The sequence below is a fragment of the Akebia trifoliata genome, chromosome 7, assembly GCF_017979445.1.
Source record: "Akebia trifoliata isolate Shusen 1 chromosome 7, ASM1797944v1, whole genome shotgun sequence".
Classification (NCBI taxonomy): domain Eukaryota; kingdom Viridiplantae; phylum Streptophyta; class Magnoliopsida; order Ranunculales; family Lardizabalaceae; genus Akebia; species Akebia trifoliata.
The window spans coordinates 22,216,957-22,289,045 of NC_141381.1; the positions used below are offsets into that span (position 1 = coordinate 22,216,957).

A 72,089-nucleotide genomic window follows, 5' to 3' on the forward strand; every position below is an offset into this window, starting at 1 on the left:
ACCTCTTAAGACATTTGATCCAGAGATCACAAGATCATCCACTTCCTAGGGTTACGAGAGATTTCAATCCAATATCTATTTCACAAATTCTTGACATGGATCAGTAGCCTAATCAACCACTTATCCCATGTCAACCTATCGTAGAAGAAAAAAGAACTTTCAATAAGTCATTTGCACCTATCATAGCCACTCCATCTTCTTGTATTGCCTTGCCATCAACTAATGTAACACAATTTGAAATTAGGGCAGTCACAATCAATATGCTCCCTAAATTTCATGGATTTGAAAGTCAGCAACCCTACAACCATCTCAATGAATTTTTGACCTTATGTCAAACCTTTAGAAATAGTAATTTAAACGAGAAAAATATCAAGTTAAGGTTAGTCCCTCTTTTCTTAGATGATCATGAAACAACATGATTGAACTCTTTGTCTTCTAACTCTACCACCACATGGGATGAGTTATCAAAGACATTCATAGCCGATTTTTTTCCAATGTAAAAACTGAGCAATTTAAGATTCCATTAGAAATTTCAAGGGATGACCCGATGAAGTATTCTCCCAAACATAGTAGAGATTCAAAGACCTGCTAGTCCAATACCCTCATCATGGGATAGATAAAGCCCAATTGGTCAACTTCTTCTACTGTGGCCTCCCAACAATCCAATATATCCTACTGGAGTCAATGCAAAAAGAAAAATATATGAATCAAACTCCCAGTCAGGCTTACGAGTTCCTAGTTAAATTGATTGAAAATACTTGAAATTGGAGTACCAACTTAGGAGGATTCGATAGAAAAGATATGGGAGTCAAGATACTAGGCATGTATGATTAAAACTAATCCAGATCTCAAAAATGTCATGACAAGCCTAGTCAATGGGGTGCAAAACTTATATAAAACACTTGATGCTTTTAGTATCAAAACTAACACCCAAGAGAGTACCCCAATAATGTGTGTTGCAACTGATTCGCAATCAGTACGCCTCATATGCAAAAGTTTCAATCACTCCATCAAGAACTATTCGAGTCTACATATAGTAAAGTTTGAGTAAGCTAAATCTATTGGGTCATATAGCACTTATAGGAAATTCACTTTTAATCTTTACAGTTAGACTTACCACTTTGACAATAAGTATCACCTGAATTTTTCCTATCGTCAAAATGAACCTATCCAACAGGGTGGTACTCCAGGTTGCCAAAAGAGCTATAATAGATAGTCTCAACCCACTACAAACCTAACCTTGGTTTTGCAATAATAATACTCTTCATCTTCCTATCGTCGAAAGGTGATTGTTGTTGACCCTATGACTAACTACTCTCCCCTAATTGCACAAAAAGATTTATCATTAGAAGCAATGATGACTGAGTTGTTAAAACAACAACAATAAATCATGGAATAACAATTACAAACCAACCATAATCAATCACAAATCAATCAAGTAAATGTACAACCAATCAATAAACATGATGTTCAGTTATGTTAGTTAGCTCTATCTATTGGGGAGAGGAATAAGGGGCAATTTCCTAGTCAAACAGTCCCAAACCCAAAAAGACATGTTCCCAATGCTAAAAAAGGGCAGTTTGAGATGTTAAATCAACCAAATCCCTCTAATGATTTTTTCCAAGTAGTCCACCCTTTATTTTCTAGAAAATTAATAAACATCAGGTTCACAAGCCCAAAGAGAATCACGAGTCCTCGATGAAAGATAAGAACCCGATTGCACCTGCAATAGAGAAAGAGGATAAACAAAAGGAAACGCCTCCACCAAGTAAAACCCAAATAACCATTCCCAATGCCTCATTTTCGCATAGGCTTATAGACAATAGAACAAGAAAACAATTAGGAAGGATTTTAAAAATATTCAAAAATGTACAAATCATTTTTCCTTTCTTAGACACAATCCGTCAGATTCCCTCGTATGATAAATTTCTCAAAGATCTTACTACAGTTAAAAGAAAAACCCTTTTGCCAAAAGAGCCTGTGATAATAGCCCAATTTTCTTGTATGATCGAACAGACAATTGTACCTAAATTCAAGGACCTGGTTGTCCTATAATTTTCGTGCATATCGGGGATACCATGATTGAGAAATCTCGGTTAGACCTAGGGCTAGTGTGAACTTTTTTCCATTCTCTGTCTACAAACAATTAGGTTTTGGGGAACTCAAACGTACGAAAATCACATTAAGTTTAGCTGATAGATCAGTTAAGGCTCCAAAGGGAATTTTGGAAGATGTCATTATAAAGGCTAAGAGACTTATATTTCCATGTTAACTTTGTAGTTCTTGACATTGAACCTGTCATTAACCCAAATAGCCCCGTTCCTGTCACAAAACCCTAGACAATAATCTCATCTTTCGGCCTTCCTCTTTCTCTTCCATCTACAATGTCGAACTTTTCTCTTGCACACCTTAGTTAGCACGTCTCTCCATCTCTCTTGCAAGCCATAGATGAATCATACTTTACCCTAAAAGATAAACAGTAGCCACCCTCGATAAAATAATTGAAAGATTATTCTTCTTTAGTTCCGACAAAGAATAAGGTAATTAGGTAAAAAAAAATTATATTGGTATTTTTCGTGGATTTTGTTTGATATATTGAGATCAATCCCTCGGAATTATCCATTAAGAGACTTGTGCATAAAATAATAATGATGATTAGACCTTATCCTTGATCATAGTCTTTTTCATTTGACCTTAGGATTTTCTTAAATCGTAATAGAGATTGATCACCTCGATCAAACGGGTACAATGCCTAATACCTTCCAAAACCCATAATTTGACCATTTACCCTAGTCTCTTACTCATAGGCCAACCTGATCAATTTTTGGAGTTGTTTATGGTTCTTTGACCTAAACTAGGTGGAAACTCCTAATTCCTAACCCCCCCCCCAATTATTCATTATATCATTTTTATCATTTTGATAAAAATGTGTCGAGGCACTTTCAGTAGCATATCGAAATGTTTCTAATCTATACAAATCACTAATGAAGAAGAAACCTTCAATGCTTGCCAAGCTAGCTAAAAAGGTAGATAAATACATCATGGTGAAGTATGATATGAGGAAAATAGCTAGTAAGAGTAAGGTTGTCCATACAATTAAGAAAATCGAGAAACAGAAGAAGAGAACCTAAGAGCTCACGGGTAAGAAGGTGGAACAAAGAAGAAAGACTACTTACTTTTTTATTCCCCCCAATGAGATTTTGCTATTTATTCAAAATGAACCATTTTTTGAATGGCTAAGGGTACTCCCAACCATGTAAATCAGGGCAGAAGAGGACCACTACTAATATCACAAGGTCAGGGCTCACAGGACGAACAAGTGTCAAATACTCAGGGTATCCTCCAGAGCTTAGTAGATCAAGCCTTCTAAGGGACTTTATAGGAAAAGTATGAATCGAGAGAAAACCAGAGAAACCAAATCGAGAGGAAAAATGTTGAGGTTCTGAGTAGGAAAAAGGTTAGGTGGTATGGCAATGGTTATCCATGTCATCTTAAGGTAGTTTGGAAGAGAGAAAGAAATAACAATTTAGAAAGGATGGTTAAAAAAAAAAAAAAGAGCAAAGAATATAGAGCACATCTATTCTACTAGGAGTGAACCAACAGATAGGAGGGTTGGAGAAAGCGAGTGAGTAGTGGCCTTTTCAGAGAAACTTGCAAGGAATAGTCTACCCTCATTACGATGCATTGATAATTACTCTTAGGGTAGGGACATTTACCTTGAAAAAGATATTTGCTGATAGTGGGAGCTCGGTGGATATCCTGTATTCCTCTATTTTTAAGAAGATTGGTCTAGCAAATAGTGTGTTCCGCCCTGCTCGGGTACTTTTGATTGGGTTTGATAATATGTCAAAGCAGTCGTGGGGAGAAAATAATCTTACTAGTCAAACCAGGGCCAATTACGTTGATTGTGAAATTCACAGTGGTTAATGCCCCCTCTCACTACAATGTTATCCTAGGAAGGTGGTGAACTCATGAGATAAAAGCAATCCCTTTGATTTTTTACCAAGGTTCAAGGTGCCCAACCCCTCATGGGATGTGGTACATTCAGGGTGGTCAAGCACTTACTTAGTGATCAGGGTCTAGAAAGTGGTTTCTAGAGCATCTAATTACATAACCTTTAAGAGTAAATTATACACTAAACCCCATAATTAGATATAATTCATTGTTAGCCTATAATTATTATTGATTTCAAATAAATGGTGTATTTTGGACCTAATTACAGTTATTTTCATGTAACAAGAAAAGTCGCAAAATTCAGAAAAAGAATCAGTAGAATCCAAAGCATCTACTGTAATACAAGATCCAAACCGAGGTCACATGCCAAAATCCAAATTCATTGGGTCCACATGGACCGTGGCGCCTTGGTCCACTTGGGCAGCACAATGGTGTCAGTAGAGAATGCCTCGAGATTTTCATAGAATATTGGTAGCTACAGATATTATGTATTGAAGTAGGATTTTGAAGTTATTTTGTTTATGGAAGATTTTCGAACCTTAGAAATCCTAATCTAATCTTTATAAATAGGAGACCAGACCCAGACTTAAAAAATATCTATAAATGTATATCTAGATCATCAGAATTAGGTTTAAAAAATTAGGATTTTCATATTTCCTATTTCTTCTTTTTTAGTTTTGATTTTTATAAGAAGACTCTGTCAAATTTGGTTCCAAGATCAATAAAGACAATTGTTTCTTTCCTCATCTCTCTTTTTATTTTATTGTTTGATTATTCTTCTTGCAATGTTTCTTAGCTAAACATCTGTGAGAGAGGTCAATGAAGCCAAAGTAACATATAGTGAATAAACTTGTTCCGAAACTATCTTGCTTAATGTTCTAAATGATACACTTTTTTGTTCATAAGTATTAAAAATATATTTTAAATTATCGAGAGTTCTGATGATTTAATCTTAGATAAGGTCAAGTTAACTTATGCTTAATTTTGGTAGTTTGATTATTTTGATATTTATTTATTTAAATAGGGAATCATACTTTTTAATTATTATATGTGTTAAACAAGATTTACTTTCTGATCTACTGGCATTAGCTTTGTCTGAGTAAATTGAGATAATAAAAATTTGAACATAGTTATTTACTATATTTGCTAAGGTGGATTTGACTGATCTAAACTTTTTTATATAGCTTTAATCTTTCCTTTTTATCAATTTGATTGATAAATATTTCTAAATTAATTTTTAATTGGTTACCAAAGTCCTCAGTTGGTTTCAGTTAGAAAGATAATTGGATAACGTTGTCTCTGTGAATCGACTCTAGCTTACCAAGGTTATTTAGTTTTTATTCTACTATTATTCTTATTGATTCATAACTACAACTTGAACAAATTGACTCTATTTTCGGGGACAATAGTTTGATCCAATACCTTTTTGACAAAATTCTGATTAGGATTTTTGCGAATCAAAATTTTATTTTGAGAAAAAATTCAAAAAAAAATTCGTTAGATTTTTGAATCATGGGCAAGAAAAACCCCAAAAATTTTCTAATTTTTGTCAGAATTTCACCACAGTGCCTTGGTCAACCTTAATGACACAATCAAACATCAAGATTTGCATATTGAGTTTTTGTAGTGAAATTCTGTAGAGTCAAGGAATTGGATGAAATAGTATTTTTTTTTTTTTTTGACTTGGATTTGTCTTTTGTTTTCAACTGAAAGATTTGACGAAGAGCAACGTGGTTGAAAAATTTATTCGACCATCTGAATCTAGTTCTTTGACAAAAATAATAACTTTCCTTTTTTTTTCTTTTTATATTAAACTTGTAGTAGGTTTTAATTTTACAAAGTTCAAAGTTTAGAGTTTAAAGTTTATTTTATTAATCCGAGAAGGCTCAGAGTGTAATAGATTTAAGGAAGGACGATAATAAAACGTAACTATCTTGGCCCCTCAGATTCGTATATCGAGATTGGTGTCCATTAACCCTAGTTGACTCAACTAGTTCATCCTCTATCTAGAATGGGAGGTAAGACTCGTGCAAATGGGTTTCTGTATTACTTTTAGGTGAATTATATACACACTCCGAATTTGCACATAGTAAACAGGATACCCATACGAGGATGGCACTATAAGATAAAAATCATCAAATTATTTTCCTATTAGGAAATTGAATTCATAGCTAAAAATTAATTAAATTTGGTTAGACTTGACTTTAGGTCCCATCGAGCTCAATAGACAAAATTAGTTTGAGTTGCCCCAATTACACTTCTTGATCAAGGTTAATACCTAAGTGAGATCTTGCCCTATTGTACCCTACTATACTAGGGGATAGACTACATCTATTCTGGAAGAAGTGTGATCTAAGAGTGCCCTTGCTCTGCATTGTGAACCGCCTTTTATTTAGGGGTTAAACTGACTGACTCTAATTTCATAGAACTGGATTGAAAGCTTAGATTATTCCCTTGAAACAATTAGGGGTGTCTAGTCTATATAACTTATAAAGCATTATATGAATTCCTCTCTGTTTTATGTGCAAGTCTGTAGTGTATGTTAAAATATATACAGAACCTCAAGCGGATTTACATTACCATAGTATTTAAGAGAGAATCATGGATCCCGTGTGTCTTGTGTGATAATTATGGTCATTCTCCCGAGTATTATCCAAGTTTGCCCATGCTCCATGCTATGCAGGCCAATATGCATAATTCACAAAATTCATATTGGATGCTAACACCTAGTTCGTTCAACCAACCATACCACATAGATAATTGATTTTCCTTGGATACCATACCTGGATAGAATGAGTTCACTCAGGTAGTCACTTTGGTAACCATAAGAATTTACATATATACGACACCTTGATGATGAATCCAACCATAATTCCCTAACAATCTTATGATTCTCTACAATTCTTTGAATATAGAGTTACAGAGCTAGAGTCAACATTCCATCACTCATATTTTTCTTCTCCTTCATCTTCACAATTAGAGTCTTTGATGACTGAGTTGTCAAATAAACAATAATAGCTCATCCAACAACAATAGTTCTTGTAACAACAACATGATATTGGTCAAGCCTTAATCCAAATGGAGACTCAATTGAGTCACCTAACACTATGTTTAATAGAAGGGAAAATTGATCAATTCAAAACTGAGGATATCTCAATCTTAGAAAATCCATCATTCTTTCAAAATACCATTAGCGACCAATTCCATTCTTTTTAGGAATTTAATGATTATCTATTACTGATTGATAAACCCTTATCAATTGATGTCCAAATACAAATCAATGAGGTTTCAGATCCAATCGTAGCAATGATTGAATTCCAACTAGGCCAGCTAATCATGTCCTTCAAAAAAAAGAATAATTATTTTTCAAATGAGATAGCCCCTAAAAGCCAACCCTTGTTTCAAATTCTCAATGATTGTACAAGTATGGTGAAGGAAACTAATCCACCATCAAGGGAGAATGTTGTCTAAGAGGAATCAAGGAACAACTCTGAAAATCTGACCATTTACCAAATGTGAAACTTTTTTGAAGGTCAGTACAGAAAATCAAACTTTGCATCCTATCCAGCCTATAGTTCTACAAGATTGCAAAAATCCAATTTGTCTTACAATCTCCATTTTTTTAGGGAATATGATAGTTGAGAATTGTTACAAAAAGGAAGGATGTATATAAGATGTTGATCATTTTGTAAAATACGTTATATGCTTTTAGGATGATACAAATCTATCTGATTATCATCAGGAGTAGGAAGTCGATTAAGGTATCTGTCAAATTAGATGTTAGGGAAATTCCTAGAAATCGGACCTTTTGATAGGTCCGGCTGAAGACGTTAAACTTAGTACTTCTAGGAGGCAACTCTATTCTTTTATTTTTTAAGATGAGTAGTGTAGTTAGGATTTATTTACTTTTTTGTAATTATAGGCTTTCATGTAGGATTCATTTCTTCGTTAGATTAGGATTTCTTTCTTTTTTAGATTACAATATTTTTATTTTTTTTAGTTAGGTTATTTTTACTATTCAAAGGTAGGATTTCTTTTATGCAAAACTATTTTGGAAATTATCATTGTTATAACTTTCATTCTTTTCAATCAGTTGTAATAATATTTTTGCACATTAATGCCCAATCCGTTTTAGGAGTCATCTAACATTTCTCTCTATTTTCTTACTACTTGCATATTGAGGACAATATTTCATTTAAGTTTGGGGGTACTATGTTAGCTCACAATTGTATTGTTAATTTATTTACAAGTTTTCTATATATATATATATATATATATAACACTTTTGAAATATTTTCTTCAAACTCTTTGTATGTATTGTTTACAAATGAATTTCAAATCTCAGGCTCATGTCCTAAATTTTTATCATAAGTTCTTTTGGTTATTCTTTATTAAGAAAATTAAAAAAAGATTACTTTGAAAAATTCATGACATTTCTGATTAAGTTACTGAAAAAATAATATTTTATAGAATAAGAGTCGATCTTCTTCTGTTTCTAGAATGTTAGGGGAAACCTAGTCTAGTGAATTATGACTTCCTTGTCCTTTGGTTGGTTGGTTAAAAGAAAAATAGAACTGAGATTAGTATGACTTAGACAACAATCATAGAATTAGACTAGGTAGCTTGAAAAGGGCTACTTGATTTTTGAAAAAGATTACCAAAAAATGGTGATGTATGAAAAAAATAAAAAGTCCAATGAAAAAGTACAAAAATGAAAAAAGTCCAATGAGACCAAATAAAGTAGTTTCAATAGTGTAAAAGTCATCAATGATAAAAATGTGAGTAAGTTAGAATATCACAAATAAAGTAGTTTCAATAGTGTAAAAGTCGTCAATGGTAAAAATGTGAGTAAGTTGGAATATCACAAATAAAGCCTCTTAAAGGTATCAAAGTGAATATCCACACCTCTCGCAATCCTAGACAAGATACTTAGTTTTGAGCTAGAACTTAGGTAGAACCAACCATTCTTAGCAGTTAGGAGGTAAGATTTTGTTCTTGAAAAAGATATTACTTTTAAAATCAAAAAACTTGCACAGGTACTCATTTTTTTATTTTTTTTATTTTTTTAAACTAAGGAATGGAAACTTATAACTTTACTCAAACATAAAAGGACCTTTGAATGGTTTGTGAAATGTCGTTATGTTTGCCTTACATACTTTAATTTTGATTTTAATATTTACCTATAGTGTTAGAATTTTATGGGTATATTCACTACAAATCCTCACGAGCATTCGCTAAATGCAGTCGTGTGACCTACAAAAGTGATTTATAATTTAGTTTTTACTTAATTTTCACTCGAGACTAGAAAAATTTAAGTTTGAAGTGTGATCAAGTCTAGAAAGTGATTTTTAGAGCCCTAACTACATAGAAAGAAAATTATGTATTAAACCCCCTAATTAGATATAATTCATTGTTATCCCATAATTATTATTGATTTCAAATAAATGATGTATTTTTGACCTAAATATAATTATTTTCGTGTAACAAGAAAAGTCACAAAATTCCAAAAATGAATCAGAAGAATTTAAAGCATCTACTTCGATCCAGGATCCAAACCAAAGTCACAAGCCAAAATCCATATCCATTGGGCCCAAATGGACTGTGGCGTCTTGGTCAACTTGGGCAGTGTGATGGTGTTGGTAGAGAATGCCTCGAGATTTGCATAGAAGATTGGCAGCTACAGATACTTCGTATTAAAAGTAGGGTTTTGAAGTTATTTTGTTTATAGAAGGTTTTCGAATTCTAGAAACCCTAATCTGATCTCTATAAATAGGAGGCCAAACTAGTATTTAAAAATATCTATAAATACATATCTAGATCATCAGAATTAGGTTTAGAGAATTATGATTTTCATATTTTCTGTTTCTTCTTTCTTAGTTTTTATTTTTATAAGGAGACTCTATTAGATTCAGTTCCAAGATCAATAAAGATAATTGTTTCTTTTTCTCATCTCTTTCTTTTTATTTTATAGTTTGATTATTGTTCTTACAATGTCTCTTAGATAATCCTCCATTAGAGAGGTCAATGAAGTCAAAGCAACATATAATAAGTAACTTTGTTCTAAATCTATCTTGCTTAATATTTTGAGCGATACACTTTTTGTTCATAAGTATAAAAAATATATTTTAAATTATTGAGAGTTATGATGGTTTAATCTTAGATAAGGTCAAATTAAATCATGCTTAGTTCTTGTAATTTGATTTTGATTTTAATATTTATTTATTAAAAGAGGGAATCATACTTTTTAATTATTATATGTGTTAAACTGGATTTACTTTCCGATCTACGGGCATTAGCTTTGTCTGAGTAGATTGAGATAAAAAATATTTAAACTTGTCTATTTACTATATTTGCTATGATGGATTTGAGTAATCTAAATTTTTCTTTTATAGTTTTAATCTTTTCTTTTTATTAGTTTGATTAATAAATATTTCTAAATTAGTTTTTAATTAGTTACTCAAAGTCCTTAATTGGTTTGAGTTAGAAAGATAATTGAATAATGTTGTCTCAGTTGACCGTCCTTTGCTTGCAAAGTTATTTAATTTTTTTTCTACTATTATTCTTATTGATTTATAACTAAAACTTGAACACTTAGACTTACACTATCAGCAAGGAAGATTTGATCTAGCCAAAATCTATCCAATAGCAATTGCAATGAGGGCTAGCAGAGGAGAGTGGCACCCTAGCCTTGATAACATATAGATGATTGTTATCAGAGATGGAAAGTAGATAGGAATAGGATCCGAGATGGGATCACAGGAGAAAGAAGAATTGGTGGCTTGTTTGACAAGAAATAAAGATATTTTCACATGGTCAATGGAAGAGATGTCTGGGATCAACCTAGAAGTCATTATCCATCACTTAAATGTGTCAAACTAGATTAGATCAGTCAAGCAAAACCCAATGAGGTTGGTTCAACTTAGGCGAGCGGTCAATGATGAAGTCAACAAGCTGATAAGGGTTGGGTTTATCAGAGAAGTTGAATTCCCTGATTAGATAGATAACATCGTGGCAGTACCAAAGAAGAATGGGAAGGTTAAAGTTTGTACAGCTATTACCAACTTAAACGAGGCTTACCTGAAGGATAGTTTTTCAATGCCTCGCATCAATCAACTAGTGGATGCAACAACGGGGCATGAGAGATTATCCTTACTAATTGCTACTAGGGGTATAATCAGATCCAACTTAGCCAGGAATCTCAAGAAAAGATAACATTTATCACCGAACAAGGCTTGAATTGTTATAAGGTTATGCTATTCGGACTGAAGAATGCAGGGAAAACTTATAAAAGACTGGTGACGAGATTGTTCGCAAATCTACCCAAAAAAACAGTTGAAGTTTACATAGATGGTCTTTTGATAAAATAAAATAATAAAAACAAAACAAAACAAAAGGAAAGAGGACCACATAGCCAACCTAAAGGAAGTGCTTACTCGGACAAGGAGGGTAGGCATGCATCTCAACCCAGAAATGTGCACGTTTATTGTGACCGCGAGAAAGTTCTTGGGGTATTTAGTGACGAAGAAAGGGATTGAAGCCAGCCTAGAGTATATCAGGGCACTGTTGGAGATGCATTCTCCAAAATTCAAAAAATAGGTACAAAAGCTAGTAGGTAGAGTAACAGCACTGATCAGGTTCATTTCGAGATCTTCAGATGAATGCAGGCCCTTGTACCTTTTGCTTAGAAAATCTTCTAAGTTCAAGTGGACAGAAAAATGTGAGAAAACATTTTACCAGTTGAAGGAGTACTTGGAAAAACTGTCAATTCTCTCAAAATCAGATAAAGTAGAGGAGCTGGGGCCATACATAGCAGCCTTAGGATGTGCCATCAATTCGATTTTGGTAAAGACGGGGCAGAAATGGAGTAACATATTTATTTCTTAAGCAAGACATTGATCGATGCAGAAACAAGGTACTCGAAATTGGAGAAGCTCCATTTGACCTTGGTCTACTCAACGTTGAGATTGGGGCCATACTTTCAAGCTCATAAAATAAATGTGATCATCGAGTATCCTCTTAAAGCTATTTTGGCTAGGACTGAGGGATCATATAGAATGGTATGTGCTAAGAGTCTCGATAAAAAGGTAGGCAGTGGCTGATTTCTTAGCAAACTTCCAAGTGGAGAGGAATGCAAAATTAATAATAAAAAATCTATCAAAGGAACATGAATCCAAACTCGTGGAACTGGAGCCAGGGTGGAAGCTATTCATAGACAGATCATCCAATTCAAAAAGATCAAGAGTGGGATAGTGCTGGATACGCCAGATAATGCCAAGATTAAAAAGATGGTCAAGTTGGACTTTCCAGCTTCAAACAACGAAGTAGAATATGAGGCATTGCTAGTCAGAATCTCAATGTTAAACAGGCTGGAGGTATAGCAAGCCATAATCTACAGTGACTCCCGGCTCATCGTTAATCACATCAATAGAAAGCTCGAGGCCAAAAATGAAAGGATGCAGCTATATTTGAATATGATATGAAAAAAGATCGACAAAATACAAAGAACAAAAGTAATGCATATACCTCGAGCAGACAACAGACACGCGAATGCCTTAGCATTCGTAGCCTCAATAATCATTGGTACCAAGAAGAAAAAACTCTCATTTAGGTTTCGAGAAAAGCCAGCTATTGAAGAGACCCGTGCTAGCTAGATCCACTAGTCGAATTTTTAAAAACAAGGCAGTTGCAAGTGAAAAAACAAAGACCTTGCACACACTAGTCGATAGTTCAATTGAATTTAGTGCTAAGTATGTGGCTACTTGCTCATTGAGGGATGGATTTCATGAAGCCACTACTTAGAGCTCCAGGAAACCTAATTTTTCTTTTCATAGCAACAGATTATTTTACTAAGTAGGCTGAAGCGGTTCCATTAGTTTAGATCAAATAACATGAATTATCTATAGATTTGAGGTTCCTCACACTATTACATCTGATAATGGAAAACAATTTATAGGAAATCAGATTAGAGTTGTTTGTGTGGTACATTGAATCAGACAGACCTTCTCTATACCGTAGTACCCCTAGGGAAATGGTCAGGCAGAAGCTATGAATATGGTCTTAGTTGACATACTAAAGAAGAGATTAAATGAAGCTAAGGGAAAATGGATATCTGCTATGCACGGTGTAATATGGGCGTACAGAACTATAGTTTCCCCGTTCGTAATGGCTTACAAAATAGAAGCAGTGATCCTTACATAAAATGTTTCTCCCATAACCAAATCAAGCGTGGTTGTAGTAGGATAAAATGACTGGCAGCTAATAGTGGAATTAAAACTCCTAAATGAAAATAGAGATGCTACATGAGTTAGACTAGAAGCTTTTCATGCCAAGCTACAAAGGTATCACAGCAAGAAAGTTAGGGAAAGACATTTTCAAGTAGGAGACCTAATTTCGGTAAAAGTGTTCCAAAATACAATAGAGTTAAACAGTGGAAAGTTGAGTCTGAACTGGGAAGGCCGTATCTGGTGACTAAGGTAGGAAGTAATGGAACTTACCACTTAGCAACCATGGCAAGGGAAGATCTGTCAAGGCCATGGAACACTTGTAACGTGAAAATATATTATCAATAAAGAAGTTTTAATCTTCATTTCTGAACCAAGAACACAAAATTGGGCCCCTTCGTGGGTCAAGGTTTTAGTAACCTTGCCCTGTCTTGAGTGGCAGAGCATAGAGTTGGGCCCTCTTGTGGGTCAGGGTCTTAGTGACCTTGTCCTGTCTTGAATGGCAGGGCACAAAATTAAGTTCTCTTGTGGGACAAGTTCTTTACGACATCAATCTGTCCTAGGTGACAGAGCACAAAATTGGGGAAAGATCTTTGCAAATTTTCTTCTATCCAGAGTGTCAAACCATGTAGTTGGATACCATTGTGAGTTAGTACACAAAGTTATACACTTTTTTTAAAACACCTAAAATAAATTTACAGTATTTAATTTGTCTATGATGAGCATAACAGACAGTGGGGAGTGGAATTTCAATAAGTATACCACAAGCAAAACAGATACTAGGAAGAATTAAAATAAATCTTGATCACCCACAATGAAATAATTCTTTACATATCTGTTTTGTCTAAATTAAACAAAACAGATATAAGGGGGAGATGATCGATGATGGTATGATTTAGATTTAATTTGCATAAAAGATTAAATTTTGCAAAATCGAAAGCCAATATTAGAGTTGAAAAGTTCATTTTAAACAAAATGAGGTGTTACAATAAACCCTAGTAACAGCAAAAAAGGAAAAATGATACAGGCAAAAAAGAAAAGTGTTCATTCTCTAGGTTGTTGAGAAGAAATCGAAAGCTGAGTAGGATCCGTTGGGAACTTAGTTTGGATAGAAGGGTCAGAAACCGATGTCGGGAGAGTGGCCTTATCAGTAGTTGTAGATAGGTCGTCTTTTACCTCAACTACTTCTACCTTGGTACTCCCTTAGAAGTATGACCAGGCTTTTCAGTATAGTAGAGGGAAGAAGAGTACTAGATATGCAAGTGTTCCACTTAACAACCTGACTAGGCACAAGCTCCTCTTTCGACAACTCCATTCCATACTAAGCCTAGGCATCATCAAAACCCTTCTAGTAGCTAGTCGACTGGACTTCATCACAGAGCAAAATATAATTCGTCTGCAATTGGGTCAAGACAACCTTGATATAGGAAGTATCCTCAACAGCATGATTTCTTTTTGCCTACTTGATAGCCTAGCTGATCTTATCCTCTTGGGCCAATAGCATGGCAAGCTCATTGAAGGCATCCTGGCTATCTTTCAACTCAGCATCTCACCTAAGGATGTGTTCTCTGAATTCACAATTTTTAGGCTCAACCCTCTTGTACTTCTTCTCCAGGTGGGAGTAATCTCTAGTTAAAATTTCCACGCGATTAGCAAGTTTCTTGTTGATATCTTGGATATCAGTGACCTAGAGTTTGGCATCCTAGGTGGAAAAGATAAGTTTGCCCACTTTCTATTCATATGATCGAGCAACATAAGCCTACTCGATCAATGATTGCTACAATTGGAAGAGGGCTGCAGCCCTTAAAACCAAAGCCTGCATGAATAAAGATATTAGAGACACAAAATATAAGGGAATAATAGTAAAAGAGGAAATGGGAAGAGTACCTAATAGAGCCCATGGTTGAATCTGGTAAAAAGCACCTTCAAGCTCAGTTTATCTATGACCCCCATGTCTTTAAAGAATATGATGTTGGAGAGCAGGGAAGTTGCTGCTTGAGGATTGCGAATAGTAGCTTCTTTGTTAGCAACCAACCATGTTCTAAGGTGGAAATTAGGGCAGAATAACCCAACAAGGTTGGTTGGCAAGACTCCACCTTTTTTAGCCCAGCGAAGATCTAGACACAAGGAAAGTCATGAAGTGACGATCTCCTACGCCTGAAGGAAGATCAGCGTCCTCCTTGCCGGGGATGGCCTCGAATTTAGCAAGATCAACCATTTTCTTCTTCTTCGACTAAGTGTCAGAAAGGCCAGTCTAGTCGGCTGTTGGGACTATCACCTAGTCTCCAAAAGAGCTAGAAGGGACTAAATTATGCCTGAGTGAAATTATATTTTTACCTTTAAAGAGGAAAAAAATGATTATAAGTGCAGAATTGATAGAATAAAGTTTATATCTATATGTTATCAACTACGTTTTACCAAATATACCTTTATATGTATAATATTATATTTATAAACTTAATTATTTATCAGGATATTACAGAGAGTACGAAAGTTTCTGCCTTGAAGATCGTGAATAATAGCTTTGATGTTAGCAACCAACCCTGTCCCAAGGTGGAAATTATGACGGAATAACCTAACAGTGCAAGACTCCACCCTTTCTAGCCCAACGAAAATCTAGGCACTCTAGGAGAGTCATGAAGTGACGATCACCTTTGCCAAAAGAAAGATCAGCGTCTTCCTCATCAGGGATGGCCATGAACTCGACAAGATCAGTGCTTCTGTTCTTCTTCTTCTTTGGTTGAGTGTAAAAAAGACCAACCCGTTCAGCTATTGGGACTATCACATGGTTTCTAAAAGAGCTAGAAGGGAGAGTATCCTACTCGGCCCTAAAGACTGTAGTCTCCCCAACCTTTGTGGCAAAAGTAGTCTCATGTACCTTAGTTGGGACTTCAAGGTGCTTAGAAGAGGCATCCTAGACTAGGGGTGGTGTCCCATCAGAGCGAGGCCTTTTCATTTTGCATTGTCCCAACGTCCCAAAAGTGTCAGACTATGTTGGGAAAGCGTTAGGAAGGGCAAAATCTGCAAGATTGATATTCGTATCTTGTGAGTGAAGGTTAGGATTTGTCGGAAGGGCAAAAATTACACTCGACTGATGGCAGGATTGGAAGAGTAGGCTGGCAGAAGGGATTGGATGGGGGTAGGAGAATCGATAGATAAAGAAATGGTATCAAAGGGTAGAGCAAAACACTTAAACCCTTAATCGATCAAAAGGATAGGGGAAACTATTGTCCGAAAACGAGCTATTTTCTCGACTTTCCTTTTTCTCATGTTGTCTTTAAATCTTTTCTCATCTCGCTGGATTTTCTTGGATTCGGCGACAGTGATAGCATATCGTTCTGAAGCATCCAAAGAAAGTTTAGTTAGCCTGTCCAAGAATGAATCCTCAGCTAGGTTGTGAAGTCATTACCTTGAAAGGTCTCAGGGACCCAGCACCCTTCTTTCTCTACTCCGACCCCAAATTCCCATTCCCTAGAGCTGATTAGGGGGTCAATGAACCAGTTCTTGTCAAAACTAGAGAGGCTCACTAGGGCATTACCCCCAGGTTTTGAAGACATGGAGTAAATCCTTGTGCGACAGGACATGGATTTGAGGTTATATTTAGAGGGGAACTCGATGTGGGAGATGCCCATCTTCTTAACATCCCCCACCAGTCTATAAAAATTACTAGACATTTGTCTTGGAGCCCTATTGATTCGGCTCAAGACCCCCCTAAGGTAAAGAGATAGTGGAAAATGTACGCCAACAACAATCTAACCTATATAAACCACGATCTCCCTTGTACGACTAGTTTCAAGTAGAGGTGATTTCAAGTTACCTCTAACAACGTTGTTCCTTTGTTTCGCTCTACACTCCATTTTTATTAGTTGAATAGTGATATCGATGTGGTAACTTCCAAAAGTCATTTGATGATCAAGTTAGTTCTTGTAATCGGCAATATTGGACTCTTGCTCTCTCTACTTTTGAACCCCCCCCCCCCCCCTTGGGTCTCCTCCTCTATTTATAGATATTCTTAGAGATCTTCTCGAATAAGAAATCTCCTTGAGATCTTTGATCTCTAGGGATCTTCAGTAGGGATCCCTCACTTTTAGGGGAAGTTACTAAAAAGGGATGAGATTCACGTTGATTATGCTATCCCTTTTCGCAAGTCTTGGGAATAACCCACAATTCTACCCTACTTGGTATTTTATATAGAGCAGAGCTAATTATTGAGCTTTGTCCTTCAGCCGAGCTAGGTGCCCTAGGTACTACTGAACTAAAATTACTCAGATATAATCTTCTGCCAAATTCACTTTTGGACATGTGCATGGTCCAAATGTTTTACCAATTTAACCCTCTATAGTAACCAAGTTATTAGTCAATAATTATACATCTTGGTCAATTTGGTTAGTTTGAACAAATTCGAGAAAGTTTCGTAAATAAAAAAGGAAATACAAATGATGTTTTGGGTTTCTCACTAGAACTCATCATCTTTGATATCATTAAAAATCCTATCTTATTGGTTGGTTCGCCAAATGTTTTGTGACCATGGGATGAACAAATGTTTCCTAGGGATCAATCTTGTTTGAGAATCTCTAGGGAATATCCTCCATCTCAGCCACTGGCTGAAGCCTGTAGACCTCGTTTGAAGTGGGAACCCAAAGAAATGCATATTGCTTTGCCACGTGGCATCCTCTTTTCTCAGAGTGCCACGTTTCCAATAAGAAATATTCTAACCCGTAAGATTCATTAACTCTGTCTCATCATGTACACATGACCTCCCATGACTTCCTTTCACTAGTCTGATGAAGATCCACCCCACCCCCCTCTCTGTGTTTCTCTCCCCTCCCACGACCAGTTTTCTCTATCCCCCTCTTTTTCCAACACTCTCTACCTCTCATGAAGCCACATCTCTACCTCTATTAGAGGTTACATCATCAATCAAAACAAGTCTTTGATGGTGTTTAAGTTTAGATACAATGTGGAGTGGTTTAGATATCTTCATCTCTACCAGTTTTTCATTTGTATTATTTTTTTATTTTAAGGGATTTTTTTTATTTTATTATTATTCTTAACTGTAAGGCTGTTTCTAATGAATCCAGTAATTCAGTGTTGACGGGATTTGAAACCAGATTTTTAGTATCACCACCCAAAGACTTTACCAATAAAGTTAATTGCAACCTACATTCTTTTAAGTTCATTTATTCTCTTTGTTTATGGTAGACATAAGGATTTAACTTTAGATACCACTATCATTCAGATGTTGTCTTGGTTGGGTTTTTTATTATTTTTTTTACCATGTGTAGGATTCAAATCGTGAAATTAATAATATAGAAAAATAGAATAGTTGGGGTATAAAATGAAGGGCAATAGAGTGAAAGCCGCCACATCTAAGTAGTCAATAAAAAGCTAGGGAAGATGACCGATCAGGGGTAAGGATTAGTGGCTCCAAAAGTCACTGTAAAATGGGCTGCAAGGATATTAGCAATGGAGTGTGATCTAGAGTTACCATCCCAAAGAGAAATTGACTTAACTTTCCACAACACTAACACTTAGGTGATGGTGTGCTATGAGTTACCGTTCAAAATTAAATATGAAGTTAATTTTCTAATCACTAACACCAAGGTGCTTTTGGTTTATGGATTGTGTGAGTATGGATTCCTAGATTTAGCTGTACAAATGATGAAATAACAAGAAATCAAGAAGAACATAAGAGATTTACTTGGTTAAACTATGCCTACAAGCTATTTTGAGAATGATTTCAAGCTATATTCATAAATCCATGAGTTTTCCAATCCTACACTGACTTTCCCTTTGATTACTTAATATTGGTTACCAAACTTGTAACCTACTCATTTTCTTCCCAAAAGATCATATTTGCCTCTAAATCATATAATCACAAAAACAGGTAAAAACTTTTACACTAAAATCGGTGGTAATTAAACACAAGGCAAAAACATAACAGATTGGATTTGGATCAATTTATCTTAGACTTCTTTTTTGGTATTTTCCACTTTTTGGGGATTCCTTTCTTTCTTTCTTTCTTTTCTAACTTCTTTTTTATGATGATCAACCTGTAATGGTAATCACTCAGTTTGCCTTGGTTTCTTGACATCTGCACATGGAATTGCTAGCGCTTATGACTAAAGTTGGAAAGAGAAGCTTAAACACCTTTTAAAAAGATTTGACTTCATATTATATATTTCTTTTCTATTTTTTTAAAGATTTGACTTTATTATTTTTCATTTATCAGTGCTTTACTGTTTTCTGATTAACTAGTAGAGAATTTGTTTGAGGAATTCAAGTTTTGTGTTATGGTTTAATTCCTGATTTTGTTTGGGTCAAGACTTATACTTCAAAAGAAAAATTAAAAAAATTGGTGGATAAAAGTAATCTTTGTTATAATTTAATGAGTCTGTGGTGGGTTGGAGTTTGGACATATGCAAGTGAGACCCAATAACAATCCCAAAGAAACACGAAACTTTAGAAAAAGGTATTATTTTCGTTATTTTCTCCTCCCATCTTATAACGTATGTTTCACGAATGCACGTTTTGCTTCAAATGAGAATAAAAATGTCTTTAAAAGTATGGTTTACGATTGAATTAAGGGCTTTTCTAACCTCAAATGTAGGATCAAGCGTAACTGAGACGGGTTAGGGATCTATTTTGCGCCGAATTCCTTAGACATATTATCATCCCATCACAAACCACAACCATATATCATTTGAGACTAGTTTTCTTGATTGCTGGAAATTTTGTAGAAAATCCCAATTCTTAGGAATATGCAATTTGTTAAGATTTAGCTCCTCATTTTCTTTAATTGCAACAACAACAACAAAAACAAAACAAAAAAGACAATCATACAATGAAAATACAAAATAGCAAAATAAAAGAAAAATCACACACAAATACGAGGATTTACATGATTTGACTATGTGCTTATGTTCACGGATCAGATCAAACACTAATAACACTATACTTCAAAGTTAAAACCCTGGAATCTCTTGCTAAAGAGAACTAAGAAAATATTTCTCCCTTACATTCCCTAAAAGAAACCCTAGATAACTTTCCCTACTCTGCTTTAGAAAAGGTTCCCTTCAATTTTGCCTCTCGAAGTCCCTAAATAAGAATACAAGAAATCTTATAAAATACTTACTTCCATGGGAAAGTACCTTTTACTTACTTGGACAAGAAAATTTGAGCACCACTCTTTCATGCCCCAAATGGTAAACCATTTTTTTAATGGATTATCAATTATAACACATCCTAAATAATGAAAATCTAGATCATATCACCAAGCCAGTAATTTTGAGAAGGTGGTGACTATTTTTTGAGGGGGAACTTTCCAGCATTCAAACAAATCTTAAATGGTAAAATAAAATTCATATTTTCCATTCCCGACTAAAGACCAAGAATAAAAACTAAAATATTATGTATATATATATATATATATCACATTGTGTCTTATGTGACTTAGAAGTTTAGGGTTGGGCTGATTTTTTGCAAGGATGATCTCTATGTTGAGGAGATCATCATCGCCAAAACTCAACTGAATCTAGAGCTTTTAAGTCCATCAAAAGTGATTTACAAATTTTCAGTAAACAATTGACAGTTTACAATTCTAAAACCACTTTTGATGAAGTTAGAAGTTTCATATTTGACTGATTTTTTATGAGGATAATCTCCTCACCGTAGAGATCATCCTTACAAAAAATCAACCCAATTCAAAACTTTTAAATCACATAGAACAAATATGTTACAAGACTTTTGTGGGTCGAACCCATATATATATATACCATAAACGCTAGAGTTCTTCTATCTTCAATTGTAATGGAACCCAAAACAAATCTAAATAAATAAAAGAAAAATATAGCAAAATTAACATTAATAAATATTCAAACTCAATATTAATTTCTCTAACTTGATCAAAACCATACTAACTAAAGATCTCTTAAAAAAAGATTGAAAAAAATTCTCATAGGGACCCATCTTCAAGTCGATCGAAGTGGAGAAGAAGGTCATTACATTTGGGGCACTCTTCGACCCGTTTGGGTAGCATGAAATACATCAAACAACTCTTGCAACCAGCAACAACGAGAATATGATCACCCTCTTCCCCATGATTAATGTCTCTTGATGATGGAGAAGGATGAGATGATGATGTTGAAGAGGAATCTTCGCTGTCACATGAGTTATTATCTTCTTCTGAGTAGTAGTCTTCATTGAACCTCGCTTGTTTCCTTGGATCTTCTTTCTCTTTTGACCCATTTTGCCAATTTATATAATAAATCTCTCCTGTCTGCCAAACACCCACTAAACAAAATCAAAACTTTAGAAGAAAAACTCAAATTTTTTGACAAAGAAACGAAACCCAGAAGATCATAAAAAGTAGAGACCTCCTGAAGATTTTTTTCTTTTAAAAAAAATTAATAATAACAAATGAAAATGACCCATTGAAGATTTTTCAAAAATATTTAAACCCAGAAATGTTGAAATTTTAAAAATAAAAATAAAAAGTTAATAATGAATTTTTGGGTCACCATTTGTGCCTTAAAAATGTATCTTTGTGAGCTTTGTGGAGCCAAAAATAGATTAAATCTCCCCCTTCTGTAAAACATCCACTAAAAATAATCAAAACTTTCGAATAAACTCCAAACTTAAACAAAGAAACGAAGCTCAGAAGAACACAGCTCCTGAAGAATATTTAAAAAAATAAATAAATAAAATAACAACAACAACAATAAAAACAAACAACACCCATTTAAGATTTTTCAAAAATATTTAAACCCACAAATTTAAAAACCAAAAATAATAATAATTAATGCATTGTTGGGACACCATTTGTGCCTTTAAAATGTATTTTTAAGAGCTTTTTCGAGCAAAATAAAAATAAAAAAACAAAATTAAATATCCCCCATCTGCAAAACACCCACTAAACAAAATCAGAACTTTCCAATAAACTCACAAGTTTTGCAAAGAAAGGAGACCAGAAGATTAGAGAAGAAGAGACCTCGTGAAGAATTTTTGAAAAATATTTAAACCCAGAAAGTTCGAAATATTTAAAAAAGAGAAGAAAAAAAATTAATGAATATTTGGATCACCGTTTGTGCCCTAAAAATTTATCCTTATGAGATTTTTTGGGGTACAAAGGGATCTCCGAAAAGGCCTTAATCCACAAAATAAAAATTGTTATCGGTTGCCCTCTATTAGCCATATTTTCCTCTGCTTTTCTTCCTCGATGAGAAAAGAAGTAATAAATAGCAGAATAATTAAAGAAACATGAGAGGAGAGAAACGAAGGCAGGAGACAAAGAGTAATAAATACAAAACAAAACAAACAAAAGGGAAGAAATGAAGCATTTATTATTATGGAAGTATAGTTGAAAGAGAGATCAAAATAATTGGCATTTAGGGAAACCTCTAAATCGAGGCACTGTTCCCATTCATAAGGAAGAGAGACGTGCGAATTGAGTTCCAAGGTTGACTCGGTGTTTGTCAGATTTTCCGGCGCATCCGAAGCTTCCGAGCGACGAACTCCACTACCGTGACCGCTGGATCTGTTGAGTGAACAGTTTTGAAGAGATCTCTCTAAAGCAGCAATCGTTGCCATGTTTGGAGTTGTCATTGAAAGCAAATAAAAATGAGAGAGAGAGAGAGAGAGAGACTTAGAAGAAAAGAAAAACCAGTAAAACGTAGCTAATACAGACCATTCGGGGGTTGTTCGTGAGAATAATAAGGAAAGAAGAGTAACAAGAAACTAATAAAGAAGCGTGAAGAGAGAAAAGCCGATCTTGTACACCCCTAGTTCATTATTGGAATAAAAAAACTCCTATAATTTTAATTTTTAGATATCTCCTCTTTTTAATAGAATAACTTTGCTTACTTAATATATAACTAGAGTTTGCCCCCGCTTACGCGTCATGGTCGTCAATGTAAATATGTATTTCAAGAATCCATGTAAATATGTTCTTTTAGGAGTCCTTTATAAATGAGCCAAGTTGTTGGGCGTTAGATCGACAATGGGCCTTCATAAAGTCTAAGTAAGATTTGATGTTTCCTTCTAGTGATGGGAAAAAGAATTAGCATACTTTTGAAGGAGGGATCGTGATTCAATGCCCAAGCCCAACCTTTGCCAAGCATGTTAGGAGCATACATTCAAGCCAACATGCCAATAATATGTTCCTAGTATAAAAGTTGCCAATATCAAGTTCATGTACTCTCTGTTGTCTTGTAAGTTTCTATCATATTAATTAGGGGTGCACATGATTCAGATTGATTTGGATTTTGGAAAAATTAAAATCGAATCAAACATGATCGGTTCTACAAATTTGGAAACGAATACATCTAATTACCCTATAGAACCGAACCAATCCAAACCAACTTTGGTTCGGATCAGTTCTCGGTTCTCATACTTATTATTTTCAATAGTAAAATTAAAATAATTAAAACTTAAAACTAAGCAAAATAAATATTAAACAAAGCATTAGCATACTTATTATTTCAATATAAACAAAACACCACGTATAACACATTAAAAATAAAAATCATAAAAAAATTAGAAAATAAAAATCATTTAACACTTATCTTATAAGGGATGATTGAAGATCAAAGTCATTATTAAAATTAATTATTATTTATTACTTGTTCAAAGTCGAAATCAAATGTTACTTGTTGCTTTGTAATTAAAAGTAAGGGGACACATTTTTTATGAGTTTTTATTAGAAAAAATAGAGGAGATGAAGTTGAAGACTTTGATGAGTTACCTCTAACACACTAACACAATTGAGAGAGAAAGAGAGAATAGAAGAACGAAACTACGAAAGGATTTTATTTTAGATATATATATATATATATATCCAGAACCGAACCAAATCAATCGGATTTTTTTTTTAACAATCTGCACCCGAACCAAACCATGTTCAATCCGAACCAATCAAATCCAAAAGGCTCGGATTGGTTCGGTTATCAGATTTACCCAATCCAATGTGCACCCCTAATATTAATAAGATTGCCTACTAGCTTTGCTACATTGTTATTACTTTATTGTGTTGCTTTGCACATGTGTGTGTTTTTAGGTGTATTACCAAACTTGCTTGTAGGACATAGCCTTCAAGTGTTGTATGGTTAGCTATCTCAAAGAGCACAGGCGTGACAGTTGGCATCAAAGCTATCTTATTTATTCTCTTGTAGTAAGTAGTATAAGGGAGTCGATATCCATGGACCCACAACTACTCGTAGCACCACGTACACAAAAGGAATGCATCGAGCTCCTTGAAGCTCGAATGGCTACTCTAGCTAGCTCAGTAGATAGCGTGGCATACCTAAACTATCGTATGGACATGGTAGAAGCGGGACATGCGGCCCTGACCAAGTGTGTTAAATATGGTAACTTAGCGCATATACAAGCACAATTCAGCAAGCTTATAACCCAAGTAAACATCACTTTCAAAGCTATGGGATGGACAAGTCACAATATGGGGGGGGGGGTCGGACAACCATAGGTTACATGCATCTGAGCCACAACCATATGTAGGTGCTCATGATGCCGAAGAGCTTGAGAACTTCCTTTTTGACATGAAATAGTACTATATGGACACTCTACATGAATAAAAAGAGTTCAAGGTCACAACAGCAATCATGTACCTCATATAGAGGTGATGCCTAACTTTGGTGGCCCACCAAATTCGTTTGAGACTGAATGCAATCAATACCAAATTAATACATGGGTTGATCTAAAAAGGGAACTCAAGAACTAGTTCTTCCCTGAGAATGTGGAGTTCATTGCCTGTAGAAAATTGAGACAACTCCAGATGGCGCAATGCATGATTTCGTTAAGCAATTTTTGGCACTCATGCTTAACATCTAGAACATGTTTAAAAAAGATAAGTTATTTTACTTCCTTGAGGGTTTGAAGCCTTGGGTTCAAAGTTAACTCCAATGCCAGCATGTGCATGACCATGTGTCTGCAATGGCCGCAATAGAACAGCTATTTGAGTTCACCCCAATGAAAAAAAAAACGGGAGGAATGACAATAATGGCTATCGATCCTCAACACAAAACGTACCCCAAAGCCTAATCAAGCTAGAAGTGAGGGAGTTCACAACAACCATAGCTCATGCAATGTTTCCCTAGTTCGTAGCACATGAAACACTGATGCCTCACGTAGACGTCATCGTCACAACAACAAATCCTCAAATGCATCTTATGTGGCACATCATATCCAACATTTAAGTGCCCTCATAAAGCTGCCTTAAATGCTTTGTTATCAATGCAAGTCAACAAGAAACGTAGTGACTCGAGTGATGGGAAGGAGAAATATGTGGGAACTCTCCATGTATTGAATGTTGTCGAGCAAATCCCCTAAGAAACAAAATGTCCTAAAAGGAAGAGACTCATAGAAATTGACAATGAGCTTAATGGGAAGAAATCCCAAGCTATGGTGGACGTAGGAGTGACTCACAGCTTCATCGCTTCTTCAGAGGCCAAACGCCTCGACTTAACTCTTGAGTTGGAGATGCGTTAGATGAAGGCCATGAACACAGAGTCCAACCCAATAGAAAGGTCTATAAAAGCTATGCTAATGAAAGTAAGTACATGGAATGGTGAAATTAAGTTGCACGTAGCACCCCTTGGAGACTTCACAATCATCATCAGCATGGATTTTCTCCGCTGAGCTAAAGTTATCCCCATACCATATGCAAAGAAACTGGGTATGTTCAGGGATGCCTATGTGTTGTGCCAGTGTCCATGGGAAAACCTAAGGGCAAGGTTATTATAGCCCTATAAGTGGAGTGATGGCCGAATAAAGGGGAGTAACCCTTTACTCCTACGCGAGTTGTGCTCATTGATGGAAGCCACAACTCAAGTTGAACCAACATGCTCCACAAACCCTAATCATCGTCACATCCACACCTTGGCCACTAAGCCAAACACTATCCACTCCAACAATCTTGCAATCCCTAGATGGTTTATAGGTTATCAACAGAGGAACAAATTTGTTATTCTTATGGAGGTGAATGTTGAAAATGTACTAGGATGTCAAAACATGTCAAAGTACAACAGGAAACAATTCAACCAACATAGACAATCAAGAGTTTTTCAAAAGCACGAGATATCGTACCAAGTACTCCCATCAATCCATCACCTCACAAGATAATTAAGCTAGGACAAAGAGAATGGGTACCACTTTCAAGGAGTAAAATGAGCAGTGTCAAGGAGAACAAGCAATGCAAGTTGGAACCATGTAGCAACCTTACCACCATTCAAGTTGAATACAAGAGTGTCCAAACAAGAATTTAACGAGGACATGTACAGCATAAGTAGGGTAGACTATAGAGTGTCATGATCATGTACATAAAGTCTCAAGTGTCATGTACAAGGTCACGTATCAATGTAAATATTTGTGTCAAAAAACTATGTAAATATGCTTTCATAGGTTTCCTTTGTAAATGGGACATGTTGTTGGGTTTGAGAGTTACAATGAGCTTTCACAAAGCCTAGTATGCCTTCCTTAAAGAGTTGATGTTTCCTTTTGGTGATAAGCGATAGACTTAGCATACTCTTTGAAGAAGGGGTAGTGATTCATTGTCCAGCTCAGCCTTCACCAAGCACTTCGGGAGCATAGAACTAAGCCAATGTGCCAATAATGTGTCCCTAACATATGAGTCGCCTATATCGGGTCCCTGCACTCTTCGTTGCCTTGTAAGTTTCCATCATATTGATAAAATTTCTTATGGGTTCTACTACATTGTTATTGCCTTCTTGTGCTTCTTTGCATACGTGTGTGTGTGTGTGTGTGTGTGTTTAGGTATTTTTAGGCTTACTTGCAGGACATAACCTTCAAGCGCTACACAATTAGCTATTTCAAAGAGCACGATCATGACACTACTGCATGGGTATCCTCATTAGGATTAAGGGGTAAAATAAAAAAGATAGTAAAGTTGGAGGGGTATTATTGAAAAAGGGAGAAAGGATGAAGGACAATTAAGTTAAAAGAGTATTATTGAAAAAGATGTTAAAGTTGATGTGATTTTCTTGGAAAGAGGGAAGAAGAGGAAAAGTAATAAAGTTGGAGTTATCCTTGGAAAGGGCATGAAGATAAAATACAATCATTTTTTTGTTCAATTCTAGGTAGCCATCTTTGAGACCCAATTCTAGTTGGGTCTCTTTCCCATATCGAACGACTAGTGAATTTAGCTTATTTATTTCTTCCTTAGAAAAAGGTTAGTAGTTTAAATTAAATATTAATCAAAAGGTATCTAAGAGTAATTGTACTTTAACTAACTAAAATTAGATCTTAAAAAATAATTATATTTATCTCTTAATGTTTTATAACTTTCTCTTTATATAAACTTACATCCATCTTCCCCATAGTAGTTCTCAATTTCAACTATAAACAAATACCCTATAACATTATTTTTTAAGATTTCTTCCTAACAAGTATGATTTTCTTGAAAAATAAATTGTTGATATCAAATATTTAGTGAAAACTTATAGGTTATATATATTTTTATTTTCATTCAAAATTAATTGTCTGCAAGTACTAGTACTTTTTTCAATAAAAAATAATTTTATATCTTGTCTTTTACCTGAAAAATATCCAATATATATTGGGTATTTGAAGGAACAATTCTTATTCCAAGGGTCTTTGATAAGTGTCGAAATATTCATATTCTATCATGTATTTTGAAGGCACTTAGCCAATTTTCTTCTACATAACTCTGGGATTTTACATATAAAATCATGTATGTGTCCATTTTTATGCCTTACACATAACATTTGCTAAAACATGACATATTTGCATGCATTATTATGTAAATGAGGGAGCCTAATTAAGTACAATTTATTTTGCTAGATTTTTCAAGTCAATTCAGCTAGAATGAGGACCCAGAGTGCAAAATTGAGAGTCCCTCTGCACTCAAGGCATCGGGACAAGTAATTTGACCAAAGATGGTGCAAACTAAGACTAACTTCATCGTGACGCGGTAGAAAGGCATGGTGGCCCAGTTGGGTGATCTCACCAGTCCAACTTGCATTCCAGAAGTCCTTTTTCATGTGTTGATGATCATGATTAATGAGTTCACATGTGTGCTACTCGAGAATGTTATATAGAAGCCTATAAATAGACTCCTTGGGGTTTAATTTGAGGAATCCCCCTTGTAATTAGTAGAGTAGCTTAGATCAAGTCTTCTTCTCCAATTTCTCGGTAATTTTCTTTAAGTAGGGAGAAATAGTATTCAAGCTTGTTTAATCATGAAGATTAATTAACTTTAATTTTGTTTTTACTTTTCCTATCTTCTTGATCTTGTGAGGATGAGTAGCTAATTCCCCCCATAAGAGAGGTTGAGGAAGTCAAGAGAAAAATAATCCAAGTTCTTTAGCTGCACTTTACTTCAATTTGCTTTCACTAATACTCCAATTGCTTTCAATTGGCTTTCTTTCTTTAGTTGATCAAGTTTTCCTGACTAATTATGCTTAATCTAGATTGTTCAATCTTAGATAAGTTCAAGTTGCATCATGTTTAACCTAGACAATTAGTCATTGAGAATTGATTTTTCTAATGAAAGAATCCATGGCTTTTGATCTTTTCATCTTTTTCATCAGTGAATTATCTTCCAATCCATTTACATTTTCTTGCTAATTGAATTGAGATAAGAGGGGATTGAAGTTAAGTATAATTATAGGGCTTTGATCTAATCGTTCTTGGCGGATTCATCTTTCTAATGTTCTAATCATTTAGTTTTCTTTCACTTCTTTAATTTTTTTTTTTTCCTATTTAAACTTCAAATCAAACATGTCTTTTGGTTTTAGACTAATCTAGTTAATTTATCTCGATCTTATGAGTTTCACACTATCCCTATGGATTCGACCCTTACCTATAGATAGGAGACTAATCAAGTTAACTTCTATTGATCTTATGAATTTCACACATTATCCATGTGGATTCAACCCTTACCTACAGATCAATTTAAAAAAAAAATTTATTTGTTCTCTATTCTATTCATTAGCTACGCACACCACGACGAACAGGTCTCACATCCAGAATTGGAACTAGACCCAATAGGGATCATAACTACTATTTTATTTAGGTTTCAGTTCTAAGTATATGTAGAATCTATCCGAAATCAACCTGTTAATACCACCCCCCCCCCCCCCACCATATAAATGTACGAATAGATATTTGTGTGAGTGAGTTGCGATAAGGTGACAATGCTTATTTGACAATCCAATTGACAACTATTTTTCCTAGATGGCCTACTCTCTTAGCTAAATGAGCTGTAAGCAAGTTAGAAGTTTCAAAATGGGCTAATTTTTGTGAGGTTGATCTCTATGGTGAGGAGATCATCCTTACAAAAAATCATTTAATTTCGAAACCTAAATGAAAAGCGATTAACAAATCAATGATAAAAATTGAAGGACCATAATTCTTCAATTTGTAAAGCACTTTTCATGGGATTAGAAGTTTTAGAATGAGTAGATGTTGTTTTTTTTTTTTTTTTTTGTGAAGATGATATCCTCACAAAAAATCAGCAGATTCCTAACCTTCTAACCTAGTTAAGACAAATGATTGCTAATTGGATTGTCAAATAAGCATTGTCACATGATCTCAACCTTATATGTACGTGTGTGTGCGTGTGTGTGTGTGTGTGTGTGTGTGTATATATATATATAAAGCGTTGCACCTTACTCTTTGTCCCAAGATTTATACCCTATAAACAACATATCTCGAAAATGGTTGTCCATCTTCCTTTGTCTGTTATATTCTTCCCCTTCCCAATAATATCTCATTATTGTCTTATCTTTTTTATCCCTTTCCAAAATCACTTTTACAAATTTGTATGTTGATTTTTCTCTTTTCCCCTTTTCCAATGATACCCTTTCAAATTTATTATTTTTCCTTTTTTACCCATAAACCCTAAAGACGATGCATGTGCCGTAATATACAACATAAAATTGGATGGTTGCCCTCCCACTTTGACTTAATCTTTATCCCCCCATAAAGAAAGCATCTCAATGATAATTTCATCTCTATTATCACCTTTTCCACATATACCCGACTTTTTTGTAGTATCTTTTTCCTTTTCTTTAATAATATCCTTTCAATTTTTTTGGTTTTCCTCTTTTCCCCATTAACCCCAAAGAGAAAGTGTATGTTGTATTCACAGGCAAGCTCTAGTATATATATAAAGGATTGTTTTATATAATTTTTAAACTTGAATTAGTCATCTCAAGCTCATCCAAATCAAGAAAAATACTCATTGTGAGATTTATAGTTGTGGCATCTATTAATCCATATTATAACAAAAAATAATTATATTTTGAAATATGTGAAGGGAGTAGGAGAAGGGGGGAAGAAAGGAAAAAAGAGAGATGCGAAGACATAGGGAGAGGGACGAGAAGAAAAGGGAAGGAGAGATAGAGGAAGAGAGTATTAATAAAATAAAATTGATGTATTATAATAATAAAAAAATTCTTAGAAAATTGTAAATGATAAGAAAATAAATCCATTACAAATTCAATGAATTACTATCACCCTAAAAAGGTTTAAATAGAAGAAAAATAAATAAAAGATAACAATTAATCAATCCTAATCTAAAAAATAATTTATCTTAATTCTAGTCTTACATTTACATTAACCTTCTTGTTATATGATTTGGTGCAACGATGTGCATTTTTCTATGATTCATCTTTAAATTATACTCGAATACGTTCCCTCAAGCTCATGGCAATCCATGATCAATATAAGTTAATTTGATGAAACATAAATACTTACAATTTGTTGTTTCTGTTTTGTAATAATGCTTTTGTCAAATGTGTATAGTCGATGAATTAAATAATTGCAAATGATTACTTGTCCGAGATATTGTTGAGGAACCATCTACAAGAAAAAAGACTTTTAACATCACTTTTTTAATGATGTCTATAAAAAAAGTGATGTCTATTCTTTAGATGAAAAAGTGTGTGTAAAAGACGATTTTTTAGACACAGATTTTTTCAAAAACAATGTTTAAAGATCAAACATAAACCGATGCATAAAGTTCTGCATACTTCTGTGCAATCCCTCCACCCACGAAAAATGCACTTTATATTTAAAATTTGATGTTTATTTTTATTTTTTTTAAAGTGATGTGTAAAGTCTTTTTTCTAGTAACCAAATGTGAAGTCAATGAGATTATTGTTGCATAATAATCGATTATAGAGAAATGATTAATCACATGCTTAGATTTGTAGAAGAAGAGGAGGATGAGCAAATTGCTCAAATCATATGAGCCTTGGTTAGGTCATGATCGGTTTAGGCTATACTGGAACATGATATGAAGATGAACCTAACCATGCAAGATTTAGAGGTTTTAATAGGAAGTTTGACTACCGTGAATTCAAGAACTCTTTGGATTAAGAAAGCTAGATTAGTAATGATTTAGAAGCTCTCTTTGAACTATGGTAAAGTTTGGTCTGAGCCAATTAGATTAGAGTCGGTCCTCATTGAGCCAACAACACTCACACTTTTATCTCATTAATTATAATAGTATTGCAGTGATTATATGATATGGTTATAATAAAAAAAATGTTAGGGTCAAATAAGCTCGGTAAAATTAAAGAGTCGCGATCCAGAACGGTGTCCCGTCCTATAGTAACATTCAGTGTCAACATGACACTTTTTAGTTGGATTTAAAACACGTAAGACTGCGTGCACAACTTGTTTAGAAGCCCAATGTGCTTTAAATGGGCTAATCAAATCTTGCCACGTAGAAACCATTCATATTCCATAGGAATGGGACACCGTATTGGAGAGTCAAAGTTAAAACACCAACTTCCCTCGAAAAGGAATGGAAATATCTAATATGCCACCATGTCAATGTGCCCTCAGTGACAAAACAGGATCCGGAATATATATACCGTATTGGAGAGTCAAAGTTAAAACACCAACCTCCCTCAAAAAGGAATGGAAATATCTAATATGCCACCATGTCAATATGCCCTCCATGACAAAATATATTTGTGATCCTATTTTGTCACGGAGGGATATGCCACCATGTCAATACGTGCTCCGTGAAAAAATAGGATAACAAATATATATGCCACCATGTCAATATTTGAGATCCTATTTTGTCACGGAGAACATATTGACATATATTTGAGATCCTATTTTGTCACGGAGAACATATTGACATGGTGGCATATATATTTGTGATCCTATTTTGTCACGGAGAACGTATTGACATGGTGGCATATTAGATATTTCCATTCCTTTTCAACGGAAGTTGGTGTTTTAACTTTGACTCTCCAATACGGTGTCCCATTCCTATGGAATATGAATGGTTTCTACATGGTAAGATTTGATTAGCCCATTTAAAGCACATTCGGCTTCTAAACAAGCTGTGCACGCAGCCCTATGTGTTTTAAATCCAACTAAAAACTGTCACGTGACACCGAATGTTACTATAGGACGGGACACCGTTCTGGATCGCGACTCTTTAATATATGGGAAATGTTCAGCACCCAACCATTTGTCCAACATGTTTTGTCCTACATGGGTTAGAAGTTTTGGAATGGGCTGATTTTTGGTGAGGATGATCTCTACACCATAGAGATCATCCTCACCAAAAATCAGCCCATTCTAAAACTTCTAACCCCATCACAAATGGTTTACAAAAAAGTTTGTAAAACTTTTTCTCACCAAAAATCAACCCATTCCAAAACTTCTAACCCCATCACAAATGGTTTACAAAAAAGTTTTACAAACCATTTGTGATGGGGTTAGAGGTTTTGGAATGGGCTGATTTTTGGTGAGGATGATCTTTATGGTGAGGAGATCATCCTCACCAAAAATCAGCCAATTCCAAAACTTTTAACCCATCTACGACAAAACATATTAAGCAAATTATTGGGTAAATGGTTGGGAGCGGAACGGGACCCTTAACATTTATATATATATATATATATATATATATATAGGGTCCCGTTCGGCACCCTAAGTTTTACCACACACTTTAACAAACGCGTTTTGTCTTACATGGGTTAGAAGTTTTGGAATGAGCTGATTTTTGGTGAGGATGATCTCTATAGTGAGGAGATCATCCTCACCAAAAATCAGCTCATTCCAAAACTTCTAACCCCATCAAAATTGAATTACAAAAAATGGACGGTCCACGATTTTTCAACGTGTAAACATGGGGTTAAACATTTCGGAATAGGCTGATTTTTGGGGAGGATGATCTTCTAATCATAGAGATCATCCTCACCAAAAATCAGCTCATTCCAAAACTTCTAACCCATGTAGGACAAAAAACGTTTGTTAAAGTGTGTGGTAAAACTTAGGGTGCTGAACATTTCCCATATATATATGTTGCAAGGATAGGAAAGGAAAAAAGATGAAGGAAGGTTTTTTTTTCTTTGTTTCTTTTTGTTTTTTAATATATTTATTTATTTTTTTGATTTTTAGTACTCGTTTAATATGTAGTGGAAGGGCTAATTAACAAATCTTAAACAAAATCTTTTGAAGAGTGGAGGGCAGCTTGCCTTTGTAGTTTTCCTCAAAAGTGGATGCTAGTCAATGAGATTTGGTACATCAATTGAGCTACCCATTTTGCATGGTGAGCAAAAATATTTTTAATTGTTCTGTGTTTGAGAATGACCTGTAAAGAAACCAAACATTTTATATTGGTAGTAGGTAATGACTTGTTTGACTAGATCAATCGTATGATCAAAACTTTGCATTAATAGGATTTATAAGTTTGGGATCCGTTGACTCAGCAAAAGTTAATCATAAAAAAAACATAAGATCTTAACCGTTAAAACACAAATATCTAATAATCGGGTAAAATTTTGATATGACAACATTTTATAGATTAAAGTATTTTTATCTCCATCGTTCAATTTCATATTTAATGATCAGGATTTTATTTTATTTTTTTGGTCACTTTTGCTGACTCAAGAGACCATGACATTTACCTATTTATTTACAAAGTAAATGATTTATGTAAGGACTCATTCAGGGCCCATTGTACATTTTACGTTTATTATGTGATCTCCTCTATGTATGGCACAAGTTTAATGGTTATTGAATATTTTTGTGTTTGGAGCCCTTCTACAATTATACTTCACTCGCAAAATCCATTATCAAAGAAATTGCATCAATTCTTTGTTTTGCTAGGCAATTAACGTGGTTAGTGGTCTTCAACCAAAAAAAAAGGTAGTTAGTGGTCAATCTAAAGGTGGGTTCAATGAGGCCGGAACTAGGTCGTGGGATCAACACTCTACACTCCTTGACCAACTTATTTCAAGATACTCTTGAGCCTCCTAATCGTTCTCCCTAGGGTATCCCTCTATGAGTTGCCCGCCTCTCTCCTCATTGTTGCTACATTATCGGGTGGTTCTTGTGGTTCCAGATTTCCAACTCTCGCCCTCGGTTGTGCTTCCATTCATGGTGTTCTCGGCATTGGTTATTTTTCTCTCCTGTTGTGCGGCCAAGGATTGGGCTATGTGTCAAAGTGTGCCCTAAGTAGGGCGTTCTCAAGCTGGAGCTCAATTACTTGACCATTATGCTCCGCGAAGTTTTGTTGTAACTCTTCAAATCGATTATGAAGACTGGGGGGGGGGTCATTCTCTCACTCTCACTAAAGGTTGATTGTTTGGCCACTTCCACCAGAATGTAGAGGGGAGCCCATGAATCTGCCCACGTTGGGTCCATAGTTCAACTGGTGGTGTTGTTTTGCTAGGGTGAAGTGGATATCACTTTGTTATGATCTAAAATTCGATTCGTACTTCCCACAGACAATGCCAAAAGTGTGGACGGTTTTTTAGGCCCTACTCCTCGAGATGTGCAATGTTCTTAATCATGTTTGATGGATCTTTATCCATCGACCCTATTGTTCTAATGGATGATTCTTCAATCTTGCTCCTCTGCTCCAAGGGGTAAGGTCAAATCCAAGCTCCTGATGATGAAGATGGTTAAGGATGAGGTCTCCGTGTGGTTCTTGTCAATGATTCTCCGAAGATTAAATTAAATTGGAATGATACTAGAAGATAAAACTGAATTCAAATAGCTTAGAGAAGATGACAAATAGTGAATTCAGAAGGATGATTTTGTTTAAGTTTGATTTACTCTATAAAATCTCCAACCCTTTGTCTTACTTGAAGTGGGGGTTTTATAGCCCCACGATTGGACAAGTGACATGATATAACTTTCCCAGGTGTTTAAGGCAAGTGGGTTATGAGCTTGCTAGTGCAACTGGTCGTGCTCTTAGGTTCTGTTCCCACGCCTCATTTAATGTTTGCACTTGAGTTTAATTAAAAAATATCTTAACACATTAATTGGTGAGCTTAACCGATTTTATGATTTTGGAATTAGTGAGTCAGAGGATGTCGTTGTCAACTATGTTCTAACAAGTGTTAGTGGATATCACGTTAAACAAAAATATATCATTTCGATTATTAATTTAGACAGCCTTGAATTCTTTGTTGTATTGACTCTGAGGCACAAACTCAAGTATTACTAGCTTTTCTTTTCCGTGGTGAATATTTCCATGGATTCTTCGATCGGGTATTGTAATATCTCAAGACTTTTAGGTCACATGAAATAGTGTTGACTAAAATGGACTCCACACTTACCATTACAACTTCAAGAACTCAACAATGAGAGTTTCACCCTCAAATCATAACAAAACAAGCTAAATGAACAATCTTAAAGGTAAAAAATTTAAACCCAATAACAAAAATGGCCGAACTATAAGATAAAAAATCAACTATCAAGCTGTTTATTTATTTATATTGTTGTGGTGGTGGTTGCAGGGTAAGGTTAGACAAGAAATAAGCCAAATAACAGGCTGAAACTATATGCCATGTGTGTTATTATTTGGTTTGTCCTTCACATCAGGAGGGTTTCATCTTTCATTTATTTATTTTTAATTTATTTGAGTTGGATATTCAAAATTTATTACTTGAGAAAGTTTTCAAAAGAAATCAATGTAAGTCATCAAAATATCTTTCAGTCTTGCCAATTTGCCTTAGACTTTTTGTCGTTCAGTTGGATAAAATCCCATCTTTAATGATGCTCAAGGAAATTCATTTGTTAATGTCAGAGCTTTCAAATATGACTACAGTTCCTTAAGTAATAAAACAACAAAGATGAACAATGCTGGAAAATGTCTATTAACACTGTCTGAGTCCAATAACTTAACAATCGACTAGATTGGAGTCGAAAAAGTGAACTATCAAGCTTTCCTAGGATGCACTCCTTCAGGTGAAGACATGATTGGCCAATACATGTTTTCTCTTTGAGCAATGCTGAAATGACTACTAAATCCACTGTGTTTCACACTTTGCTAATGTGGATGCATGTACAGAACCATTGATGCTTTTCATCCAAATAAAAGTGAAAAGCATCTATGATTTTGTGCGCACCTCCACGTCAGCATAGTGAATTTCGCACTCACTTCAGCATAACTCTTTTTTTTTCCTTTTTCCCTACCTAGGTAAGGGGTTAGCGGTAAATGTGAAGGTGGGTTCAACAAGCTTTGAACCTAGGTCATGGGATCAACACTTCATACCTTACAAAATATAGGACAAAAAGTAGAATATATCATAGCCCTACAAGTGTTAAGATCTTGTTAAGGCTTGGAAGAGCTCAGTGGCGCTCATACAAGTTGAGTCAATGGTACATCAAGGCAAAGTAGCCTTAGTCGGTCATTAGGTCCGAGCAAAGCCTTCTCACATTTCTAGCATGGAGTTATCCACATAATTGTAGATACTTTTACTTGTATCTCGAGGAAACATGTCTATGGCTATCACATCAACGGACCCCCCCCCCCCCCCCCGCGGATTTTCCTTCCCTTAATTGACTACATTCCTATTCAAGGTGCCCTTTCATGATTGAACCCCAGATGCATGGTAAAGGATATTCCCATATCTCGTGAATCAAGGGTGGAGATGGCGTGATAAGAAGAAATAATGAAGGAAAATTGCTTATAAATAGGGGAGGAGAGACATTAGGAAGGGACTTTTGAACAAGTGTAGAAATCAAGACAAGTCCCTAAAAAGATGTAACCGTTCAAATGAAAATCAAGGAGAAATTTTGGGAATATCTAAGGGAGGAAACCCCTATAAATAAGTAGGTGCAAGGCACTGAAATGAATGCAATTCTCTCTGAAAATACCCTATACTATTTTCTATACTAAAAATCCTAACTTGGGCGTCGGAGTGGTGTTGTTGCGAGCCCACCTAGGAGTACAGGAAGGTTAGAATTCCTTTATTAGCGAGAATCACGAGGTTATGCAAATTTTAGCATCTACAATTTGACGTCGTCTGTAGGATCATTACAAAGAGCAAAAAGACCAACATAGTGAGAACAAGACGTAAAGAACTTGGAGAGGCAATGAATCCCATACCAATGGATCCACCAACAACACCGCAAGACTCAATATTGGTATTGCACCGTTTGTTAACGGAGATAAGGGCAGAAATGAGTCAGGGGCTGGAAAAGCAAAACGATAAGATCATGGCAATAGGAAGGGAAAACAAAGAGCTCAGACAAAGGTTGGGTGAGGGGTTCGAAACGAAGGAAAATCTAGTAGGGGAAGGCGGACAAAAACCTCTACCCCCTACAGCAGAACGAACCGAGGGTGAGCGAATTGTGAACTCGACAAATATCAGAGCACAGCAGGGAGGCTCCAAAGCTCGGAATCTTATGACGAGGGGAGAGGTAGAAGAATTGATGTGGAGGAGAAACGACAAAACCATTCAAGGAAGAGATCCGGGATAGAATGCAATTCGAAAACTCAGGAGAACGTCATTTTCACCAGCAATAATGTGATCCAACCTATCGAAGGCACTCATAACCTAAAGTTCGAGGCATACGACGAAACGTAAAATCCTATGGATCATGTCCTCCACTACAAGAGTCAGATGGTGCTATACCAGAACTATAACTCGTTACTCTACAAACTCTTTCCAACAACTCTAAGGCATGGGGCTATGTCTTGGTTTCAGAGGTTGCCTACAAGATCGATAACAAGCTTCTTTGAGCTTGAAGATGTCTTCATCGGGCAATTTGTACACCTATGAAAAAGGAAAGTTGGAGTAAACATGCTCTTCCATCCACAACAGGAAGTTGGGACTGAAAAGTAGAGGGCAAGTATCTCAAACTGTTGTTGTTGATACAATGGACCCCGAAGCCCCCAAAATATTAGGTGGACCGGGGAATGTGGATGGTAGGAAGCAACATCGGGAACCGAAAGGGCGATCGAGATGGAAAAGAGGACGGGCGTACACGCCTCTAAATGAGAAGATGTCTGAGATACTGAACCATATTCGAAATAACCCGAATTTCATGCAGCTGCCTCGAGATTATCAAGGAAAATCGGGGAAACCGTATTACGAGTAACACAAAACAGAAAATCATCCAACCGAATATTGTTATAGGTTACGATATATCATCCAGGACTTGATTGAAGATGGGAAACTCAAAAGGTTTGTAGCGACAACTACTAGGGAGAGACGAAAAGATCAAAAAGGTAAAGAGTAAATGCCACCTCCTCAACCCCCTAGGGAAGAGAGGCACCAAGAGTCTGAAGAGTGAATGATAGTGCACACGATCACTGATAGGTACGACTCATATAGGCAGACTAGACGAATGGCTAAGGCAATGGTAAAAAAGATACGTTACGAGGTCGGTGTTAACCAGGTTTCCCTGGGGGTAAGTGATGCACGAAGATTAGGGTGTGTCTCGAAAGAACAAGCAATAGTATTCGCTGAAGACGACCTCCAAGGTATAACTACACCCTATCAAGATGCCTTAATAATAGCACTATCAGTCGGAAATGTAGACATCCAAATAAACGTGGTCGACATAGGAAGCGTAGTGGACATCTTTTTCTTAGGAGCAGCAAAGAAGATGGATATGTCAGAAAGTCTTGAACCAACTCAGTCAACTTTGTTGGGATTCAATGGAACTCCAACTGTTTCAGTCGAGGAGATAACCCTCCCAGTTACAATAGGCCTTAGAGTTGTTATGACGACGTTCGTTGTAATCGATGTGGATTCAGTATACAATGCCATACTCGATAGGAAATGGATACATGAGATGAAAGCAATTCCTTCAACTTACCATCAGGTGATATGATTCCCAAGTAGAGAGGGATAATGGAAATCAGAGGAGATCAAGAAATATCCCAACGATACTTTACAATGGCACTCAAAGTCGAAAAGCATAATTAAATCGAGTCACAAAAGAAAAGAAAAGAACCATCCGATGAAGTTAGGTAATTGTGGCAATTACAAAAAGAATCACCGAAAGAACAGGTAGCCTCAATCGAAGAAGTGGAATAAGTGGATCTCGAAACCAGTGGAGAGTAGATGACTAATGTCGAGACATCACTGCCAAAAAAAGAACGGGATAAGTTGGTACAATTCCTAAGAGCCAACAAAGATGTTTTTGCATGGTCCTTTGAAGACATACCGAAGATAGATCATCTTGTCGTGTGTCATCGATGGAACATAAATGAAATATGCCAAGGAATTCGACAAAAACCAAGGAGATTTGTCTCTACACTTAAGGCATGAAGTAAACGAGGAAATCAACAAACTTTTAAAGGTAGGATTCATCAGAGAGGTTGAATATCCCAAGTAGATAGCTAATGTAATAGCTATGTCAAAGAAGGACGGAAGGATCAGAGTCTGTATCAACTTCACCAACCTAAACAAAGTTTGTCCAAAAAACAACTTTCCTTTACCGAGGATAGATAGATTGGTCGATTCAACATCTGGGCACCAAAGAATGTCCTTTATGGACGGATACTCGGGGTATAACCAAATCCCTTTGTCTCTAGAATATCAAGAAAAAACATCATTTACAACAGAACAGGGGTTGTTTTACTACAAAGTGATGCCTTTCGAGATAAAAAACGTCAGAACAACCTATCAGAAGCTGGTCAACAGAATGTTCGAAGACATGATCGGGAGAACGGTAGAAGTTTACATTGACGATATGCTAGTAAAAAAGCAAACAGGCAGAAGATCATTTAAGGGGCCTCGAGGAAATGTTTGTACGATTGAGAGAATATCGAATGAAATTAAACTCAAAGAAATGCACTTTCAGAGTATCATTTAGAAAATTCCTCGGGTATATGATTACAAAAAGAGGAATCGAGGTCAACCCCGATCAGATACGCTATTTGATCGAGATGCTGAGTCCGAAAAACCATAAATAGGTACAAACCTTAATTATGAGGATAACAGCCCTAAACAGGTTGATTTCAAGGGTTTCAGATAGATGCCGACTACTATTCAATTTACTGAAGAAAGGAAAAAGGTTCAAATGGAATGAAGAATACAAGACAGCTTTCCATAACATGAAGACATACTTGGGACAGTCGCCCATACTCAGTACTCTAGAGAAAATAGAGGAACTAGGGATTTACTTGGCAACCACAACACTATTAGTAAGCTCGATTTTATTCAGGGTAGATCTTGGATGAGAATGTCTAGCATATTTCATCAGCAAAATACTTGGTCCATCAGAGGTAAAGTACACAAGAATCGAAAAAGTTGGGTTGGCATTAGTCTACTCGGCCTAAAAGCTCAGACTATATTTCCAATCTCATTGAATCCAAATAATAACCGATCACACTCTAAGGGACATACTGCATAGGTCGAATAAATCCAGGAGAATGGCAAAATGGACAATAACACTTGGAGAGCATGATTTACAATTCGAAAGATGAACAACATTGAAATGACAAGTGTTGGCAGACTTTCTCGTTGATTTTCCAATTGACGCGACTAGGAAGAAGAGGAAGACATGGCAATAGAAGCATTTGTAAATGGATCATCAAATTATAGTAGTTCAGGGGTCAGAATAGTACTGGTAACCCCAAGAATGATAGGCTAGAGAAAGTATTAAAGCTCAAATAGGTGCTTCAAATAATGAGGTAGAATACAAAATAGTCATAAATGGGTTCAAAATGGCAAATGAGCAAAAGATCGACAACTTCAAATGTTTACCGACTCACAGCTAATGGTGAATCAGTGTAGTGGGGAATACCGGGCTAAGGACGAATGTATGGCGAGATACTTGGTAGTATTAAAAAAGGAGCTCAACAAATTTACGAAAATAAAAATAAGTAGAATCCCGAGGGATGAAAATAAACAAGCTGACTTGCTGGCATTCATCGCTTCAATGCTCAGAGATTCAAACTCACGAATGATACCCGTGGAATATCAAAAGAAGGCAAGCATCAACCATCAATTGGAAGAGTGTATGTAGATCGACCGAACACTCAATTGGATGGGTGACTATGTCAAATATCTCCAGTCAAAAATTCTCCCTAAAAACAAAAAAAAAAGACTAGGAATCTCCTCTACAAAGTTGGAAGATATACACTAGTCGACGGAGAGCTATAATGTCTGAATACTTCTAAAATGTTTGAACCTAGAGGAGTCCAAGTTGGTAACGGCAGAGATACATACGAAGGAAATATGCAAAAATCACTCAGGGGGTCGATCGATGGCAAACAAAACAGTGACTCAAGGATATTATAGGCCAGCGATGCAAGAGGTACGTAAGATCATGCGAAAAATGCTAAAGTTATACTCGATTGAATTTCTGGCCTTTGGGAGAGCATCATCCGATGGCAGCTTCATGGTTGTTCACGATCTGGAGGATAGATATTGTTGGTCCTGTACCTCAAGGATTAGGGGATAAGACATTCATATTGGCGACAACAGATTATTTCACGAAGTGGATAGAAGTCATACCACTGACTCACATAAGAAAGAAGTTATCAAGTTTATGTGGGAACACATCATAACACGCTTTGGTATCTCATATGTAGTAATCTCGAATAACGACACCCAGTTCAAAGGAAATTGGGTCATCTCATACTGTAAAATGTACGGAATACACTCACTCAAATCATCGCCAAGGTATCCACAAGGGAATGGACAAGTAGAAGCCTCTAACAAAACAATAATAGATAACTTGAAGAAAAGATTGATTGACCATAAGAGAGGATGGGTGGAAGAATTGCATAGCGTGTTGTGGGCATATCGAATAATGCCCAGATAGGCCACAGGGTTAACGCCATTTGCGTTAGCATATGAAATAGAGACAATCATCCCTATCGAGGTGCAAGTCCCCACAATAAGAACATAGATTGCTAAGATAAGCACGAATGAAGAATTGATAACATGAAACCTCGATTAGTTAGATAAAACTTAGGAACAAGCGATGAAAAGGCTTGGTCGATACCAACAGCAGTTAAAGAAATCATAACACTGAAAAGTATGAAATAAGGCATTTAAAATCGACGATATGGTGTTACGAAAGGTGTTCTCAAATACACAAAAGCTAAATAGTGGGAAGCTCGGAGCAAATTGGGAAGGACCATATATTGTACATCGAGTAGGAAAAATCGGAGTCTATTACTTAAAAACTAGAACGGGAGATGTAATCACGGCACCGTGGAATGCCTTTAACCTTAAGAAGTACTATCAATAAAAATTATTTTCTTAATTCTCATTAAGTATGATGATGTTACTATGGAGTTGGTTTAGTGAAAGTCTTGGCTCGTTATGGGAGCCGAGCCCAATCGTATAAGGTTAGTTTAGCTAAAGCCTTAGCCTGTCATTGGAGCCAAGCTCGACCGTGTGGGGATGGTTTAGTGAAAACCTTGGTCCGTTATGTGAGTTGAACCCGATCGTGCGGGATTGGTTTAGCGAAACCCGACCGTGTGGGTTGGTTTAGCAAAAGTCTTGGCCCATTATAGGAGTCAAGCCCGACCTTATGGGGTTGGTTTAGCTAAAGCCTTGGCCCGTTATGGGAGTCGATCCCGACTGTATGAGGTTGGCAAGCCTTGTTTTGTTGGGGGAACCAATCACGACTGTCTGATGGTGCAAGCTATGGTTCCTCAGGTAAACCAAAAGTCGACCAAACGAAGAGATAACTAAGGTACTTGGGAATGGAAAATCTTATTTAATCTATTTTGGAACCCGACAAAATTGCCTTACGAGATTAAATAGAGAAAAAAAAAAGTCATTTTTCATTAAGAGAATAAAATCTATTACAATTTGGTCAAATACAAAAAAAATTACGAAGGACTGGGGGTAGGATCAACAACATCGAGAACATCTTCGTTATCCTTGGAGACCTCAGTAGAATTGACAGGTACAACAACTACCTTCCCTTCCAAAGCCAGCTCAACCTTCTTCAATTTGACCTTGAGCTTGTTGTAAGCCCTCTCCCAAGTCGACTCCGAGTAGTCAAGCTGAGCCTAGAGGAAAGTGAGCTGGTCCTGAATCACTTTCTCTTTCTCTACTTCCTTGGCCTCCAACTGCCTTATGACCAAGACAGGTTCCCCTTCATCTGTGGTGAGATTATTCCTCACCTGTTCCAACCTTTGCTCCGAGCAATAGAGCTTAGACTTAACGGTAACCAAGTCAGCCTGGAACTTCAGAGTATTGGATGAGGCGGCATCCCTCTCGCTAAGCAACCTCTTTGCAGTTGCCTCGACGTTGTCGCAATTGTAAATGGTCACTTCCCTAGATTGTCCAAGCTTCAAGACGTTGTGTTGAACCTGAAAAGAAAGCAAGGGTTAAACCTCGATAAATAGATATTAAAAGTAAAAAAAGACTACGAGAAGTGAGAAAACTTACCGCAACCATTGCTCAAAAGATGTTGCAGAAGAACCAAGCGAGGTCCTCCTCGAAGTGTTTATTGGTAAATGCCCTGTCTTTGGGAAGACAGGAAGACTTGAACATTGTCCGCATAATCCGTGAGTTGGAGAGCTCGACGCTCTATTTCTTGGCCGGGTGGCCAACCACGGATAGGGAATACCTGGAGGGTCACTTCTCCTATGCTCTGACCCAGAAGTTGAAGTCGAGGCTTGGGCAGCAGTAAGGGCTGGATCAACAGGAAATGGATTCGAAGGGGCCTCAAAATAGCCAATTGGGGCAGGACGGGGTTCAGTGCTCCTCCTCAGCCTCTTTAGAAGGGACTGCTCTTATTCCTCTTCATATACCTCGAGAGGAGGAGAAGGTTGTACTTCTATCACCTCATTTTCAGAGGCATCAGACTCGACTATTAGTGCAGGTTGGTTCAATCGAAGCAATATGTCTTCAAGGTCTTCGAAAGGCCGAGGCTAAGTACTCGCATGCTTAATTTGTTCACCTTCCACACGAAAGTTAGAAGGGACAAGAAAGTATATAACTTGGTGATATAACTCCGAAACGGAAAGGATGCGGGTTATGATCACTAAGTTCGAAACTCTCTTATCTTTGCCTAGATCTACAATCATGAGAAGACAAGGAATAAATCTCGAAATAAGGAAAGAAAAATATAAAAAGGTAAAAAAAAAAATAAAACTCATTGACTCTGTTAAATGAGTTGAACTCGGGCAGGGGAAATTAGTCCCCAGGTGCGCTTTCCCACCAACCAGTCAGTTTAATTGGAAACAAAAATCAATCTTGTCCGAATCAGGAAACTCGAACAAGGACTGTTTCCCTCTCCTCTTAGTTAAATAGAAGTACCCTTGTTTTTTAGGGCACCTCCTCAAAGAGAATTAGGCTCTTATATCAAGAAGTCTGAGCCAAAGACCTTCTAGCTAAGCATTCATTTGTTCGATGGCATAAATAAGACGAAAAAAATTACCGCTCTTTTGGCCAGGAGCCCTCTGGTAAAATTTTAAGACTTCCCGAATTAACCTGTCAAAGGAACTCGGAGGCCAGCCTTAAACTACCCCCAATATACCGACGAGGGCTCATCAGTGAAAGATGTGCTCACGTTGTCAAAAATAACATAAGTATCCCTGATCTCAAATAATGGAGGGCATGCAGGGGAATAGGTCTTCCCCCTAGTCATGGAAGATGAAGAAGATATGAAGAAAGGGGGAAGGTTTTGTTTTCTAACCTTGTGGTCAAAGGAGGATCCTGGTAATTACTACTTTGTTGCGAAAGACTTGTTGGCGCCGAGCTAAGGAAAGCGTGAAGACGAAAACAAAAAATAGAAACAGAGAGTTAAATAAGAAGACAAGATAGTAAAAAGTAAAAAAAGAAAGAATGAGAGGAAAGGGGATATTTATATACCTCAAAAAACTCGAGATAAGGAACAAATGAAAAGCCATGATATACTCGAAAAGCAAGGTAATAATGAGTGAAGCACGTATTAATGGGCACGAGAAACGATGAAAATAATACAAACATACGCGCACCATTGACCACTGGCGAGGCGACATTTGTGTACGGCGCATAAATGTGCCGCAATACAAAGCAATTAACAGTGCATCTTACGAAAAAGTTATTCAGAGCGTCGCCTTGGAAGTTCGAACGGTCAGACTTCAAATTTAATGCCATAAGCGGGAGGCTACCAACCAACTATCCAATAGAAAGTTGCCACGTGTCTAACATTAATTAGGTTGTCTTGGGACCTCAGATCAAAATCCAAAACCCTGAGAAGGGGTATTGTGGAAGATATTCTCCAAAAAATGTGACACATGGCAATCTCGAGGAAACTTAGCCAAACGTCCGAATTACAAGACAACTTAGGCGAGCGTCCAAAATAGCAGAGAAGGAAGAAAGATCGGTCTTGACCTTCAACCGAACTCTGAGGGTATGTAATTGAAGTTCAAGAACTACAAATCCCTTAAAATAAGGAGTATAACTGTATTCTCGGAAATCAAGGCAAATCCCTAAAAGGATGTAACCGTTTAAACGAAAATCAAAGAGAAAATCTAAGAAGATCTAGGGAAGAAATCCCTATAAATACGTAGGTACAAAGCACTGAAAGGTATGCAATTTTCTCTGAAAATACCCTACACTATTTCCTATACTAAAAATCCTGACTTAGGTGTTGGAGTAGTATTGTTATAGGTATACCTAGGAACACAGGAATGTTAGAATTCCTTTATCAACGAGAATCATGAGGTAGTGCAAGTTTTGGCATCTACAAGTACCACACTCGTGCCCCAACTATATAAAGGAAAGAAGAGGATTCACCGTTGAAGCAATAGTACGAGATGCCAGAAACCAACTTGAAAAAAAGACTTCTACACCAACTTAACTAATTAAGTTCGCTTCTTCATAGATGGGTCAAAACATAATACAACTAGAGATTTTAAAAAAGAGTTGGGTTCAACCGCCAAACACATAGTCAAAGTCCTAACCAAAGTGTTTCGTCTTATATGGGCAAAAAGTTTCGAAATGGTCTAATTTTTTTTTGTGAGGATAATCTCCTCGCCATATATATCATCCTCACGAAAAATCAACTCATTCCAAAACTTTAGCCAATATAGGACAAAACTTTGGCTACCATTTTGCCAAGAGTTGTGTTACACTGCTTGCGTTGGACATTGGGTCCAACACTACGTTGAATTGACAGTGCAAAGATAACCATAGTTTTATTTTCTTGAGATATAAGTTAGAAAATCAACGTTCTCTATGCACTGCTAGGTCAACTCAGTGTTGGATCAAGTGTCCAGTGTAGGCAATAAAGCATTTTCTTTTTCACAAACGACAATGCCCTTTAAAAAATTATATAAATTAAAGTGACCAAGGAAAGGATACGTAATTTTATCTAGATATTCTTTGTGACTTTTCCCTAAATTTCAACCAACTTGATTGTAAGATCAATGGAAAAAAAAAATCCATAACTAAAATCCAAGGGAAACGAAAAGAAAAAAAATTGCGATCCAAAATACAATCCCACATCCGATAAAATATCTTATTTGGGATTGACCAGTTAAACAGGATCAAACATGACCGGGCTGGACAACATTTACAAACCCGGTTAATTATTGGACCGGATTTGAGTACGAAGATGATCCCAAGACAGTATATGGAGAGAATATAGATAGAAAAGAAGACGAAAAGAAGCCGACGAGAATTAGTGGAGTCGACAAGCCGAATGTATTGGGAGAGCCGCCAACGTCACGAGATGTTTGTATTTTGGAATAATATTTGTTTGGGGGAATCTGTACTGAGTCGTTCTGACTGACAGCACGGCTTCGCTCCATTCGCTTTCAGCGGCTCAGAGATTCTCTGGCTGAGTCGGACCCCAACCACTTACTGTGTATTATTTTTTACTCTCTCCAAACATTCCTTTTTTCGGGACTCTCCACAAACCAACGAACCTCCTCTTCTCTACTTGTCACTTTCTTCCCTCACATGGGCCCCTCTTTTCTTTTTTTAATTCAAATACATTCAAGTCCTTCAATTTAATTACTTTTAATGTTTAGTGATGTTATTCTAATTTTAAAATATTTTAAATATAATATGATGGATTTCCATGTTCATTCCTCTCACATTTTGAGGTGGGTTTGCTTCATTCAAGGTGCTTTAGGCATCCAAGTTTGATTGGCGTATCTTAAGACTTAAATTAGTATAAAATAACCACAAATTCATCTCATTGTGCACAAATTTACTGCTCAACTTAAGATAAAACTTTGATGTCACCTTTTTTTTTTTTTTTTAATGTTTTGTGTGTTAATCCTATGTTGGACTTATAGACAAACAAATCAGTTGGAACAGTAACTTATAAATTTGAGCATTTGTAACAATTTGATAAGATGATAGGAACGGTTGTAACACTAGATGTACTGTGAGTTTTCCTATAATCATGAATAACCTGAGATCACCAATAGGGCGTGCTAAATTTTAGGATAACTCATAATCTTATTCGTCTCTAAGTAGAGACTCTAATGCTTAAGTTAGTTTGATTGTTCAACTTCAGATACTAGTAAAGTATTTGAATTCCCTTACCTCAATTTCCACATCCATTATATGTGATTTTTTTTTATACCCTCCCAAAGGGAATTTACTTCTAATCCCATGATCATTCTCTCATGATCTTAGGGATCAAGATTATCCATTTTGTCAATTGTTGTTGGATTGTTTTCGCACATCCCTCTTAATCATCTAAGCTTGAATAGGATATTTCTTTAAATGAGTTTAGATATGACCCAAGGTACCACCATTCCTTACCTCACCAAAAAATATATATTAGAGTTTTACCCGGTAGGAATCTCAAAGCGACAAGTGTACGGTTAATACACTAACTAATTGCATACTTATATTAATACACTAACTATTTTTTATAAAGCAGAATGTTGAGAAGTAGGTAAGCATCAGTAATAAATTGAGTTTAGTAAGGATCCAAATGTTAAGATAAAGAGTGAAAATTATGAAAAATAAAATTATAAATGAACACATCTAAGAAAATATAAAAATAAATCTAATAGATAACAAAATAAGAGAAAATTCGACTAAAATGATTTAGGTATGTTCAGCAAAAGTCAATTACAATCCCAACTAAAAGAAATATTCAAATTGAAGATTCTTAAAGAGAGAGAAAGAGAGAGAGAGAGAGAGAGAGTAAATACATTTAAATCATAGGAGATCACTATTTGAATTGATTTGCCACTAAATTACTCGAAAATACTTTGTTTTTTCTTTATGGTGTGTGCAAAAATCCCCCGAGAGACGCTCAAAACAGATGCCCCCAAAACGTTTTCGGGGGGCACAACATCAAATTTTTTCTTTCTTTCAAGGGAAATAATAAATTTACTCTTGTAGACGAGTGTTGGCTTTTATGGGGGGATTTTCATAATTGTTTTATACCAAGTGTTAACATCAAAGTCTTCATGCACTAAGGCCAAAGTCAGTGTCAACTTTGCAAATAGTGGCAGGCACATTCTTCTGTTTTTACCTTATTTTACGTTGAGACTTGAGATTAAAGAAATTAGTAGTTGGGGTAACGTGCACAGACGTTAACTAAACAGTTATGTGATGGTGGACCAAACTATACATAATATTTAAAAATATTCGAATTTTAAACTTAAAATTTTGAAATTTGCACTAAAATAATGATTATTACTTAAGTTTGTAATTTAAAATATTGTTGTTGCAAAAAATCAACATGCGATACTGTTAACAGTCACTATTGACCCCCTTTAATTTGGTATAATTTCATTTTGACTCCTTAATATTTTGATAATTGCACTTATCTCCCCTTTCATTGATGGTGTTAAATTTCAAATGTTATTTTATTATTTTACCTTCTTATTTTTTATTTTAAAAATAATTTTAAAAAAAATAATTAAAATGCCCCAGTCTAAGCATTGAACCCATTTTTTTCTTCACAGGTATATTTTTATTTATAATAAATAAATATTAAAAAAAAAGTAAAATAGTCTTTATAAAAAGAATTTAACTATTAGGTTTTGACAGCAATTTGACAAAAAAGGGGTAAGTGAACCCCTTAAATAACTATAAGGGAGGTAAGTGCAATTATCAAAACATTAAGAGGTAAAATGGAATTATGCCAAACTATAGGAGGGTTAAAGTAAAATTTACCCTAAATAAAAATCGCTACTTTTTATTATGGATTTAGATACCAATCAATTACTAGTAGATCACATTTAAAAAATTTCTTTTTATCTAACTTTTTTAAAATCTCTATAAATTCCACTCTCATGTGCTCGAAACTTGGCGTCCTTGAATTCACATTGGAAAATTTTCATGGCATCAAAACAAGCCACCACAGGGACTAGTCCCATCCCAAAAGGGTGTGAAGACCTTGTGATGTCAAAAAAAAAAAAAAAAAAAAAAACATGTAAGAAAAGAGAAATATAATTTCTTATAATCTATTGGACCAAATTCTTAAAGGATTGAGACATAGTTGATCTACATTTGATTCAATAGATCATCAAACTAATCCTTATCAGAACACAAACCCCTAGTGGAGGGGAATAGATAGGATTTCAATTCTGATCCAATCCATTCACGGCCCCCTAATGGAGCCCACTAATTTTATGGTACAAGTTAAAAATCTAGGATATTTTTATTGAAAAAATTACTTAATGATCCCTAGCAGAAGGTTTTCTTTCTAATTGTCATTGACTTTTAGGGGTTAGTTAAATAGCCCATTTTGTAAAACTTTCTCTTTTTATGTTCCCTCAACCTCATCTTAGGTTATAATATTTTGAAATATCAAAACTACCTCTTTTTCATCTTCTTTGTATACTTGGGTTTTTCAGTGGCAATTCCAATAATTTTCGATGATTTTTTTATCGTGAATGATGAATGAAAATGATATACTTATCATTTTAAACTTTTAGACAATTTTTTTTTTATCGACGATTTATAACAAAAAATGAAGCTAGAATTTTTCAATTGGTTTGCTTCATTTTTAGATGAAAATTGATCTAGGATGGATCTTTTGATTTTAAATCATCTACACAAGTCGTTATGTCAAGTTTGAAGCTATTGTGGAGTTTGACATTTTTTTTAAAAAAAATTGTTGAGCTCACCAATTTTTATTTATTGTCCAGCTCACCATTTTTTATTCTTGTGTTCGACAATTTTTTTTTTTAAATGTCAAACTTGGAAATAAAAATATTGAACTCAAAAATAAAAGTTGTCAAACTCAACGTTGTAAAACCCACCCGTTTTTACTTTTTCAATTTTTTCCAACTAAAATACATGGAAAGATCGACTAAAAACTTGACATAACAACTTATGTAGATGATTTCAAACCAAAAGAACCATCATTGATTGATTTTCATATAAAAACGGGGTAAAACAATTGAAAAAATCCTAGTTTTTTACATACATCTTCAAATTGCTTAAAAACCCCTTGAAAATGGTTTCTTCATCCTTCTCAAATCTTTTTCATCGGAATAGAGTCTCCAAAATTCGATCGAGATGTCAAAAATCAAATTTTTTTGAATGAAAATTGTGAATTTGAATGGTTAAGGCAACTTCGACATTTCAATCGTAAAAAATTTCTAGAGTGGGGTTAAAAGACTGATTAGAAAAGAGGAATTTACTAAATGGACTATTTAACTAATCCCTAAAAATCAAGGACTAATTAGAAAGAAAACCTTCTGCCAAAGATTATTAAGTAATTTCCCCCTTTTTATTAGGTATCTTATGTTCTAAAGATAAACACCTTGATGGCACCACCAAATGGCCCTTATATCTACTTAGATTTAGATTAAATATGAATTAATTTACCAAATTCTCTTGATTGATATTTAACTGAGTTCAGGGTAAACATTCCTTCAAAGGGTTTTGAGGTTTAAGTGCAAAAATATTCTGAAGAGTTCTGAGTTTAAAGTACAAATATATATATAATACAAATTATGCATCTATTGAAGCCAAGCATCTCAACATGAGAGATGCAAAGCCACAAGTGAGCTAGCCTAATTTGTCAACTACCCACCCAGTAGATGTAATTGGCCCACTGTTTGGGGCCCATCAAGCACTTGCCAGCCTTACACTTATTGATGATATTTGGTTGCTCTTTTGAATAATACTGAGGTCAAGATTGTAACATCCCTGACGTGGAAGTGTGCCGGAACCATAATTGCTTCCCTGTCAGGTATGTGCAATGGGAGGTACAATCCTTAAGTCACCACCGCAGCATGAGACTGCTTTTTTGATGAATTGTTTCTCAAGGAAATAAATCTCAGTGTTTTGGGCCCAGTGTACAAAGCAGGCAGCCTAGCACGGGCAGAGAGAAGAACCATAGATCTTTTTCTACGGCCCTTGCCGCATATACAATTACAGACCAAGCAACTCAGCAGTGTACAACGCCACGCAGAGTAATACGAACCATAGATCTTTTTCTACGGCCCTTGCCACATCAGCTGTATACAGACAGCATATGATTTACAACACGGCGCATTCTCTCTACCTACCTACCTACCTACGACCCTAAGAACCCAAATTCAAAACAGGTAAATTAGGTCTGGATCCTAAGAAACAAATTATCTCAACCTTACACCTAAGAACCAGGTTCATATTTACAGTTGCCAACCAAGCAAAGTAAATTAGGTCTGGATACTAAAAATGTCATCATTAAAAAGCCTTATTTGCAAAATTTTGGAATCATATAACATCCCCTCCATTCCACTCACAGAGCCACAGACTTCTTCCGACTTCCGTTCTTGGAATAATGACATCATGAACCAAAATGGCTCCTTCAAAACCGCACCAACAAGTGTGACGACTTCTGTAATTGAAGTGTGTGACTAGAAAAAAGCCCATGAACCAAAATTGTTCATTCTTTCAAACCTGTACCAATAAGTGGCCATGGATGGCAAACCAACATGCAGAGTTTTATTGCTAGAAGAGTTTTACATAATGCCAATAAACATTGATAGGACCCTTTTGTCTTCCAACTGTCTAAAATTCCCCTGTTCATTCAAAACAGACCCCGTGATATTTATATTTCTAAATTACTCTGCCTGAATGATGCATGGAGACACTTTAAAACTTCAAGCCACGTTTGTAGAATATAAATTAATCGTACTAAAATTCATCGATATTTGTGCTGGAAAAACATTAAAACAAAACTCCTCATTTCACAATTTCTACTTAACAACTAATAATTAGAAGTAAGCAGCGTCCTACATTTCTAAAGACTTCAGTTTCAGTTGCAGGGCATGTACTTGCCTCAAGAAATAACTCAATGGAGATGAGCTATGTACCTAATTACCCATTTATGATGCTCAACGCCTTTTCTTGCTTGTTTTTGAGGAACCAGATTTTGATGGGGAAGCGACCAGGTACACAAACAGGCCCACAATGGAGATCACAGAAACAAGGGATCCATATTTTGCCAACAACCTCTGCATCAAGGAAGAAACATAAGGAAAAAAAAAATATGATGAACAAATTGTATTAATTTGAAAAATAAAGACTAATGGGTAGATTCTCACCTTTGCCTGAGAACATTCGGCCGCACCACCAAAGAAGATTTCATCGGAAAAAAAAAAAACGGAAAACCATTTTTAGTCAACTGGAGAACTGTATTATAACATGATGACATAAAGATTTTATTTTTGTATTGGAGGGAGGAGGGGGGTACTAACCCATTGGAACTTCTTTTCCGGAGGTCTGTCTGCAAGTATGTCCAAAGGAAGTGTCGGGGTTGAGTAAGCCTCCTAGAAACAGACAAGTAATCAAGTTAGAGATAATTAGAAATCGTTCACTCCAAATAATAAAAGCAAAAACTGTGTCCAATAATGTCAAACCTGCAGTGCTGCCTTGGTAGGAATGCGGAATTTGATGACAGCAGGGGCACTATGATACATGCCTTTCACTTGGGACTCCAGAACAAAAGAGTGAGAAACAAGAGAACCACTGCAAATTATGTAGATTATTTTTTATTCAGTAAAGTAACATAAAATAAAATTACATAAGAGGGAGGGGGGATGGAACTCACGCATCAAGCTTTTCCCATGTCTTGGAAATGTTACCACTGACCAGATCAAACACATCTTGAGCCCAACTATTATCTGTGAGACTTACATCATACGCAGTCCTGCAAGGGTTTCCAAAGGAATAAAATTATTAAATAACCCACATAAGACCCTAGACAAAGAATTAAGGAACAAAGTATTAAAATATGAGAGAATAATTCAAAATTGGGAGCATATTTCTATAGAGAAGTGTAGAAGTTCCATATTTAGCTGTGTAGAACAATCAAAACTCAAAGGATTCTTGACTCGAGCCCGGAGATCTAAAACTGACTAATTTTTTGAAAATTTAAGCAATAAATATAAAGAAATAAAAAAAAGAGCAAATGCTGAGCTAAGTCTATAACATGGCATCAGAATAGACAAGAACACCAAATAAACTGTTGCCTTGTTTAAGCAACTAATATTACGTTCCTTCTATAAAATGTTCCGATTTGAATGAGTCATCGTGGATGGTATTTTTTTTTTTTTTAATGATAGTTAAATGCACATTATATAAAGGTGGTCGAGATGACCAATAAAGAAAATACAAGAGCAAAGGACCATATGGGAACTAAAGAACAAAGCCACTCCCAACTACCCACGAGTCCTCAAAAAAAAAAAACCTTGCCTTTAGTCTTTGAAAACTTTACACCGAAAAAAATAGAAAGCCCATGGTGGACAGAATAATCTCATAAGTAGAACTCTCCTTCTCCTCGAAGACGCAGCAGTTTCTCTTTTTCCAAATGGCCCAACTCACAGCATATGGGAGTAATGTCCAAAGAGTCATTTTTAGCGGGGGAGATAAAATCCGACCCCAAGAATGCCCAGGACTCAAACAAAGATCTCATTGATGATGGAAAATAACATCTGATGCCAAAGAACTCTAAAAAAATGCCCCCATACCTCATTAGCAAATGGATAGTGCATGAGAAGATGCCTCACCGACTTCTCGGTCCTTCTACACATATAACAAAAGCTTCGCATAAATAGATCTCTACGAATCAGCAAATCTGAAGTTTGAAGTTTGTCCAACACCTGTCCACAAAAAAATGCCACCTTTGAAGGTACTTTTGGCCCCCAAAGCTCCTGTAACTCTCATAATGCAAAGATTGGTATAGGGAATGAACCAAGAACATCCCATTCTTTGACCCCTCCCACAGCCAACTATCACATTGCTACAAAAATATAGACTCTAGACATGGCCCCAATCAATCTTTCCAACTCCTCCAACTCCCAATCATTAAAAGCTCTCCTAAACCCATAGTCTCATGCCACCGAGCCAACCAAACCAACGACAAAGCTCGAAACAGGCCTTCCTTTCTTTGAAGACAAACCATAAAGGGTTGGAAATTGCTCCCTAAGAGGAGAATGGCCGAAACACCTATCTTCCCAAAGCCTTACTCTCCTTCCATTGACAACCTTAAATTTTGTCCTAGCATTGCATTAAAGGAGCAAGCTTTACGATCCCTCTCCACATGCCACAACCAACAGCATCTTAAAAATAGCTTAGATTGAATGCTTTACAGTGGAATTCGCAGTCCTATGTATATGTTTTCTTAATCCCACTCCAGGCCTAGGAGTCCAGTACTGCTAGCCGTCTCCAATGCAATTCTCAAGATTGTGTGGTGAATTACCCTAGGACTCTTGTTAGTCGTCAACTTTGGTCAAGATTCCATCTAATGTTAGAAAGCATTGTGGACCCCCTTCTCCACCAAATCGGGATTCTATCCAAGACGAGAGATCCTCCTCTTGCTTCAGGCTCTAGGTACCATCTAGAATAGTGCCTGATCTCCCCAAAATAGGCATTTTCTACTGTTGGATAGCTACACAAAAAATAATACGTGAAAAATAACGATTGGTCCTTACCTTAGGTCCCTTAAAAGCAATGCATTTTCAGTGTGGTCAAGGCGAACGCCTTGGTGTGCCTGTGGGGTGCGCCTCAAGGCAGGGTGCACTAAAGGAGCCCTAATACATGTGAGGCGTGGCAGTGTAACTGAGGCACACCAAAGCTCATGCCTTGACTACAACTCAGTCAAGGCACATGCTTCACCAAAACTGAATAAAGTACATATGTGTTATTTTTTTTAATTGATTATTACAACTTAATAATATGCATCATGCAACATAGCATCATCAAAAATTAATATACACATACAAATCTTTTAAATTGCGCCTTCTTCTTTCTTGCTGCCATAGCACAATAGCAGCACATGATACTGTTGTGCAATGGCAATAACACATGTTGCTACTAGCACTAGTTACACATGTTATTGCTTGTTTGGGGCCTCTTCTTCTTCTAACCACTTCTTCCCTTGTGATGTAGAACAGATTGCTCTTGATTTTCTAAAGAAAATGGACCAGAAAAAAAAAAAAAAGCAAAGAGAAGAGAATTGTCATGGCCGAAGCAACCCACACCATCCTCAACCTCAAAACCAACGTCAACAATGGTCCACCCATTGAATGTCGCATCAAAGCAGACATTCCATCATTCAATGGACTCCTACATATCAAGGATTTCTTTGATCAGTTATCTATGGTGGATAGATTTTACTAGTACAAAGCATCCCCAAGAATAAACAAGTGAAACTTGTTGCCTGCAAGCTCACTGGTGCAACCAATTCTTGGGTGAGATTGCTCTCAATGGGATAGACTTCACCAATGTTACCAGCAAGTACAATCATGGCCAACCATGAAGCAATTACTAAAACAAGGTATTTCTCGCAGGATTATGTGCAAACCTTGTTCATTAACTTACAAACTTGTCGCCAAGGCACACAAACAGTTCAGGTGTATGTTGATAAATTAACTAGACTCTTATCCCACACTGAGTTGCATAAGAATGAAAACCAAACTATTGGCCATTTTTTTAATGTACTTAATAGGAATATCCAAAAGAAATTGGCTACTCACCAATATACCTCTCTTCATGCAGCCATCAATAAAACATTGAAGGTAAGAGTCTTTCATGACCGAACCTAAATTTCTTTCTAAACCTTCCTACAATAATAATCACCAAACCAATTACTCTCAATCTGCCCCTCCCTCATACAACACTTATCCACACATGACTCAACCTCCCATCCTCTACCTCCACCTACTAACCAGCCTAAACCTTCATTCCACCCCGAAACAACACTAATTCCACCCCTTCTTACCCAATCAAACCAATAACAAAATCAGCCACCCCCCTAAGCCTAAGCCAACCCTTATATGCACATCACAAGCTAAACAAGTTCTAAAGTGTACACCTCCGATGTGTGCCATAGTCAACTACTAGTTGAGAAAACCGAATGTGCACGTTAGGATGAAGTTGATAATGTTGGAGATGATGATGGAGCTGATGTTTATGATGCCTATGGAGATGATGAAGATGGAGAATATCTTTCTTGTGTAATTCACAACCTTCTTTCTGTCCAACATGTGGATCCTCCTACAAGACATAGCCTATTTCGCACTACTAGCAAGATAGTAGACAAACTATGTCAAACCATTATCGACAATGGTAGTAATGAGAATGTTATATACTCCCACATGGTTGAAGCTCTCAAAACTACCCTCGCCACACATCCTAGACCTTACTTCATTGGATGAGTCGAAGATAAATGCCGCAAGCAAGTCACTTAACAATGCATCCTTGAATTCAGCATAGGTGCAAACAAGGATCAGATTTTATCCAAATTTGTCCCTATTCAAGCTTGCCACAAACTTCTAAGCCAACATTGGATCAACGATAAGGATACCATACAAGACCAACACCTACTCCATTTTTATTTTTTTTTTATAAGTAAACAAACCTACTCCTTCATGCACAACAAAGTGAAGATTTTTCTATGCCAAATAGAAGAATGATGCGGACAAACATAGGCATTTCAAGTCTTATGAAGAAGGAGATTCGGTAACGATCCAACTTCGCAAGGATCACTTTCCAACAAGCACCTACAACACTAAGTTGAAGAAGATAGGTGCACTCCGCCTCCTCGAGAAAATCAGCGATAGTGCGTATGTTGTGGACTTACTGGCAAACATGCACATCTCCGCCGCATTCAATGTTAAGAAAATCTATCCTTACTACCCAAAATATGGCAATTATTTTCCTACACTGAACTCGGAGACGAGTTTTCTCACAGAAAAGGGGTCTAATGTCGAATAGATTGCTCTTGATATTTTAGAGAAAATGGGCCAGAAAAAAAGGCAAAGAGAAGTTTTAATGGCCGAATCAACCAACCAAGGTCCGTTCTAGTTGACTCATCTTGACCGAATCAACTTGTTTTGACCAGATTGGATCTATGCTCAACCTAACTTCGATTTCAATCCTATATATTTGTTTATTTCAATTTTAAGTAATTTAGAACTTGCTTAATTAGTTTCCATTTCAACTTTAGAGATTTTATACTTTGTTTTGCAACTTTCTATTTTTGTCTAAATTTTGTTTTATTGTTTAGGCTATAATTAAAAGTGCTTATCAGTATCCAAATTGAGTTATAATATGTTCAAGAAATTGCTATTATATTATAGATAGATTAGGAAAGTTAACTTCTAATATTTTAGAAGGTTCATATGTTGCTATGATGAAGTTAACAATATAAGGAACTTCAAAAACAATTTTAAAATAATTAAATTCAATTCTCTTTAATAAATTTTATATTTATATTTCTACTCTCTCTTAATTAATTTCCAACTCTTCTCTTTATCTTCTTCAAAGCTATTGCTTGTTTATCAATTGAATCTATTAATTCACACACTTCCACTTAACATGTGAATCAATAGATTCAATTAATAAACATGCAATAGCTGTGAAGAATATGAAGCAAAGAGCTGAAAAGTAATTAAGAGAATATAAAATTTACAAAAGAGAATTGAATTGTTTTAAAATTCGTTTTTGAAGCTCATTATATAGATAATTCCATCATAATAACTTAAGAATTTTCCAAAATACTAACAATTAATTTTTTTAATCTATTTATAACATAATAACAACTTCCTAAACATATTATAAATCAATTTGGACACTTATAAGCATTTTAATTGTAGTATAAATAATAAAAACGAAATTTAGACAAAAACAGAAACTTTGCAAAAAATATTAGAAGCTAAACAAAATAGCAATTTGACTCTTGAGCATCTCTTGGATACCCGTTCCTAGGAGCAAAGAGGTTTTTGTGGAGCATTACTCCATTTGCAATTTGTTGGGGAGTATGGATAGAAAGGAATAGGCATACTTTTGATGGTAAGATGAATGATTGTAAGGATACAGTAGTGTCTATTTTGGGTCTTATCTTCTTTTGGTCTAAAATTTTCAAAGAATTTAGGAGGATCTTCTTTGAGGATTATATTTGTAATAGGGATGGGATTTGTTTTATTATCACTGATTAGTCTCTTTTTGTACGGTCTCTCGCTTGGTTGGTCACCTTGGCCAGCCTTGCTTTTCTATTAATGAAATATTACTCATAATAAAAAAAAATAGCAACTTCCCAATGTTGAAATGAAAACTAACTAAACAAGTTCTAAATTAGTTTTTTTTTAAATTACTTGAAACTAAAATAAACTAACACATAGGACTGAAATCAAAATTGGGTTGAGTATGAACACAACCTGGTCAACCTGAACCAGGCTGGTCAAACCAAGTTCACTTGACCAAACTAAGTCGACTCGAACAAATCTGGGTGGGTTGACTCGGCCATGAAAATTCTCTTCTCTTAGCTTGTTTTTCTCTGGTCCATTTTCTATAGAAAATCAAGAGCAATCTCCTCCACATCACCTTGTTTACTTCCTCTTGCCCTAATTTCTTCTTTTTCATTATTGTTGTTGCGGTACAATATCAACAACATGTGTTGTGGGTGCTTTGCTTCCTTTTAATGTATTACTTGATGACATTGAGTGATAGCTTGAGGCTTGGGTATAGTTGACACGTTTGAATTTTGAATTTTCTCTATAATTGTTAATACTCTTAGTCTAAGATGTTAGATGGGATATGGTGACTTTGTGTTTTAACTTTCTATGTTTTAAATTTTAATCTAATTTATCGCTTCTCTGTTTTAAATTCCTTACTTTAATGATATTTTATTCATATTTTTCATCATTGTTAATTTGTCACTTGTGTGTTATTAGCTATTGTGGTTTGGTGCCTAATTACCTATTTATAGAGATTGATGCAATGAATACTCTAACTCATGTATAACACTCATATTTATACATGTTATAATTATAAAATATTTAGAAAAAGCATTCACGATTTATTTTTCATAATTTTATTGTGTTTAGCTTCACTCAGGCGTGCACCTCGCCTTGCGACTCAGGCACTAGGAGGCCTTAAGTGTGCACCTTTCGCCCTTAACTACACTTAACATTTTGGGGCCATGGGGTCATGGTATACACCCACCTCAAGTTCTAGTATGGTTCTCCTTAGTAGTTGACCTCTCTCTCAGATCTCACCCAGACGTTGGCAACATGTATCTTGAACTTATACAAGTACAATTTCAAAAAGATTTTCCGTTTAAGCATTGCATCAATGTTGTTGAAATCAAATCAGATCGTAAAATTATGAGTGCATTTGGGTTCAAGTTGTTTGATTGAATCTTCCAGGACTCCATACTTCGTATTAATACTCCAAGAAGAAAGAAACAAAAGGTTTTTTATTGGCACGACGGAACTGAAGTTTGGTGATTATATAAGGCAATTAAAATACTTCAAAGGCATACATTGAGACACTGCATCCACATCAAAAACATAAAATTTGAGTTTCATGATTCAATTTAGATCCTACAATGATTCAGGATTTTATGATACAAATCACGTGATTCATGCATGGAACTCAATTTGTTTTTGGTATGATTCAATTTTAATCCAAAATCCTGGAATTTTAACAACTTTGGCTAACTACCAAGTACCACCATCTTCCTAAGTAGGTCAACCACAAGATGGCCCCAGTAGTTAGTGAGGAAAAAGTCCAATGCAATGTTTTCAAAAAAGGGTGTCCAAAGCACACTCACTAGAACTAGTTTAACATTCGAGAAAGGACTCACTCCTCTTCCTTAAATGAATACCCAATCTTGAGTCGATTCAAAATCTTAAACATAGGCATTTCAACTGTTCCACTAACTCCTCAAGCAAGAAAGAACATGGAGAGATGAACTGTTGACTCAAATAGAGACTACAAAGTTTAAGGCCTTGTGTGGAAGCTTAGACAAAAAATCCTTCAAAAGAAAATTCTACGATTTTGTGAAGGTAAAATTGGCTAAGCTTCCTTACAAAGCCTAAAGGGAGAAATGTAAAAGAAATAAATCCACATCAAAATAAGTTTCCAACACTAACTTTTGCACAATACAACTAACCATAACATCAAAAAAGAATTCATTAATCACGACTTTTCAATAAGTCACAACTTTTATGAAATTCGCATTTAAATAGTGAACATAACAATTAAATCATGAGCTTTGTGATTAAATCGGAAAAATGAAAGATGACCTTCATGCATTAGTAAGACTAGATGACCTTGATAGAGATGATGACCATTTTACCAATGAAGTGTTAGATAATGAGGACGACATTGATTTTGATCAGATGATGAATCCTAACTTGCACTCATGATTGTGATCTTTTTATATTTTGACCAATATAAATCTTTAATGCCTTTAGACCTATGGTTCCTTGTTGTAGATGCATGGATGACATCAATATGGGATTTTTTATAAGTACAAGATTTTATAAGATATCAATATGGGTTTTGGTGATTTAATATTGTAATTTAACATGAAGATTGATTATAAAATATGAGAAGACCACCTAGTAGGAACAATTACACAGATCTGACCCTACCTCAATTCTTTCATGTTTTTCCCGATTTTACCAAACTCTTCCCTTACCGACTTTATTTCCAAACCCCAACTTGTGACTATGGGCCAAAATAGGAAATTTAGAAGCATTTCGAAAGATAGAACATTTTAGTAAATATATATCTGTTATACCGATACAATTAAATCTTCAAGAACCAACAGATTTATTCATCGTTTAGAAATCTCTCCATAGTCTCGAACACTTATTGTAGTTTCACTAGGGCTTGATTAACTTTTCTAGGAATTGATTATTAATTTTTTGGTAAATAAATTGTTAAATGAAAGGACATAATAGTATAATACTACCAACTGATTAAAACTTCATAAATTACAAGATCAAACAAAATATTGGAAATTCCAAAAACATTAGATAATGCCAACAATTATAAATAACATAAAGTATACAAATTAGAGAGATAAATTGAATTAAATTCAGAGATAAAACAAGTCGTCCAACATTAACAAAAGTGGTATTAAAACATATGCTTTTTCTCTCAAATCCAATCCTCCATGAGAGAAGACAACTGAACTGAAGCCGACAATTACAAACCTTGACTTAAAACTACAAAAATTGCAACAATTAATAAAAGCCTAATTTCTATGGGGAAAAATAGCAAATCCATTAGAAAACGCATGCAAACAGATCAAATCAGAACTACAAATCGAATATATATCAAATCTAGATCAATTGAACGAAAGAGAAAACTTAGAATCTTGAGCACTTACGCAGATCCTTGGTTATAGATGTCGATCGAGACAGAGACTTGTTCGGCTCCAGATTTCAACTTGTGGAGGCTGACCTTCTTGTGCGCTACCAGAAAAGGAACATCTGAGATCGCCAAAGCCGAAGAAACGAGGAACAAAGCTAGAAGAAAAGAGATCAAAGGCTTCAATTTCGAATTCGCCATGGCTGATTTCGGATTCCAAACCTCGTTATGTACGGGATCTGGAGTCGCAGAAACGAGAGAGGCTAGGGTTTGTCTTCGAGGAGAAGAGATCCTGTATTTTAAGAAGTCGAATAACGTTATTTCTACACGTCTTAACTTCTGTTGATTGACGTTCCTTCGGAATTCGGATGATCGAATGCAAACCTACGAACCTTGACTTAAAGCCCATGAAAGGAAAATAATGCAAACGGGCTTATGGCTAAATAGTCGTACCGGGTTCGGATCGGATCAGGGTCGATTTGGAACTCATCCAATAAGTATCAGGTCTGGTTTTATCGGATTTCAATATTAAGATCCAAACCCGATCCAATAACAATCATATCAGACCCAAATCGGACCAAACCCAGTTTGATTATGAAATCTAAATAAATTTCTTATATTTAAGCAAATATATAATATAATTTATATAACTTCTAACATTTTATTAGATCAGAACGTTATCGGAATCTAAATCATTTATAGAGACCCCAAGTTATTAGATCAAATTTTGGTTTTGATCCAATCCATTGACAATCCTACCACCTATTCCCATCATGACTCAAAAGCATAGGTACGGGAAGCAGGTTTCACTGGTTAAGTTGATAATTACTTAGTTAGGTAGTACATGGTGCATCCAATGAAAGAGGGTTGGCTCAAGGGTAAAACTAGGGACAAGGGTTTGTTCGTTTGGTCTTGTGTTCGAAATTGGGTGGCCTCCTAATTTACTATGTTACACGTCAAGAAACTTCCATGAGCTCGACGTGTGTGATCGTAGGATCTACTCCCATCCCAAAGGATTTGTGGATATCTTGCGTCAATTGATCAAACAGCAGTTTGGATTAAGTGTGTCAATGGGTACCCACTTATTTGACTACTTGATGTGCTTGAAATCTACGAATCAATTTTGGGTCTACAATCATGAATCCAATTTTATTTATTTATTATTTGGTTCTAGGTTACCTTCTTAGGAACTTAATATTGGATTTGTTTTTCTTGTAACTTTATAAGACCAATAAGGAGACTATTTAAATATTCTTGTTTTTTGGACCGATAAGTAGTTAATGCCTATAGATCATGAGTTTGATACCCAATATGAGCATTAATTCCCCAGGTGCCACCTGCGAGGGCGCACCCTTACTTATCTAGTGTGTGTGATGTGTGGGCATTGTACGATAAGGGGAAGAGTAGTTGTTTTCGAGTAATGCTTATTATAATTGGCATGGTATAACTTTGTTAGAACAATCCAATGTGATTCATTCAGCTCTTAGGACAGGTTGACCCATGAAAAATCAGCATGATTACCGTTCCATTAGAATTGAGCATTTTTGTTATTATTATTATTTACCATGAGCAGCTCAAGCATGCATGTGCACCTAGCGGGTTTGACTCCATTAATCCTATCTATACTTAAATACTCAAACCCAATAGTTGGAATTAATCAATCAATTTTTGTTTGTCGATCTACCAAAGATAGGATTAGACATTCATGAATCAAGAGTGCCATGCTTCAACACACACACTGTGACGCCCCGCCAAACGCTAACACAAATCCCAAGGCCAAATCCCAAGGTACTAGGTGGCACCTCGAAATTTCGGCATGGTCTCCTCTGTTTATGTTGGCGTTTCACGGAACTCAAACCTGATAAACCAATTTAACAAAACCTGTATATAAAAATGTAGATACAGGAAAATAACAGCGGAATACTAATTACATCTAACATGTAAGTAGATCAGAGTGCGAAAGATTTATCAATATACAGGCTTACCAAAACACTCTCACTCTAACAAAGGCCTAAACTCTCAAATCCAAAAACTACATACATCCTGGATGAAACTGACAATACTAAGGGATGTGGCCCTAGTGCTCACCAGGTAATAAAATCTGATCGTCGATCTGATCGACCAGATACTCCTCAATTACTGCCTCTACGCCTGCCTCGACAGTTGCAAGTGCTGAAACTAAAAAAAATAGGAAGGAAAGGGTGAGTAACGAAAGTTACCCAGCAAGTCCACAGCCAATTCCTACTAATAACCCTTCCTAAGCATGATCGAATAAAGCATACTGAATATTTTTAATACATGCAAGGTTTTACAAGATAAAATACGATCAACTGGTACATATAGCCAGGGATGAGCAACTAAACAGTTTAAAGATTACACATGACATCAATCATCCATACTCATTATACATTTTCCATTTTATGCAAATACCGTTGACAACATTAAAACGATAGACATGCTTTTCATTTATAATTCGAAATATAACAACAGATACATAATACAAGTGGTGGAGTATTGGAATTAAAGAGTTGGGATTCACGACAGGATCGCTCCCAGTCAGGACATGATATTCCTCAATAACATCGTAGTTCCTGATTTTGTGGCTGGTCGTGTCTACCACGCTTGTGGAACCATTTATCCGGCTCAGGCTAGCCGTTTGACGTGACCGTAAGCAATGGGTCTCTTTTCGATGTGTCAGAACGTTCGACTACTACTAGATTGTTAGTGATCACTGACTAATCATCTTCGTCTATGCCTATCAGGCGTGCATGTAATTCCCAAATGACACTCCACTCGTATACGACCACCTTTACAATACACGTTCACTGGTAAAGATAAGAAAGGAATGGACCCGGATTCCAGTTGTGACTCCACTCTCATACGCGTCCCATACCACGTATGAGTTTGGTGGTCCCTACCGTACATCCTAGGATAGTGCACCCCTCCGGATGATGTGACACACTATCCCTTCAGGCATTCACAAACCCTTTAACAGCTCACAAAATAGCTACGTACATATATGATTTTTCATTTAAAACAAAAGAGAAATTAACAGAACAGGGTTGAGAATGGATATCCAGTTCCTACCATGCAACTGTGGCCACCCGGCCTAAAATAAATAACAGTACTCAGCGCAAGCGCTAACATAATCGGAAATAAACATGCAACCCTTTCATTAATAACCTGGATATCCTTTCACCAACCTACACACAACATATAATGTAAAATGCAGACATCACCCCGCGGGTGTGATTCTGACATTTTACCGTTTCATCCCTTTCCCATTCTTTCAACATTCTCATTTTTCGTCTTTTCAAATCAACCATCCATTTCCAATCTTTCAAGGTCATTATTTCGGTCTTTCCATTGAAAACCTTCAAAGTTTATTCACAAACAAGGTCCCGATGATGCACGGGGCAAAAGCTATTAAAAATAATGAAAGCTGGTGAAAATTTGGCTAAGTGTCGGAAACTCAATTTTTCAAAGTTTTCGAAATTGAAAACGGATTTTTCGAAATGAAAGTCTCGATCATGAGATTCGACACCATATAGTTTTTGTAATCTAATTCAAAGAAACGCGAAAGTTATTTCATTTTGAAAACTTGCCGAAAACGTCGAAAATTACGTTTTGTTCTTTAAACCAAAATTCGGATTTTGATCCTTTGAGATTTGGGTTTTAAAACCATTCCCATTGTTCCGAAATGGGGGGTAAAACCTTAATTTCATTAAAGAACTTAAAGTAAATGGAAAGTAAAAATTAAAGAGGACATTACTTAAATGTTTTTAATGACATAAGGGTGAGAAATAGTGTATAAGGTGTGAAGAGGTCAAGCCAAGAGTCAGAACACTGTTCTGATCAAAACTGTGTCTGTCGGTGGCTGTCGGTGGCAGAATCAGGATTCTGTCGGTGGAACCGACAGTTTACTCATCGGCAGGTGTCGGTGGGACCGACGGTCCTGCCGACAGAACAAAATTTTCTCGCGCTATTTGGTTTCGTCGGTGGCAGAAACCTCATTCTGTCGGTGGGACCGACAGAATGCCTTCGGTAGGTGCCGGTGGCACCAACCCTTCCCACCTACAGCCTGAACCTCACTCGCAATTTTTGGGTTTTTCAATCCCTTTTTCGATTTCTTCTTCCATTCTTCGAACCATTCGACCCACCCACGATTTTGTTATCAAAATTCGATAAAGCATAACCAAAACACCTACTTCTACCATGAATTTGAAATCAAACATCAATTTCTACGATTTAAATGCAAACAATAAGTTTTGTTTCAAAACCTTAAATGCACATTTGAGAAATCTAAAGCTACCAATAAGAATTGGAAGTCCCTTACTTGGTTGTGAACGCCAAGGGTACAAGCTAGCACTACAACTCAAGGTTGGATGGCTCAAGAGTCGAGGTTGGGCTGACTTGGATGCGAAACGAGCGAGGGTTTGCAAGGTATCCGACAATGACGTTCTCCTTCGCTTCTACAATGAAGTATAGACCTAGCTCCTAACTTGATGAAGCCCTCGGATGGAATGTGTGGAGGTTTACTCGAGCTACCCGGCTGATTTTGATGGAGGATGGAAAAAATGAACAAGAATGGGTAAGTAAAGATGGTGAAGTTGTAGCTCTCGACGTGGCCGACAACTTTGTCTTCTTCGTCGATGTTCAACTCGGCTTCGTTTGCGCACAAACTTGATGACAATGGGTCGAAACCCTTGGATTGAAAGTGGCTGTCGTTTGGGCTTCTTAGAGAATGAGAGAAAAATGAAATAAAAGAAAATCAGATTTTTCTTTTATAACACAGCTAAGGGCATACTTGTAATTTTCCCTCATTTTTAGTTTCGATCATAACTTAACTATTCGGACTCGGAAAACGACAAACGAATATACCATTTCAAATAATTTTTCGTTGTGGTTCTAATGGTGTAGTCGAATTTTCTTGATTCTCCCTCTAACGAAAATTTTCTATTTTGGGTCCCACTTAACGCGAAATTCGAGGATTTTATAACTTCTCTATCCGAATTCGAATTCGAACTTGCTTACAGGCTAATGTATATATTTCGATCCTTTTGAATCTAATGGCGAAGTTGATTTTCTTCGAAATTAATCATAACAAGATCCGAGTATTTTACTCTAAGTCTCTTCTTCGATATTCTCTTCCAAATCTCACCATTTAATTTCCTCGAGATATGAGTTGAAAATCCGGGGTGTTACACACACATACACACACACAAAAGGGTGAGATGTGGAGTTGGACATCGTTGCCCAAGTCTTTTTGGTAGAGGGGATATGCTTGGCACAATAAGTAAATAACAGGATGACCTTTGTAGTTAATGAAGTTCAAATGCATTTTGTTTGAATAATCCATGCATGAGATGACACTATTATGCAAATAAATATCAAGTGAGTGAATACACACGAATGAGATGTGGAGTTGGGTATAGGTGCCCAACTCCTTTGAGTATAGGACTTGCAACAATAATTAAAGAATCTGATGATCTGTGTAATCAATGACTTATACATCTTATTCAAAGAGCCTTGCTACAGTGATTCAAAATTATTCTTGAATATTACTGTGCACAGAAAGAACCACCGATTTCCTCAAACGACTGAATAAGACTCGCATCTCAAGAAAGAACATCTATAGTTTTATGCACACTTTGTCTTCATGTAGTCTACTTCGAGTATTATTTCAAGTCTTTTCTCCATTTTTCTTTGTTCACATTACCCTTGCATGAGATCCCACTGTTATGCAAATAAATATCTCGGGAGATGCGTAAAGTATATGCATGTACAAAGGTTGATGCATGCATGTGTTAGTGGTGTCAATGGCCCAGGCCCACTTTTGATAAAATCAAATTTGATCATTTTTACATAGGTTCAGCCTAGTCTAGTCATATGATGCAAATTCACGTCTAAGAGTCCCACATTGACATCCCTAACTTATTATGTATATATATAGGACAATGTTTGACACACAAAATTATAAACAATGTTTTAGACGAAGTTTTATCTTATATGGCTAAAAGTTTTCGGAATGGGCTGATGTTTTGTGATGGTGATCTCTATGGTGAGGAGATCATCTACACAAAAAATCAGCTCATTTCAAAACTTCTAACCCCATCAAAATTAGTTGCAAACAAACTGTAAAAAATTGATGGTCTACGATTCTTCAACTTATAAACTAGGATTAGAAATTTCAGAATGGGCTGATTTTTTGTGAGGATGATTTTCTCACCATAGAGATCATCCTCACAAAAAATCAGCCCATTCCAAAACTTTTGTCCCATATACGATAAAACACATTGTCTAGAAGTTTGTCTACAGAACCCAGCCCATATATATCTAGGGTAACGTTCAAACAACCAACGTTGGGAGCCAAAGTTTGTCCTATATGGTCTAAAACTTTTATATTGGTCTGATTTTTTGTGAGCATGGTCTCTGTAAACACCTCATTTTTGTACTTACCTGATTAATCAACTCGTCAACCCGATCGCGACGGTTCCCAATGATAGATGGTTATTCCAATGCTCTGTTTGTTACCAGATGTGTTTCAAAAATTTGGATGAGATATCTCGAACTAACAAAACTGTAGAAACCACACTACGCTAGGAAAATATGACCCCAAAAACATATAAATCATCATTTTTCAGACAAAAAGAAGTTTCACGATAAAAATTACTAAAAGATGACCAAATTACCAAAATACCCCTAACATCGAAACATCTCTAGAGCCTATATTACGCTCAGGAAAACCCTTTCAGACACATAAAATAACAAATCGAAATCAAATAGATCATTTCATCAATTTTCACAAAATTTGACAAAATTACGAAAATGCCCCTCATAAAGTTCACAACCATTTCGTACAAAAAATTTCATAAATGACACAAACCAATATTCCCATTGAATTCCTTATGAAAAATAGATTCCAAAACATCCTGAAACATTGAAAAACGACTTAGAAAGTAAAAAAAGTCTTTTCCGAAAGTAAAACGATAATTTTATAATTTTAATAATTAAAATTTTTGAAATTAATAATTAAAACATTAATTAATGTAAAGTGAAATTCTAATTAAAATTAAAGTCAATCAAGTAAGACTTAAGTCAAAATCCTAAAATTAAAGTCAATCAAATAAGACTTAAGTCAAAATCCCAAGATCAAGTCAATCAAGTGAGACTTAAGTCAAAACCCTAATCAATCTAATAAGACCAAAGTCAAACCCTAACCCTAATAAAATTCTAATTAAACTTAAAACTATCTAAAAGAAATATAATTAAACTCTAAAATTATTTTAAAAAAAAAACATAATCTAACACTAACTCTATCTAAAAAGCACTAAAAAAATCTATAAATAAGGATCTCTACAATCTATTTTCGTATCAAAAAATAAACTCTAAAGAAACATAATCTAACACTAACTCTATCTAAAAAGTACTAAAAAAAATCTATAAATAAGGGTCTCTACAACATATTTTCGTATAAAAAAATAAACCCTAAGAAAAGTAGGTCAAAAAGCTTCCCTAGCCTCCTTCAAACCTTAAATTTGAAGCCCTAACTCTTTACCTAACATCCATACCCCAATTTTATCTCAAAAAACACCCCAAAATCCTTCTAAAACACCTTGAAATCTATAACAAAAAAATTAGAAAACTCATAGATCTAAGAAGAAGATACTTCAACTTGAAGATCTGAAATCAGATCCGGTGACGGGCGAATAGTAAGGAAATACATACGATGATACTCTCCGTCAGTGCTGAGGGAATAGTTGTAATCCGCGAGGTAATTTTTTTTTTATATTATTATTTGTTGTGGTCTACTGTGTAATGTAATCATTTTTTGGGAATTAGTAGAGACCGGCGTTTACAGGGCGGGGTTGGTGCCTAACACCTTCCGACCCTGTAACGTGATCCCCGGACCCGTATTTTCTTTCGTAGATTAGTGTTATTTGCCTTTTAGAGTCAATGTTCGGTTCTTAGACCGTAATAACTAGGTGGCGACTCCCAAACCTCAAAAATCAAAAGCGGATCCGTGCACCCTGCGGATCGAGGGTGCTTTCAGTCTCTATGTTGAGAAGATCGTCCTCATAAAAAATCAGTCCAATTTGAAACTTCTAACCCCATCAAAAGTGATTTACACATTAATGGTAAAAAATTGATGGTCCACAATTCTAAACCACTTTTGATGAGGTCAAAAGTTTCATGTTGCACTACAAAAACGTAAAATTTTAGTGACACATTTTTCGCGACAACCAAACTAAGCGCCACTATAAAGAACATTTTTACGATAAAGGGAGTTAAAAATTAAAACTTACAGGCAAAAACAAACGAATTTTTGTGAAAACACTTTTTCCATATCAACGAAATTTTTGAAGATACTCTCTCTCCCTGTTAATGGCGAAATCTCCCCTTCTAACAACTGTGTGTGTGTGTGTGTGTGTGTGTGTGTGTGTGTGTGTGGATATCTTAATGTTGAAAAACAATGGGAGATTTTCACGTTCTTTGAAGTTTGGAGAATCTTTGTATTCCTCAAGTAATTTCTAATCGTTCTCAACCTGTCTCCTCTATGTTCGATAATCATTTCTGGATTTCAAGTTGTAATTTTTTCAAAATATTTTTTCTCTAATTTGGACCTTGATTTGTTTGTTTCCCCTGTAATCTTATTGATATTTGAATCGATTTGTTTATCTAAAATTATCTTGCCAATTGCCTTTCTGAATCTCCTCACAACTGTAGAATTCAGGGTTCGTATATGCAATTTAGTGTTATTTAATTATATGTAATTTTTTGGACATAATTGTAACAATTTTTCTGCTTAATTTATTCAAAACTTGTATCGCTTATCAACCGCTTCAATCATCATTTAATGTTATAATACATAATTAAGGTTCTTTCTTAATTATTAGTGTATTGGAACTGTGTGCAAATCTATTGGGATTCGACATAAGACACGCAAATGGGAGGAATCAACCAAATTTTGAAGGAAATTATATGTATGAATCCGCAAACCATGATAAAGTATAGGGTTGGGGAAAATCTATCAGGGGTGAAACCCAACAAACTCTAGGAAAAATTCTATTTTGTTAAACTTCAATCTTTGAAATAAATAATGATATGCGGTTACGTTAAGGTCAAAAGAAAAGAAAGGAAGCTAAGAAGGGCTTTTGATGTACAAAGATCGCCAATGCACACCCTCAATGTTTTTATTTAGATCTTGTTTTATGAGTACTTGGTTCTTACCAATGTGCACTTTTTTCCTTGATAAATGAGTTGATTTTTTTTCTCATGGATGCTAAGGCCCTGTTCGTTTGGGCTTCAAAAGCCAACTTTTTGAGCTTTTCTGACTTTTAAGCCGAAAAAGCCAGCTGATCAACGTTTGTTTCAGCTTTTTTAACTCTAATCGATTTTTTTAAAAAAAAGCCAAAAAATGGCTCATTTTAAGAGTCGTCCCGTGCTCGCTTCTAAGTTGGGCTCTCTCGCGCGGAGCTAATTACCGAAATACAATTCAAGTGCAATTACCGATATACCCCTCACCTTTAATAAAATTTTCAAACAAATTTTAACCTAAATCGAAAGAGAATCGAACTGATCCTCTCTTCGTCTCCTTCAAGCCAATCGATTATCAACCCTCTCGCCTCTCTCAACTTCGTCACCTTCAACCCGATCGATTGTCCCTCACGTTACAAGAAACGAGAAACGTTTTACATTTCTCATCTTCTCCAGCAAGTTCGTCCAATCGACTGTCGACTGTCGACTCTCAGCTTCGTCTCCTTCAACCCGATCAACTCTCTCATATATCCTTGTCGCAGAGATCCTTTCCTCCATCTCTCTCATCTTTTCTTCATAACTAACCAAGCAAAAAGCCCTAATGGTAGACGGCAGATCTCGTCTCATTACAGGCTGCCATTAACGATCTCTTCTGTAACGACCAATTAAGGTATTGATTTTTAATTTATTTATTTTTATTACTGATTTTACTGTAAATCAAGTTGGGGAGTTCTTTTTATTATGGATTTTATTGTAAATCAACTTGATCTGTGAACCTATTATGGTTCAACATATGACTGATCTCGAACCTTGTAATCAACTTATATTCAGCACCTCTTCAAGTGACACACACTTCTCTGTCAAAATCTTTCTCTTCCATCTTTTTGGTAGAATCCAATTGTTCAGT

At 35.8% G+C, this 72,089-nt stretch overlaps 3 protein-coding genes across 3 annotated transcripts; 1 reads left to right on the forward strand and 2 right to left on the reverse strand.

The window, feature by feature from the left end:
• Positions 1-21,011: 21,011 nt before the first annotated feature.
• On the reverse strand, positions 21,012-22,969 carry LOC147398406 (protein CURLY FLAG LEAF 1-like). Its single transcript, XM_086447592.1, has 2 exons — positions 22,572-22,969; positions 21,012-21,453 (listed from the first exon to the last, which is right to left on the reverse strand). Exons 1-2 carry the CDS (start codon positions 22,776-22,778, stop codon positions 21,130-21,132), a joined length of 531 nt encoding a protein of 176 aa, XP_086303718.1. The 5' UTR covers positions 22,779-22,969; the 3' UTR covers positions 21,012-21,129.
• A 15,814-nt stretch (positions 22,970-38,783) lies between these two features.
• LOC147398407 (uncharacterized) lies at positions 38,784-39,272 on the forward strand. Its single transcript, XM_086446719.1, has one exon. It carries the CDS (start codon positions 38,784-38,786, stop codon positions 39,270-39,272), a length of 489 nt encoding a protein of 162 aa, XP_086302845.1.
• A 12,967-nt stretch (positions 39,273-52,239) lies between these two features.
• Positions 52,240-62,286, reverse strand: LOC147398408 (translocon-associated protein beta (TRAPB) family protein). The gene is made up of 5 exons (XM_086446721.1): positions 61,944-62,286; positions 53,370-53,468; positions 53,179-53,287; positions 53,013-53,088; positions 52,240-52,773 (listed from the first exon to the last, which is right to left on the reverse strand). The coding sequence occupies exons 1-5, from the start codon at positions 62,123-62,125 to the stop codon at positions 52,637-52,639; spliced, it is 603 nt and encodes a 200-aa protein (XP_086302847.1). The 5' UTR covers positions 62,126-62,286; the 3' UTR covers positions 52,240-52,636.
• Positions 62,287-72,089: the final 9,803 nt, after the last annotated feature.

Coding starts and splice junctions, on each gene's coding strand:
- LOC147398408 (XM_086446721.1), bottom strand. CDS start 62,125: ATGGCGAATTCGAAATTGAAGCCTTTGATCTCTTTTCTTCTAGCTTTG. Junction 53,469..61,943: donor ATCTATAACCAAGGATCTGC/GTAAGTGCTCAA, acceptor AAACCCTTGCAG/GACTGCGTATGATGTAAGTC. Junction 52,774..53,012: donor AAAGAAGTTCCAATGGGTTA/GTACCCCCCTCC, acceptor TCCTTGATGCAG/AGGTTGTTGGCAAAATATGG.
- LOC147398406 (XM_086447592.1), bottom strand. CDS start 22,778: ATGACAACTCCAAACATGGCAACGATTGCTGCTTTAGAGAGATCTCTT. Junction 21,454..22,571: donor AACAGTGCCTCGATTTAGAG/GTTTCCCTAAAT, acceptor GGTGTTTGGCAG/ACAGGAGAGATTTATTATAT.
- LOC147398407 (XM_086446719.1), top strand. CDS start 38,784: ATGGCTAAGGCAATGGTAAAAAAGATACGTTACGAGGTCGGTGTTAAC.